This window comes from Carettochelys insculpta, chromosome 18 (assembly GCF_033958435.1).
Source record: "Carettochelys insculpta isolate YL-2023 chromosome 18, ASM3395843v1, whole genome shotgun sequence".
Taxonomy (NCBI): domain Eukaryota; kingdom Metazoa; phylum Chordata; order Testudines; family Carettochelyidae; genus Carettochelys; species Carettochelys insculpta.
Window position 1 is genome coordinate 9891529 of NC_134154.1, and position 70794 is coordinate 9962322.

A 70794-nucleotide genomic window follows, 5' to 3' on the forward strand; every position below is an offset into this window, starting at 1 on the left:
TGATGTTTACCCCAGGTTAGGCTGCGCATAATTTATTAGAGGGACTCATTTTAATTACAATTAGGCTGCGAATATAGTGTCTACCTTAATTAACACTCTAGGGGAGCGGTATTACCAGCAGAGCTGCAAGTCATCTCTGGCAGCGACTGAGTCAACGTGAGCCTGCGTTCCGGTTGTTGGAGGGATGGGGGGGTCCCTGGAGCCTCCTATGATGCTCACAGGCCCGCCGACAAAGGGAGGCAAAGGGGGCAGTTGCTGTGGGGCCTGGCAAGTCACAGGGGCCCTGGGCTGCCAGCTGCTGCTACTGGGGCAGCATTGGCAGACAGAGCCCTGAGCCTTTGAATTGCCACTGGAAGCTGCACTGTGGACTCTGTGCTGTTCTGAGGGCTCGGGCGCATCCTGCTCGGGATGACACTGAGGCCCTGCCCCTTCCAGGAGCTCCGAGCTGCTCCCCACACACACACTTTGCCCAGAGGCCCATGGAGGCATCTGGCTCCCCTTGCTGCTCAGCCGATGGCCCCCGTGAGTCAAAGGAGCTGAGCAGGACACCGTCAGGATATTGAAGAACTTGCTGACACAGGGACACCCTGAGATTTTATAGCTCCCTAGGCAGTACTATTAAACTGGTGCCCCTACGTCCGACAGCAGACCAGGAGCGGGGGATGATTTTTGGGAGAGAGTGTTGCCAAAGATGACAAAATAACGAAAAAATGTGAAAGCAAATTTTAAACTAAGCTCCTGGAGGCTAACCCAGCAAATTCAGAAACTCCTATAGCTGGGCTTGGCAAAATGCCTGTTAAATGGCTTCATTGCCACTTCGTAGAATCATAGAATCACAGAGCTGGAAGGCATCTCAAGAGGTCATCAAGTCCAGCCCTCTGCCCCAAGCAGGATCAACCCCAACTAAGTCATCCCAGCCATGACAGTGTCAAGCTGGGACTTAAAAACCTCAAGGGATGGAGATTCCACCACCTCCCTAGGCAACACATCCCAGTGCTTCACTGCATGGCCCTTCACAGGTTCCATATTCTGCTAAGAAGTCTTGTCAGGCTTTTTAACTTAACTAGACCCTCGCTGGAGGAAGCAGAGCCACAGCACAGGGATAGGAAAAGGTGATGGGTGGACATTAAGACCCTGCAGTGTCCCTAATTTCGAGGTGCCCTATGCAGCTGCGTATTCGGCATCCGAGTCAGGACAGCGTTGTGCTGACACCGTAGAACTCAGTACGTTATTTGGTTTCACTGTTGCCTTAAGGTTTCCCTCCCGCTTCTATGCTCTGGGGGACCGGGAGCTGCTGGCAACTCACCCGAGTTTGCTACCGCAGCCGGGCTGCTCTTTTGTGGGCCCACAGCGAGAAGAGTCTCTGCTGCCTTCTCCTGCTTCTCTCTGATGTTTCATCAGCATCATCCAGGTCTCTGGCCTGGTAACAAGCCCCACGCTTGGGAACGCACAGAGCACTGTCCCCGGGGGCGCTCCCCAGTCAGCGGCTCTGTGGTAGAAGCCAGGCTGGACTCTCCCAAGCGTGTCAGGAGCTGGCAGAAGGAACCTGAAAACCGCCCTAAGAAGTCACGGTTTTTAGTGTCCGTGCAGGCCATCGTTGCAGTAGAGTGAAACACACGCCTGTGCGGAGGGTCGGCTCCATTTCAGCCCTCAAAATAGGTCTTCACTGGGACTTTTGCAGTTCACAGGCCTTTTACTGGCCCTGTGCATAGGGGTGAATTTCCCTCACTACTGAATATTACTTATGTTCCTTCTCAGCTGAGCTCTTGGGCCGCTGCCCAGGAGAGATTGAAATGCCGCCCAGCTCATTAGCTGGCACAACGTGTTTCTACACAGGGTGTGTATCCCCTCATCCCTGGATGCACATAACAGAATTTATTCCACACATGGATGGAAGAAGTTCGAGGGAATATGGGGGCTCGCAGCATTCCTCTTTCCTGCGAGCAAGCGGCAAAGAGAGATTAGACATCTCCACTGGGTGAAACCGGGCCAATTTGCAGCAGCAGGGGAACCTGCCCAAGAACTAGAACTACAGCAATGTCAACATGCGCCCGATGAGCACTGCAGCAGCCCCAGCTGCCAGAATCACCGTGGACCCTGGCAATTCAGATCCCCTCACTCCCAGGCCTAACAGCTGCTAGAGGAGGACAAAGCATTCTCTTCCAGGGCCTCCGGATAAGAGGCTAAAAGGGAGGAAGGGTCAAAAGAAATGCTGCTGGCCTGCCCGAAGGATTTCGTCTACCTGATGAAAGTAAAGCTCCAACACTACATGGCACAGTCCAGGCAGAGGTGGGCAAATACTGGCCTGCAGGTGAGATCTGGCTCCCTGGTTCTAGTCCCTGATGGACCGCCACCAATATATCTACCCACGCCTCCACAGGCATGGGCAATTACAGGTCCTATTGGGTGAGGATCGTGATTCCCAGCCAACAGGAGCTGTGGAAAGTGGGAAAGGCCAGGATACCACTCCCTGCAGCCACCATTGATCAGGAACGGCAATCCATGGTCAACAGGGGCTGCGATTGCCCATACCTATGGAGACACAGGTAAATGTAGAGGAGGTGGCTAGCAGGAGTTAACCCTACCAAACTGCCATGTTTTTATTGCCCACCTCTGGTCTACAGAATCACTTGCTATCTCAAACAAAAGCCATTATTAAAGAAAATAGGTACAAACTATAGATACAGACAAAAGGGCCTCCACACAGCTTGAGTTCCAGCCTGGTCTCCCTTCTTCACCCGATTCACCCAGTCCCCTTGTCTGGGCAACCGATACTGCTCACAGAGATACCAAGTGGCTGAACAGTATATTGCATGTAAATGTATTCTACCAATGGCACCGGGAATCTGAGAATGACAGTGATTATAACGGCCAAAGTCCCCTCGCTCACCACCTCCCTGAACAATTAATGAAAGAGGTGCAAGGAAGAAACCAGAAGAATGAACAAACTTACAACTGTTGCTCCACCATCTAATCACGGCCTGAGTAATCTGCCATTGACTAAGGAGAAGGGAAGAGCCTCCTTTAGTCAGCAGAGGAAAATGGGCATGAGAGTGACGCATCCGCCTCCAAATGGAGCCTGTCGTGGTGGAGCATCCCACTCGTGCACCACCCTCTGTACACCAGCTCTTCCTGCTTGCAGATGCTGGCTTATCACCCAGGCTAGAGCTAGGCCTGGCAGCGCACATGCTGCATCTGACCCATTGGAAGACAGACTGCATGGGGCCTCCCAAAACAAGCGGGAAACAAGTGGCTAGTCTGTTGAGCCAGCAGCCCTGTGTGGCGAGCAAGCCCCATGCTGCAGGGCTCGAGGAATCCTGGCACCCAGCGACAAGAGGCCAGGCTGCACGAGCGCGTGTGCTATCTGCTCTCAGGCAAGCTAAACATTGGCTGCTCCGGGGGCGGTAGCTGCCAGAGCAGCTCAGAGAGTGTATAGCATGGAGACAAGCCCGCCAGCGCTGTATCATCCAGCTTCCCTCCTGGATCCCTCGGCCAAGGACTCGAGGATGAATAGGAGTCTAGCAGGACAGATGCCAAAAGAGCGATTATTGCAGGAGCCTTGCCAATCTGGAGGTCAAACGCTGCAGTGGGGGCCACCGCTCACCACCCTCCTGATGACGGGGGAGACGAGCAGGCCTCCCCGGCCCCTGTAAAGCATCTGTTCTGGAGCCCGGCTCCTGTACTACTGAAGAAACCGGACTTTGCAGCATAGTCCCAAAGCCAGAGAGCGCTAGGGTTACTCTGGGGCAGCGCTCCTGCTAATCTATTCAAGCCGCACGCGGGATCAATTTTTAGGTGCACAGAAGCACGTGCGAATGTGCACCACCCATAGAAATGCAAAACCTGGCTGTGGGCACCTCTGCCAATCAGCTGGGCAGCGTTTGAATCTCTCCGGAGCGGCCGGACAAGTGCCCAGCTTTCAGGCAACGCCGCTGGAGTGGGGACGAGAATGTCACGTTGCCATCCAAGGGGCTGTCACTCTGGTATTTATTTGTAAGGGCTGGGACAACACCAAGCCCTGGGAGAATTCACAGGGGGGCCCTTAATGAACCTGCACTAGGGCAAGGAGTGAAAACAGCACCAGAGCTCCCAATTAATGGCCCTGCACCTGAGGTGCCAACAGTAGATTGAGTGGGTAATGATGTTCTGATCAGCCACAGCAGGGCTGGTAATCCAGCGCTCTCCCCAGGGCTGTGGGAGATCCCCTCAGGGCCTCCTGGAGTAATGAGAGCCTGGTTGGGCCCTTCTGGGCCTTGCATACCAGACTACATGGCCCTGGGGCCGGAGGAGCTGCAATCAGGGAGGAGATGTTACGTTAGAACATCAGACCATAAAAAGACCACGCTGGGTCAGAACAAAGGTCCATCTCGCCCAGTATCCTATCTTCTGTCAGTGGCCAATGCCAGGTGCCCCAGAAGGAGTGAACAGAACAGGTAGTTCATTGAGTGATCCTTCTCCTGGCATCTATTTCCAGCCCCTGACAAACAGAGGCTAGGGACACCATTCCTCCCCATCCTGGCTAACAGCCATTGAAGGACCTAACCTCCAGGAGTTTATCTAGTGCTTTTTTGAACTCTGTTGAAGTCCTGGCCTTCTCAACATCCTCCGGCAAGGAGTTCCGCAGGCCCACCCTGTGCTGGGGGAAGAAAAAACTTCCCTTGGTTAGTTTTAAACCTGCTGCCCGTTAATTTCACTGGGTGAGCCCTCGTTCTTTGGTGGGTTATGCCTGGAGGAAGGTAGGTGAAATTGAGCCGGGTCACCTCAGCCCAGCACCTCCCGGCAGCATTGTCTGCCATCCTCGGGAGAGGGGAGGGTGTCAAGGCTTCGCTGCATGTGGTGCCGTCAGGCTCCCAGAGTAGTTTTGCTGATGGCAACCAACTGAAACGATGGAGTCCAAGGCACGGGCAACCAGGAGAGCTGCCCACCACTGCCCAGCTCCCCTGCACCCACACACCACGTCTGGATGCAACCGGTGTCCCACACACACGCACATGCTGGACAATCCACTCCAGCTGCCCCACGAGTGTGGGCTGGGGGGTAGCACACAGGATGCTGACCTGCCAGCTGGAGGGAAACTGAGCAGTGTGGCAGGGGGCGGCATTGCCTTTCCCCAGCCTTGTGCACACAGTACCAGAGCGGCGCATGCTCTCAGCCGGAGGGGAAAGCCCATCGTCCCACTGCTCCCTCTTAGGTCTGGACGAAGCTCAACCCACGAAGCGCCAAGCTGCCTCAGCCACCCGCCCCCAGGCTGGGTGGATTCACCACCCTGTGCTGGGGGGCAGGGGTTAAGCCACTCCCTCCAGGCGGACGCTGATGCTCAGGGGCTCTGGAGGGGGCTGCAGGGCACTTTCGTGTAGCGGAAAGCAGGGTTCCCTCTCGTTTTCTTTCCGCCCATGGGTGGAAAAAATGTATGATGTGCACCCGGCATGGGCAGATGGGTACTACCAATAGAATCCCATGTCAATGGAAGCGGGTCTTTCCCCAGGAAAGCCGGTGCTCCAAAATATCTGTTGGTCTATAAGGTGCCCCAGGACTTCTTGTTGTTTTTGAAGACACCAGACTAACTTGGCTACCCCTCGGATACGTGCCAAGGGCTGGGGGACGCTCTGCTAATCAACTGGGTGGTATTTAAGTCTCTCCTGGGCGGCCACCCCAGTGCTCAGCTTACAGGGCGCACTGGGAAACGCCTCTTTGAAAATCAAGCCCCTGTTATCCAGGGCCTAAGCACCCCACCTTACGAACCATCTGGGCTGAACATCACTGTGTCTTCTGTAACACCCTACCCACGATGCACTAGGCCCCTCGCGTACAGCTGGCAAGTCTCATGCAGGAAGATCTACAGCACGGGTAACTTCTTCCCAGGAGATCCCGCTGTTCGCCCTTTGTGCCCAGTGTTACTGTCACAGTTGCCATGGGTTAATCGAGGAGGCCCTCCCTGGCTGGACAGACGTTGGGTATCGTGCAGAGGATCGGCGCCAGGGGAGCAGGGGTTCACTTCCACTGCCTGTTTCTAAAATCTCAGCTCTCGTCTGGGATGGGAGAAAGGTCTGGGCCCAAGAACAGGGCGAGAAAACAGTGACAGAGGAGTTCCCTGCACCAGCAGCTCCGCTCGGCTGTGTTCCCCAGCTGCCAGTTGTTAAGGTTCAACTTCTCAGTCACTATAGCAGTGGTTTTCTGGCACCTCCCCAGCCTCTTCCTGCTCCTCCCCCGGGATCCTCCAGGTCTCAGCACAGGGTTAGTCAACACGGAGCATCTGCTATGCACTCTCACACGCTCAGGCGGCTTTGCACAGGCTGGGCTGCATTCAGAGGCCGGAACATGGCCTCCAAGCCTACCAAAGCTTGGAATAATGTGCGCCTGCTTCATTCCGCCACCGAGGGCCTGCGGAAGGAGAAGGACCCTGCATCCCCCTCAGCTCAGAGCACAGCATCTCCTGACTCCAAGGAGAGGAAGCAGCAGAGGAGAACAGACAAGGCCCTCTCAGTGAGCCCAGACACCGGCGAAGCCCAGAGTCCTGGAGACGAACGGCAGGAGGAGACCCCGACCCCCCGAGACCCCAAACAAGAGAGCCTAAGCCAAGAGCGATTAGCTCAGATCCGAAGCCAGCTGCGAGCCCAGCTGTCCATCAGGGAGACACAGGAAGACCTCAGCCCAGGCAGCCGGCTGATGGAGCTGGTACAGCAACTGACTCGCGGGGAGGCAGACAACGGAGGAGCTGCGTCTGTGAATGGCAGGGCCGGCCCTGAGGGCAAAGCAGACGGTGTCTGTGCAATGTGCGGGCAGCACCGAGACTCTGCCGGCTACGCTTGGGAGCTCCCTGCCCAGGTGGAGAAGCTGCAGAAGGAGCTGGTAGCATTGAGAGGGGAGGTGACTGCTAGCATCGAGGCCATGAGGAAGGATGTGGCCGAGGAGCTGAACAGCCTGCGTGAGCTCCTGCAAGCTTACAGCGTGCATCCTGCTCTGCAGCTCTCAATGCTGAGCCTGCTGGGAGCGCAGGACGAGGCTATGTCTGACCAGTCAAAAGGTGCCTGTCATGGGGTTGGACAGAGAGAGAAATCACGGGGTAAGATCCCAGCAACTTTGCAGGACCAGGTCAAGGCTCGCTCGGTGCCCTCCCTCTGCCCCCTGCCAGGCCCCAACAGAAACCAAGTCCTTTTCCGAGCCATGACCCTGGTCAACGCCAAAAAAGCGCTGACTGCTAAACTGGGGACCAGATCCAACTCCGACCTCACAGATCCAGCCCAGGCAAAAAGCACCCTACCACCTGCAGCAAACCAGAAACCTGCTGGCAAGAAGCAGCCTAACAAGATCAAGGCCCCTCCAGCGGGCAAGGGTCATCAGGAGGCTGGAAAGAGCGGTCCCAAAATGGCCAGCCGAGCGGTGGTCCCTCACCCACCATGTGACAACGCTGAAGTGATTGCCCACTGAGCAAGTCAGCCATGGGAGAGGACAGTCATGGGCTTGGCCAGCCTACTTGGACATAGCCAGCCTGCAAAGAGAGCAGCGCCCCGATCCTGTCTGAGTGGAGACGCTTGGACGAGGGAGCTAGCCGCACATTGCGTAATGTACTGTCATGCCCGCATAGAATTCCCAGGCAGCAGAGACCACCACAGAGCAGGAGTCCTTGAACCAGGAGGATGGGCACAATCTCCAGGAAATTAGCACAATGTGATGCCCTGCAAGGGAGGGAAGCGGGCTGGGGTTGGTCACAGCTGTGCTCTCGGTGCAGAAGATTCGGCATCCTTCAGATGGATATGCTGTCGCCAGCCCAGAAATGCTTTCTCTGTGGAATGGCGGTAAGCAAGGGCTGGTCATGCTGTCGGTCCAAGACAAAACCGTGGATTTTAAGCTTTTCTTTATGGGCAGCCTGGTGCAGAATCTCTCTAGTCGCTAAAATTTTTAATTAGCACCTGGTTAATGCAACAGATGCTTTAAAAAAAAAAAAAAAACCAGCTTTGCAGTATAGGGAGAGTGACACAGTGAGCAGCATTTAATGCTCAGTACCAAGACGGCACATTGCCAGGAGTTGTTATGGGGACAGCTCAGAGTTGGTACCTCTGCAAATTGCTAAATTACAGCAGTAGCTTTTGCCTCTTCCCCTTGGGTCCAGAGTCCTGAAAGAGGAGGGCTCCCGTGTGACATTTATGAGCTATGGAGCGCCTCAACTATGTAACGCAACCAAAAGGCTGCCTAAACGATGTGTCACTTACAAGTAATGGCTCAAGCCTGAAGCAGTTAACGTGGAAATGTGATGCTGAAACAAGAGATGTTAAAGGTAGCAATATAGTGTTTAAATCACAATGCTTATGAGCTGCTATGTACTGCTACTACCTAGTGAAAGGATGTGTTTTTTGTTTTGTTTTATTTCCTTTCTGTTTGAGTGGGGGGTAGCGGGGGTGAGATAAAAGAACTGGAGAAACAGAGTACAGGTGGCTGAATCCAGACCTGAACATTTTAGCCCGATACTTGGCCGAACACAAATCCTTAGACTGGTCAAACTCGATACTGAGCCAAACCAAAGCGGTGCTTCGGTACTAAGATGCGAGACACCTTAGAAACAGATAGATGGACACATCCAAACGCTCCCAAACTTTGCAACATTTGAGACCAAGATCTGGATTCAAATCTCATAGGCGAGCCTGTCCCTTGTCTATATTGTTATCCGTACACATGGATTTGGGAGTGGACAGTTCAGCAACACTGCTCGTGCATTAATTACCTGCTCAGGATAGCTTAAGTCAAGAGGGACTGAGAAACAGTACTGCAGAGTATATGGTATTTTGGTAGTTATACATCAGGCAGCAGATGCATCTAGCTCAGAGTTCGAGGGAGCTCGGTGTGTTATTTTATGCTGCTAGGAACATGCCTGAAAATGAAATGGGGGTAAAAAACACCCATCTCAGCTATAATAGGGGAATCAAACCTTCCTTCCTTAATTCTGAACTACTCCATAAGTCCTTTTTGTCCAATCCTCCATGGCATGGAGGTGTCCAACTCCTATTGATTCAGTGGGAGCTAAGCACCTAAACACCTTTGAGGTTCTGGATCTTTCAGAGCAGCATGTACATCACACCCCGAAACTATCAATAAGTGTTTTGTATTGGGTGTGGTCTGATTAGGCCTCAGCTGAACTACTGAATCCAGTTCTGGGCACCACATTTCAGGAAAGATGTAGAGAAACTGGAGAAGGTCCAGAGATGAGCAACAAAAATAATTAAAGATCCAGAAAACATGAGGGAAGATTGAAGGAACTGGGTTTGTTTAGTGTGGAAAAGAGAAGACAGAGGTGGCATGATAGCAGTTTTCAAGTACCTATAAGGTTGTTATAAGGAGGAGGGAGAAAAATTATTCTCCTTAACCTCTGATGACAGGACAAAAGGCAATGGAGTTAAATTGCAGCAAGGAAGGTTTAGGTTGGACATTTCGAAAAACTTCCTCACTGCCAGGGTCGTTAAGCACTGAAATAAATTGCCTAGGAAGGTTGTAGAATCTCCACCACTGGAGATATTTAAGGCCAAGTTAAACATACATCTGTAATACATCTCTAATGGGTGATTTAAATGGTGCTTGGTCCTGGACTTGATAACCTCTTGAGGTCCCTTCTCGCTCTGCTAGTCTGTGTCGGTACATACAGGTCTTTCCTTGCACTTATGGCTTGAGTTATGCGTGTGTGTGTGACATACATGTGGGCTGGGCCTTTTCCGCTCATTGCAGATATTTTAAACCTACTCCAGTCTTCTATATTTATGCACTGGGGCAAAAAGAGCCTTTATTTGATGCCATTTGCAAGTACTGCCCCGTAACAAGAGTTAAACCTCCAACCTTGCCTTACCAGTGGTTGCGGATTTTCAGCAGGGATCCTGATATTTCATTATCTGAAAAAGAAAAAAAAATCTCTATTAGAAATATAAAAAACTATTTTTCTGCAATGCAAATGAAATGCTGACCTTTCATTTCCCAAGCCACAATATGTGGTGTATTGCTATAGAGCGACACTCGCCCACCCTCCACCCTGCCCCTTTACCTGATCTAATTGGGTCCAGGACCAGGGTTCCCTGTCAGCTCTGCACTTGTGTGGATGTCAGGAGAGATCCCAATGCCACTCGTCAGACCAGCAGAGTGCCCACAGCTAGGCTTTGTGTTTTTATTGGTGGTGCATATTCACACATGCCTGGGTGCACATAAAAGAATTATTCCACCCATGGATGGAAAAGATTAGAGGAAACATTGACCAGGACCATATCAAGTATTTGAATTATCTGGAGAACGGGCAAAGGGAATCAGCCCAAGGCAATGGGCTTCAGGTTGTCAGATCCACCCACCCCCCACCTGGGGCTGACAGCCCCCATTAGGTTAACACAGAGAGACGGATGACGGGTCTCAGATAAAGAGAGTTCTGCTGTAGTTAATATGATTGCTTTTTTCCCAAAAAATGTAAAAACTTAAAGAGTCCCTGTAAAATCCCAAGTCCTGTGTTGTTCTACTTCTTCCCCTGGCAAACAGATTTCTAGGGTCCCTGGGTAATAGTCCAAATTCAGGCCAGAAGCAGGGAGCGGCTGCAAAATGTTTCACATTTTTTTCTCTGACTCACAAGTGCTGTAGCCCTGGGAAATATAGGTGGAGACCAAGCCCTGGCAAAAGCTTGGTGGAGGGGGAACGGTCACGTGGTCAGCATTGGACAGGGGCAAACAGCCTCCAACCTAGCTCTCTGGGATCACTCCCATAAAAAGGCAGTAACAGAGAGGGAGCCGTGCTAGTCTATATACTATCCAAACAAAAAGCAGCCAAGTAGCACTTTAAAGACTAGCAAAATAATTTATTAGGTGAGCTTTCACGGGACAGACCCACTTCTTCAGGCCATAGCCGGACCAGGACAGACACTGTTCTGGTCTGGCTATGGTCTGAAGAAGTGGGTCTGTCCCACAAAAGCTCACCTAATAACTTATTTTGCTACTTGACTGCTTTCTGTTTTGATAAAAAGGCTGGCAACTGTATTCAATGCCCTGACAGAGCTGTGCAGCACACACAGCTCCGAGCACATTCAGGAGTACGGTACTTGGCATCTGTGACAGTCAGGTGCCCAGCAGCGTCCCCTGTAAGCTGAGTGCTTAAGTGTGAGGTGCAATTCAAATGACGCCCAGCTGATTAGCTCAGCGCCCGCAGCTGGCAGCATGCGCTTCTGCTGGTGGTGCGCATCCACAGCTACCTGGGTGCACATAACAAAATGCATTCCACGCAGATGGAAAAAAAAGTTACAGGGAACATTGGCATCCAGTCCCCACTGTGCCTTATGCTACCAGCTCTGAGCGCAGGAAAGGAAGATGAATAAAATGCTGAGAGTCACAGCAACAATTCTAGGCAATTTAGAAAAGGTCTAGCCAGGCATGACCTGTTCAGACACACTACTCAGTGCTACAGCTACCAGCTCCAGGTGTCACAGGTGGTGGCTCTTTTTCCTCATGTGCCCCCCGTCATGGGCAGATGAGCATGCCCCTGCTGTGCCAGCTAGAGACACAGCCCAATGCTCCCTGCAACAGGGGGGATACTTTCGTAGGAGCTCCGATCCAGTTTGGATCAGGCCCCAGAAGGTTTACTGATTGCAAACCCCTAGGGGCAGCCTGACCCTTTCTGTCGTGGCCAGTGAACGTCCGGGTCATTGCTTGAGGCGTATAGTCGTACTCAGGTTGCAGCAAGAACCTAGCCCCTGGGGCACTGCTTTATTTTCCGCACGCTGCTCGTGCTTCTCACGTTTGGCAGGAGCCAGGGAAACAGCACGTTGTTTAAACTCTGTCACCCTTCTATGAAGTATATAATTATTTTTCTCTGTCAGCATCAATATGTTACTGTTACATCAGAGTGAGCATATGTCTGCTGTCTGGTGAGTAAGTGCTCATAGGGGAATTTCTGCCATCCTGGATGGAACTCCTGGTGCAGCCCCAGTCAATCAGGCTGGCTGGCTGACTATGGAAGCCTGGTGGTTCTAACCCCCTTCATGCTGCACTTCCCTTCAGTGAGCTCCTGTTTCAACCAGTGCTCTCTCAGGTTACATCTATGCTTACCGAAGATCGACCCAGTCAGGGTCCATCTTCCAGGGTTTGATTTCCTGCACCTAGTGGGGACTCATGAAATTGAACTAATCGGGTCTCGGCAGTCGACTCCTATACTCATTATCGCCAGAGTAAGGGAGGTTGAAGGGAGAGTTTCTCCCACTGACCTCCCTCAGTGAGGGCAGCTAGATAAGTCGATCGTAGAGACATCAATTCCGGCTGCACAATTGCCGTAGCTGGAATTGCATACCTAGGACTGACGTTCAGGTCTAGTGTGGATGGGCCCTTGCTGGGCTCCAGATCTGGGAGGTGTCAGTATCTTGAAGGTACATTTTCTAACATGCCCTATTCTCCCCACTTAACTATTTCCTAAACAAAGCAGCGGCTACTCCATCCAGGCCCTGACTGGACCCTGTTTCCTGGGCTCGCCCCATAGGTGATTCCCTCCCTTGCACAGCTGGGAACCAGTCTCTCCAGGACTCTCCTTCATGCCTGGCCCAGCTGTCCCTGAACTCATCAGCCATCTTCCCTGCACCGTGTGGGTCCTTTGGCTTCCAGTCCTTGAGCCATAGCCTCAGGTCAGGTGGGCCCACTCCATAGAAGTGATATTTGATACAAAAATACTGACTGCTGCTTTCAGTCTTGCTTCCCCCGAGATGAAGAAATAGCCAGACAAAGAACTAGTTGCAACTTTCTCACTGAAGTTGGGAAGCTGGAGGTGTGAGGTTTGTGCTCATTGGAAAGATCAGAAATTGGTCTTTGGTTGGGGGCACCCAGTTTAGTAATCCAGACCAAGACTTTCAAGAGTGACTTGTCAATTTGGGCCTCTCCATCTGCTGGTGTCTAGTTTGAGACACCCATAAAGGGGCCTGAGTCCCAAAAAGTGCTTAGTCAGCTGCCCGTGGAAAAGCAGGGCCCTTTGAAGTATCTTAGGTTGAGTACCCAAAATAAAGTATTGGTTCCATTGTCCTGCTCAGTTACCTATTTACCTCCTGTCCCCATTCCACCCCTTTCCCTGGGGAGGGTGAACATTCATATTATTGCATCAGACGCGTTAGCCTTGAACTGGATGAAACATCTACGTACATCATGACTTCAATGGGCTTTGGACCAATCCCAGGAGAGCTGCCACCATCTTCCATCAGTGTGAGGAGTGGGAGCCCAAACCTGGAAAGAAGCTGAGACCAGCAGAGCTAAGCAAATCTATCACAAACTGCTCTTTAATGTTCATTCGAATAAAGGTGTTGAATTCTCAACGGCTACATTAATGCTTCTGGGTGGGTTCCCTTTAGATGAATATTCTGCTGCCCACACTCAACGGTACACATGTTTGCAGAGGGAAGCAAGTGTTAGACGAATACTAGAGACTATACCAGAAAGCAAACGTATACCTTAGACACAGGGAATTTTCATTGGAATCCTAAACCTCAGCCGTTAAACTCATCCAATCAGGGAAGAGGAATAATGTCATGTGACCTACACATCTACCCAAAATGAGTCAATGCTGCCTGAATGTTAGATTGATTGTGAACCATCTGCAGCAAGTCACCATGGACCCAAAATTTTGCAGGTCAGTCCAAAAACAGAACAGCACGTGCTGTTTGTGGACAATTTCCAGGGCAAGGGTGTGATTTCTGTGGGAAATTTTTCATTATGGATTGCTCTGCTCCTGTAAGTTCCCGACTAAAGCCTAGAATACTATCTCTAGACCCGCCCCCCAACCCCACCCAGGCATCTGTGTGGTGATTTCAAAACTGTAGCTAAGTCTGAAGCAATGCCCTGGATAGCAAACACCAAATATTGTTATGGCATTGTGTATGGCAGGAAATAAGTGTAAAATCCAAAATTACAACAGGAAATACTGACAAACAGTCGTAGCAACTTTCATGGCAACACTGTGTGAAACTAACCTAGTCTTGGCCCTGATTCAGGAGGGGACTGAAGTGTGTGAGTAGTAAGTCCCATTACAGCCAGATGCGAGTCAGAATGAGCTTGATTTAATGGGACCCCTTACATGGCTCAAGCTCAGTGGGGCCAACAGCCACTGTGTGCCAGGGGGCAAGGTGGAAGGGGCGCACGGCTCCTCAACCAGAAGGGGTGGGGCCAAGCGTGGAAGGGGTGTGGCGAGGGACTGAAAGACAAGGCTTAAGGCCGTCAGCCCCAGGCACCCCTCGTGCTCCCTCAAAGAAGCATGCAGAGTGCTCAGAGCTCCTCAGTGTTTCGAAGGGGCTCAGAGCTCTGGCCACCACCACTGTTACTTCAGCAGAAGTGACAGCTGGAGCACCTGGCCCCTTGGAAATCCCTGGCCCTGGGACAACTGGCCCCTTTCTCAAGACACCCCATCAGCCAGCCTGTTAGAGTTAAGCATGTGCTTAAGCACCTTGCTGAACAAGAGTCTGCCCAATTAAGCTTCATATTTACTACCGTAAACCAATGGCTCTCACCCAGGTTATATTGACCCCTGGGAATCAAGAGAGTTGTCTTGTTTTACACCCAGCAACACAAAAAGCATGAGTGAAGTCACTACAAACTAAAATTTCATATAGACAATGACTTGTTTATACTGACCTATACACTACCCACGAAAATATTAGGTCAACAGTTATATTCCAGTTGATTTTTTTTTATAATTACATGGTAAAAATAAGCCTCAGCCATGGCATGCTGTGACGTGTATTTTTATGTCTGATTTTTGTAAGCTAATCCTTTTTAAGTGAAGTGAAACTTGAGGGTACGCAAAACAAACCAGACTCCTGACAGAGGTACAGTAGTCTAGCCAGGTTGAGAGCCACTGACCAATGTGTAACTATCTAGGATACATTTATAGTCTGGCATTATTAAATTACAGTTAATGATTCAGCATAGTGCCATAAGTCATATGTATGACCTATGTAACAGAAGAAGATTTTGTGTAAGTATTGGAAAAAAAAGATTCTGATAGACTATTTATTTGCTTTAAATATTATTTCTATTTTTAAGGTGTGAGAAAAAGAGAAGGCAGAATTTACTGATGCGCTCATCTCACAAAAGGTTTTCCTGGTGCCCTTTAACAAATACTGTTTTAAAAAATAACCTTCATTTTCTTTTACAATTAAAATCCTGTGTTATAAGATAATAGCAACATTCCCTCTAGTCTTTTCCTGCCACACGTGGATTTTTAACATCCATGTGTGGAATAAATGTTGTTATATGCACTGTCATGTGCAAATGTGCACCGCCAGGAGAAACAATAACCTAGCCATGGACTGTTTATCAGCTGCCAACCCTGGAATCTCTCCTGAGCGGCTGCCCAAGAACACAGCTTGTGAGGAATAGCACACGCCTGGTGTCAGACAAAAATCCTGTGTTCACAACTTCAGTTCCATCATTATCCTCTCTCTGGCACCAAAAGATGAATGATCAGAGTATAAGGGGTTTTGAAGCTGGATTCTGGGGAAGGCAGTTGCTCCATGTTCTCTCTGTGTTTCCCTCATTTATTTATGGAGGAGATTGGGTGTTCCATAACCAGACACAAACGTAGGCTCTGTGTGAAGAGTTGCCAGCAAAATTAAGACCTAACCCACAATACAACCCGCAGTTCCAAACACAAACTGGACATGGGGCAGACACCTTGTAGATTTAATCCATCCCTGCCCTCACAAAGGCCCTGATCCTGCAAGATGTCCCATGCACAGGAACCCCTGGGCACAGAGCCCTGCCACACAAGGCGTTCTGCTACACAAAGCCATTTGCAAGGAACATCCTGCTTTATTTCTCTGTTCAGATGGAGGTGATCCCTGAGAAGGGCTTCCTGAAATCTTGTAGGCAAGAGTGAATTTATCCTGCCATTGCACAGCGATTGCTTTCTGAAACGTCACTGCGCGCTCATTAAATCTAATCTCTCCACGGTTTTTCTTAAGGCAGCAGACAGCTGCTGTCACAGAGGCAGGTGGAGGTGCTCAGAAAAACTTCCTTGGCTGCAATATTTTTATAATTCTCCATAAACGTCACCTACATCACAGGAACGTGCAGAGAGCTTTATCAGTCCTTGCACACATGAAACGGGGAAACACTGACTTCAAAATATTATACCATCTGCCAAACACAAGGCTCTGTTCTTGCTCCCCCCGGTCTCTCGACACAGCTTAGTTCTGTGCAATTTAATCCTCACACACAAATTCAGCTACCAGCTGTATGCTGAGGACTCACAGAGCTACCTCTCTGCTCCAGGCCCGTCACCTCCTCTCCAAAGTACAGTCTTAGCCTGTCTCCTTGTAGCTGTCTAGATGGCAACGTGGATAAAACAAATGTCTTGGTCTCCCTCCTCCTCCACAAGCACAGTGGCCAACACCATCATCCTGCCAGTCATTCAGGTCTGTAACCTGGAATTCATCTTTAACGTGGGCCTCTCTGAAGGGCCAGATATCCAGGTTGTGTCCAAACATTGATCAATAACATTTATGAGACAGCCGCTTTTATCCAGCCAATCAAAACACTTGCCCAAGCACTCAGCATTTCAATCCCTGCCATGGTCTCCTCTCCGGCCCGGACAGCTGCAATCTTCACCTCAGAATAGTGCAGTAAAGATCATTTGCACAGCTTGTTCCTTTGATTGTGCCACCCACCTCTTTGTCTTCCTCCCCAGGTTCCTCCTTCTCTGTCACATCAAAGCAGCTACTTGTCTTGACCTTACTTTCAAGGCCCTTCACAGTCAATTGCCCTCCCCACCCCATCCATTTTCATTCCTTGTGGAGAAGTTCTTCACCTCCCATCAAGCCCCTGGTGTCTGCCTCAGTCACCAGCTTGTTAAGTTTTCAAGCAGGTGCTTTTGGGTCCTCCCTCGCTGCTCCTCATACATGGGACATGCTCCCTGTAACTCTCCACTATGCTGCCTCCTTATCGTCCTTCAGCTCCTTCTGCAAGGAGTTGCCTTGAGGCTTGCAAAAAACTAGACAGTTAGGCCAGCTGCATTCAGTCAGGCCCAGCCCGAGGGCAAGGTGATGGCCTCAGCCAGGGTCTGCAAACTGCGGCTCTTTAAGGACTTCTTTGTGGCTCCCAACATTATAATTACAATGTTAAAAAAAAAAATGATTATTTTTGTCCAAAAGCCCAAAATGAACAACTCCTATCTAAACAGGAAATATGTGATCTCAAAATGCTGGATAACTCCTCCTAGCATCCTCCAGAGAGACAGAGGTTCAGGAGTGAAAGCCAGTGGTACAAACACACCCGTAAAGTGTGAGGAAATCGAATAAGTAAAAAATTTGTGAACATCCTGCAGTAACCACGCGTCGCATCACAAATCGTCGTGTGCACGCCGTTCTTAAAATAGAGCTTACAAAAGAGTACAGTTCCACATTATTTGGGACTGTCTCACATTCACATGCATTGCCGCTCTTGAAGTAGTGAGTTTTTTACCAAACTGGAACAATGACTCTTGCTATTGTGGTTGCCGACCCCCGGCCTTGCCCCAGCTTTGTCAGAGCCCCATGTGCCAATTGATTGCAGCACCCACCACCCGCTGGCCGGGCTCTGTATTCAGTGACCACTGAATATCACTATCATCGTCTCATCCTTTCCACGTATCTTCCATCTGTCTGTCTGTCTGTCTGCGCCTGTTGGCTCTTGTCTTACGCTTAGATTAAGGACTAAGCAGCCGTGGCAAAATGACTTCATATTTTAACCCTGCATTTGCCAAAGCTGAGCTTTGGGAGAGTGATCTCTGCAGGGGCAGTTTTCCCCTTCCTGTGGCTTATTCTCTTTTTTTTAATATATAAATGGTGCTTCACTGTTTGAAACTTGGGCAACTCAAGTTAGGTGCATAAATCCCTATTTAAGCCCCTCAGAAAGCAGCCTGATTTTCAGAAGGACCCAGCAGCTGCTACTGAAGTCCAGGGTGCTGACCTAGCTGATCGAATGTAATCCACAGCCAGATTCTCGCCCTGCGGTCTCTGAGCTGGAGTCAGTCTGCCTCCCTCTCAGACGCCTGCTCTTTCGCGCTACTTGCGCTCTGTCTCTCCTACCACTCTCCTCCCATCCACCCATTCTCTCCCACCACCTTCTCATGGTGAAGGGTTTTTAAAGGCCTTCAGCCAGCCAGCAGTGGAGCCAGCCGGCCCCTATCAGCCTGAGCCAGCTGCTTGTAATTGCCCTGCTGCCTTCTGCTTGCATTTAGCAGGTCTTTTTCCCTTGAGGGCTGCCTTTTTCCTACTCTGCCAGAGCCCTCTGGCCTGAACCTGCCACACAAGGAGGGAAGGAAAGCCACATGTGCTACAGTATTCCCACCCACGGGTGGAATAAATTTTTTAACATGCACCAAAGCATGTGTAAATGTGCACCACCAATAGAGACACAGGCTGCCAGCTGTGGGCACTCTGCTAATCAGTTGGGCAGGACCTGAATTTCCCCTGGGTGGCTGCCAGGGGACACTGGTGTGCTGTATGTCCCAGCCCCAAAGCTACCTGGAGCACAAGGATTCATGCATTCAAACTAAGCAGCATCTCTCTGAAAACAGGCTGTTGTAGAGCTGGCTTCCGCCCCTCCATAGATACCAGAGCGCTCCAAATGGTGAAACCAGCGACGGGCAAGGAGTGGAAGAGAAAGCCTTTCCCCGGGGAAAAGGTGCAATTGTAAGGACTGTGTGGGTGCAGGGGGCTGAGCGCCTTGCGCTAAAACCAGCTGGCCTTTTCCAGAGCTAAATTTAGGCTCCATTCATTTTTCTCCAGGTCTATATTTAAAGCTGTAATTACTGAGAATAAAAGGAAAAGCTTAGTCTCCTGGGCTCAGGTTCACTCTGTGCAGACAAGCCCAGCACCTCAGCCCCATCTGTGTTCTTTCCCAGCCGACAGGCAATTTTTTAATCACACATGACTTTTCCTGCTCTAAACAGTTACATTATCGGGGAGGGCACAGGAAAGGGGCTGTTAGACCTGGAGCTGCAGAGAATTTTCTGTTGATTCACTGCCATGCTGGAGGATGCCCCAAACACATTTGGAAATCTGACTACCAACACCACTTAGGGTTTCCTTCCCACCCCCCCAGTAAAATGCAGCCAGCTCTGGGGTGAAAGCAGCAGCTGTTACAGCGTGACTGTGCCCAAAAGGAAGGGAAATTAAAAACAAATGAACAGAATTTCTATTCATTCCTTCCCCTCGTCCCGTTTTCTCTTCTCTCAGATGATGATTGGGACTATTATTTCCAGAATTGAAGGTGGCACAAGACTAAAATCGGAAAGCTCAGTGCATACATGAACATCCCATTTTCCTTCCCTGTGGCCTCCCACTCCCTGTTCTCAGCAAGGAAGAAGGGAAGGGAAACCGACCAGCAGATCTGGCAGCCAGAACTATTTTGACTGGTGCCTTAGCACTAAATTTCACTCATTTTAGCCATTTTACCATTAGTTTCCCCCCAGCGGCCCACCAATTTTTTGGCGTTTCCCTGCTGGAGCTGGTGAGTCACTGGGTAGAGCTGTTGCTCCTGACAAAAATAAAATGCTAAGTGAAGGTTCACGGTGGTCAATGGTTCAGTGCCAGGGGTCAATGGCTCGGTGTCTGGTTGCTGATTGGTTTCAAGTGGAGAGCCCCCAGGATCAGTTCTAGGGCCCGTACTGTTCAACATCTTTATAAATGACCCGGATGAGGGGATGGATTCCACCCTCAGCAAGTTTGCAGATGACGCTCAGATAGGGGGTCAGCTGGATACGCTGGAGGGTAGTGATAGGGGCTACAGTGACCTACACAAATTGGAGGATTGGGCCAAAAGAAATCTGATGAGGTTCAACAGGGACAAGTGCAGAGTCCTGCATTTGGGATAGAAGAATCCCAAGCACAGTTACAGGCTGGAGACCGACCGGCTAAGGAGTAGTGCCACAGAACAGAAAAGGATCTGGGGATTACAAGTAGTTGAGAGGCTGGATAGGAGTCAACAGCGTGCCCTTGTAGCCAAGAAGGCTGGACAGCATATTGGGGTCCATTAGGAGAAGCATTTCCAGCAGATTCAGAGAAGTTATTATTCCCCTCTATTTGGCACTGGTGAGGCCACATCTGAAGCACTGTGTCCACTTGTGGGCCCCCCAGTATGGAAAGGACGTGGACGCATTGGAGAGGGTTCAGTGCAGGGCAACAAAAATGATTAGAGGGCTGGAGCACATGACCTATGAAAAGAGGTGGAGGGATCTGAGCTTATTTAGTTTTCGGAAGAAATAAGTGAGGAGCAATTTGATAGTAGCCTTCAACTTTCTGAAGGGGGGCTCTAAAAGAGGATGGAGAGAGATTATTCTCAATTGTGATAGCTGGCAGAACAAGGAGCAATGGTCTGAAGTTAAAGGGGGAGGTGTAGGTTGGATATTAGGAAAAGCTATTTCACCAGGAGGGTGGGGAAGCACTGGAATGTGTTACCAAGAAAGGTGGTGGGATCTCCCTCCCTAGAGGTTTTTAAGTCACGGCTTGATGTAGTCCTGGCTGGGATGATTTAGTTGGGGTTGATCGTGCTTTAGGCAGGGGGCTGGACTAGATGACCTCCTGAGGTCCCTTCCAGCCCTTGAATTCTAATGAGTCTATGGACAATTTGTGTTATACTCCCAGCAGCGCCTTAACAAAAGGCCAAGTTCCCCTCTCACTGACACAGCAGGAATTGAGAGACTCCAATTTAGTCAGTAGAGTTTTAGTGTAAACAAGAGGAGAAATCAGGCCCTACAACTCCGTGTCTCATGTTCCATCAGTCTTGGAAAGCACTTAGCCCAGGGGGAACATCCTGCAGGAGCAATCCTGAGGCTACAGACCCTCTACAGATGGTGTTGCTCATGCTTCCTCATTGACTCATGGGTCTCAGCTGTTTTGCAGTTCCATTTCATCAATCAGGGCTGCGCCAAAGAGTTTGCAAGGCCCAAGGGGGCAGGCTGACAGCGAGGCCCAGTTGGTGGGTGGGGCCCAAGACAGTACATGGACAGTGAGGCCCGTTTGGTGGGCGGGGCCCAAGGTGGTACACTAAGTGCCATAAGACACGTCTACACAAGCCGGCTACTTCGAAGTTGAAATCGACGTAAGGCGGCGAGACGTCGAAGTCGCTATCCCCAACAGGAGACGGGAATAGCGCCCTACTTCGACGTTGAACATCAAAGTAGGGCATGTGTAGACGATCTGCGTCCCGCAACATGGAAATAGCGGGGTCTGCCATGGCGGCCATCAGCTGAGGGGTTGAGAGACGCTCTCTCCAGCCCCTGAGCTCTATGGTTGCTGCGTGCAGCAGCCCCTTAAAGCTCCCCGCCCCCTAAGTTCCTGTGCAGGAAGCTGAGAGCGCGTGCAGGCAGCAGCACTGCCATGTGCTCAGCCTGCACGTCTCGCAGAAGCAGCAACACACCTCCCTGCACTGATGGCAGCCAGCCAGCCTCCCAAGCGCCCCCAGGGCACCCCCCGCAAGGGGAGCCAGGGCTCCCAGGCTGGCTGGCGGCCAGGCAGGGAAGAGGCAGCGGGGTGGAGATCCGGGACCTGCTGGGGCTCTGGGGCGAGGAGGAGGTGCTCCAGGTAATGGGGAGCAAGAGGCGGAACGCGGATGCGTTCGCTCAGCTGGCCGAGGGCCTGGCTGCCCGGGGTCACCCTGCCCGCACTCCTGACCACGTCAGGAGTAAGGTTAAGGAGCTGCGGCAGGGTTATGCCCGGGCCCAGGATGCGGCCAGCCGATTTGGGGCTGCCCCCGCCACTTCCCCTTTTACAGGGAGCTCAGGGCTGATGAGCCCCAGCAGGTCCCGGAGACGGAGTCCGCCCCGGAGGCAAGCCCCGCACCCCAGGGGCCCCCCCAGGAGCCCACCCCTGGGATGCCGGAGAAGGTGGAGGGGGACTCCTCTAGTAACGGGGGGCTCTGCATCGCCCTCCCGTCCTGCAGCTCCAGCAGGGCGTCTGCCCAGAGGGTGTCCCCCGACCATGGGAGCGGACCGTCAGGTACGTACCCCACCCCCCGGTGCACACCCCCGGGGTTAAGGGGCAGGGACAAGAGACATGCCCAGGGCCCTCCACATGCCCGGATGACCATGGCCCCAAGGACAGCAGTGGCATGTCCCTCAGAAGAGTGCATCAGCCCCTGCCCCCCAGCAGGACAGTGCCATGCCCCATCCCTGGGGATGGGGGGAGCGGAACCTAGGGTCCCCCATGGGGGAAGGGGGACACCTATCAGCAGCAGCAGCAGCATCTCCAGGGGACGGGGCTGGGGAACCAGCAGCAGAGGGGTGGGGGGACAAGGGCCACGGCCCACACTAACAGCTGTCTCCACTCTTCTTCCCCTGTGTTCTGCAGCTGTACCATCGGAGGGACCGGAGAGCGCCGGCGAGGCATCTGTGGTCCCGGAGAGCCCACCGGGGCCATCCCAGCAGGCCAGCCCCTCGGCAGAGCACTGACCAGTGCCAGGACGAGGCCGACGGAGGAGCCACCCGCGGATGGCCACAGACCCCCAGCTGCTCGCGACCCTCTGGCGTCAGCTGGAGGTGTCGGAGCAACGGCTAGAGCTCCAAGAGCGAGTGCTGGCCTGGCGCCAGGAGGCTTGGGGGGCTTTCATGTGCACCTTCGAGCGTATAGCGCAACACCTGGCCCCGCCACCGTGCCGCCCGCCGCGCCACCCGCCGCTCCGCCTGCTGTCCCTCCACCGTCTGCCACCGAGGGGGACCTGGGGCCTGCGGACACCGGCCGGCCATATTTGCCGGTTCTCCCGGCCCCCACCCAGCCTCGACCAGGGCTCCAGCCGAGACGAGGGTCGCGCCCCCCAACACCGGGCACTGGACAATAGGGTGCGGGGCCGAGGACATGGCCCCCCCGTCCTTTGTACATATCCCCCATTTGTACATAGTTTTTGTTGGACCCCTGTTTTGGTAGCTGCCCCGCCATGTAAATAGTTCCCCCCTTTTCTTCTGTGTTAATAATAAGAGGTTGCACTGTTTGGTTTGAAACAACATTTCCATTCATTTCAAAGAAAAGTGCGGGGCGGGGGTGCTCTCGGGTTCTCTGTGGTGTGGGGTCAGGGTGTCTTGTGGAGGATGGGGGGGTGCAGTGGGTGGCTCACCCACAGCTGGCCCTGCCAGCATTCACCCCGCAGCCTGGTCAAAACAGGCCCGCAGGGCCTCCCGTACCTGGATCCCCTCAGGGTCGACCTGGCAACTGGGGGCAGCGGGTGGCTGGACGTCGGCCCTGCCAGCCTCCACAGCCCAGCCCTGGAAGAAGGCCTCTCCTTTGCTCTCCACCAGGTTGTGGAGTGCGTTGCACGCGCCCACAACCTGGGGGATGTTGGTGAGGCCTGCATCCAGGCGGGTGAGGAGACACCTCCAGCACCCTTTGAGGCGGCCGAAAGTGCGCTCAACCACCTGGCACGCATGGTTCAAGCGCGTGTTGAACCGCTCCTGGCTGGCTGTGACATGGCCTGTGTAAGGGTGCATGAGCCAGGGCCGGAGGGGGTACGCCGCATCTGCGACGATGCAGAGGGGCATGGTGGTGTCCCCCACAGGGATCTCCCACTGGGGGATGTAGGTCCCTGCCTCCAGCTGGTGGCACAGGCCTGAATTTCTGAAAACCAGGGCGTCATGGGTGCTGCCAGGCCAGCCGACAAATGTCCAGGAAACGGCCCCGGCTGTCCACCAAGGCCTGGAGGACCACCGAATGGTATCCCTTCCTATTCAAGAAGCGTCCTCCGCTGTGCTCCGGGGCACGGATGGAGATATGGGTCCCATCCAGAGCCCCAAAGCAATTTGGGAAGCCCAGGCTGGCAAACCCCATGATGGCAGCATCCTGGTCCCCAAGCCGCACGAGCCTGTGGAGGAGCAGGGCATTGATTGTGCGGACGACCTGCAGGGGAAGGACATGAAAGAGCACCAGTGAGGGGTGTGCAGGGTGTGTCTGGCCCTCCACCCCCGGGCTCCCCCGAGGGCTCCCCCCCACCCCAGGTCCTCTTACCTCCATGAGGACAGCCCTGACAGTGGCCTTGCCCACACCGAACTGCTGCCCTACGGATCAGTAGCTGTCTGGAGTGGCCAGCTTCCAGACAGCGATGCCGACCCATTTCTCGACGGTGAGGGCACGTCGCATGGAGGTGTCCTGGTGCCGTAAGGCAGGGGTGAGCCACTGGCAGAGCTCCAGGAATGTCTGCCGGCTCATCCGGAAATTCTGGAGCCAGCGGTCATTGTCCCACTCGCCGAGCACCAGCCGCTCCCACCAGTCCATGCTCGTGGGGTAGCTCCACAGCCGGCGGCGTGTGCGGCGGGGGGGCGGGCCTGGGAGGGCAGCAAGGTCTGGGGCTGCTTCCTCATCCCCTGGGGGCAGTTCCTCTTCCACAAATAAAAGATGATCAGCTGCCTCCTGCATGGCACTGAGCAGGGCAAGCACTGCTCCTGCAGGGGCGGGTGTGTGGGACTCTGGCTGCTGCTGCTGCTGGGGGTCCATGCTGCTTCCACGGGGTGTGCATGCGTGTGGCTCTGCAGACTGCGTGCTGTGCAGCCTGCGTGTGTCTGGGAGGGGCCCTTTAAGGGAGCAGCTTGCTGTTGCCCCAGAAGTGCTAGTCCACCCTGTGACCCTGTCTGCAGCTGTTCCTGGCACCCTTTTTTCTATGTGGGCCGCTTTGGTGTGTAGACGCTCCCCTGCAGCACCTACTTCGATGTAGTGCTGCCCAACGTTGACGTTGAACGTCGACGGCACCAGCCCTGGAGGACGTGTAGACGCTATTCATCGAAATAGGCTATTTCAATGTCACATCCCCATGCAGACGTAGCTATACAGACTCAAAGGAGGGGGCAATTAATCCAATTTAAATCAAAGAGACACTAACAGAAAACGGAAGGACCACACAAGGCATGAGGCAGGTCAGAACTGAATCGTGCAGGCTGAACAGTTTCCCTGTTGCAAACATGGAAAACAGAACATTGGTTTTTCTGCCTGTGTATGGGAGAGGCAAGGAAGCCTGGAGAAGCAATGCCAGGGAGAGACAGGGGCTTGCTGGGCACAGAACTCATTGCTGGGGCAGACACGAGGATTTCTAAGCAAGGTTTTCTGCAGTGGTTTGTTTCTATGGTGTTCAGGGAACCAAAACTTTGCATGCACTAAACAAAATCACACCCAAGAGTAAACCTGACTTGTATTGCCAATTTCACCTCCTAATGGAAACATCCCCACCTTCGACTATACAAATGAGGCAAACTCCCCCTCTCTTTACCCCTGGGCAAGATGGCATGGATATACACCACGTATCAATGGGAAACCAACAAAAAGGCAGGTGATTCTGACCCAAGATGTAAGAATCCTAGATTTATTACAAGTGTATTTTGACATCATTTAAATACTTCTCATCTGAGAGAAATGTCACATCAGGCATTCCATATGCAGTACAGCTGGCAAAGCCAATGGAGTCACATTCGTAGCTATGCTAGGAGTGGATGTGCCCTTCCAATGCTGCAACGGTGGTGCTTCATTTTAAGATGAGAGGAATGAAAGTTCAATCGGAGTCCTTGTTTCTGAAGTTTAAATGGAAGTGTTTGCCGAATCGAGGTCTTCATTATTATTTTTTAAATCGAAAAACTCTCCTGTTTCCTTTGGTCTCCCATACACATTGGCTCTTATGCAAAGTACACAGTCATGGGATAAGACGCAAAGTCCTCTTATGGATCCGTAACTGGTTAAAAGTTAGGAAACATGGGGAAGGAGTGAACAGTCAGTTTTCACAGTGAAGAAAATTAAATAGCAGGGTTCCCTCCAGAGTGTGTGCTAGGCCCAGTGCTGATCAACATATTTATAGATGATCTGGAAAAAGAGGTCCACAGTGAACTGGTAAAGTTTACAGACAATTCAAAAATCTTCAGGATAGTTAAGCCCAAAGAAGACTGTGATGAGTTACACAGGGACCTCACAAAACCTCATGACAAGGCAACAAGCTAGCGGATGAACTTCAGCATTGATACAGGCAAAGAAATACACACTGAAAAACAACTCCCAACTCTACCTATAAAATGACGGGGTCTAAATTAGCTGTTAGCACTCAAGAAAGATCTTGCCGAGTTCCTGTGGATAGCGTTCTGAACATAGCTACTTACTGTGCAGCAGGAGTCAAAAAAAAAGCAAGCAGAACGTTAGGGAACATTTTAAAAAGGATGGATAGCAACACAGACAGACAATTTCATAATGATGCTGTATAAATCCATAGCATGCCCAGAACTGGACTATTGGTGTAGATCTGGTCACCCCATCTCAAAACATGTTCTTTTCAGAATGAGAAGAGGTACGGAGAATGGCAACAAAAACGATCCAGGCTATGGAACAGCTTCTATATGAAGAGGTATTAAAAGCCCGGGATTGTTCCGCTTAGAAGGGAGACAACTAAGGAGGGGTATGATAAGATAAAGAAAGTCAGGAATGGTGTGGAGAAAGTGAAGGCAGAAGTGTCATTTATCCCTTCACATTACACAAGAACCAGAGGTCACCCAAAGAAATGAAATAGGAAGCAGGTTTAACACAAACATTGGGAAGGGCTTCTTCACACCACACACAGTCAACCAGTGCAACTCATCCACAGGAAATGTTGTGAAGGTCAAAAGGATAAATGGGCTCAAAGGAAAACTGGAGACCTTCAGGAAGGACAGGTCCATCTAATGGGGCCAACAGCCACCACGGGCCCAGGGGCAAGCTGTGGGGGAGCCCGGCTCCATGCCCCCAAAGAGGCAGAGCCTCAGGCAGAAGGGGCGAAGCCAAGGGCCAGGAGTCCTTAGCGCTCCTTCCCCTCAGAAGCCATGCAGAGTGGTGGAGTAACATTCCCATGACGTTTCAAAGGGGCCATGAGCACCAGGCTACTGCTGCTGCTGCTCCAAGTGCCAGGCCCCTGTGGGCGGGTCCGCATCCATCCAGGGTTATAAGCCAAAACTGTGAAGGATGCTACCCCCTACTCTGGGTGTCCCTAATTCTCTGACTAGCAGATTGTGGGACTGGACAGTGGTGGCGACTGGTCACTTGAGAATTGCATGTTCTCTTCATTCCCTCTCAGGCCTTTGGCACCAGCATGGCCCTTCTCATGCAACCGCTGCCAAACCGCTTTTATCTCATTCCTTGTTCCCAGCCCAGTGGCTAGAAAACGATCCCAGTGTGGAAGCCCTGATACAAAGTCATCATGAAATAATCACAAATCATTCTCGACAAAGAAGGAAGAGTCAGAGGAGGGGTCTTTAGAGAGGAACTGAGAAGTGAAAAACCGGGAAGGCCAAAAGCAGAAGCAAGAGCACGTGGCTGGCGCTGGGTACGGAGCTGCAGCTGATGGCAGCGTCTTTGGATGCATAGACTTTCCGATTCTTGAGAGGCTGTGGTGGTCGAAAGTTGTCGGTCATTTTCCCCGGAGCCGTGCCATTGGCCGAGAAATGAAGCGTGTTGATAAACGCATTCAGCTGCAGAGGTGGGAGACAAACAGAGATTTCGAGCCATTTAATTATTTGCCGTCAAAATACTTTTCAGGCCTCTGAATCTGCAAAGATTTTAAGCACGTGCTCATCTTTAAATACATGTTTAAGTGCTTTCTTTAACAGGGCTGGACTTAAACACATATTTCTAGTTAAGCACATGCTTTGCTAAATTGGAGCCCTGGCAGACACAGAAAACACCAACATTTCCCTGTGACTCAGGGTTACTCATTCTCGGACAAGGCTCCTCATACTTCAATTTCCTTAAAGACCCACCTCCTGCAGTCAAGTGATCCCAGGAGAAATTTATTTTTTTTTTTTAATGCAAGCAAAGTTTAAATCTAGTCCTCACAGCTATGGAGGAACCCTTAAAAACAGGATCCACATGAACCAAGCAATGTAGAAACTAATACACTGAACCCAAGAGGTTTTGTTTTGAAAATCTCATGAGTTTTAAGGTACAGTAAACCTGCGAGATACGCGCGTGTCCTGGGTTAATGCAATTGCCACCCCTGACAGGAGCGGGAGCTCTGAGTCCCACTGCCGTCGCTGACAGGAGCAGGGAAACAGCTCCTGTCGGGGCAGCAGCCTGACTCTTGAGGCTGACAGACAGACTGTTTGCAGCGCTAATTCTTCCAGCTGGGAGAACTGGCACTGCAAGCAGTTGTCTGTGCGCCAGGCTCCCCAGCAACTGTGTGACCTGCAGCTGGGGGAAGCCGGGGCCATGTGGCTGCCCCCGCCCCGCCCCCACACACTTCCCCAAGCTTCCCACTCCCCCAACGCCTCCCCGATTTACGTGAAATTTGATTTACATGGAGGTTGCCCAGAATGCAACCTCTGCGTACATGGAGGGATTACTGGAATCTCATTATTTCTGAGGCTCAACGAAACGTGCACGACTGCCTCTGGGAAGGTGGGTTGGCAAAGCAGCACTCAGCTTTGAGAGAAGGAAGCAGGAAAAGGAACCAGCGTGTAATCATGAGCTACCACTGCCCACAAACCTTTGCCCACGGGCCCGAGGAGGGGACTGGCTGAAATATTTGCTCTGAACAACTTTTGCAGCAAACGAGTCACTTTGGGAACTGTCTGCTACCTGATCGCCACATTGTTCAGAAGGGGGACAGGGGGAAAGTGACAAGAATGCGTTGGAGAGAGTCTGGGGGTGAAGAACAGCTTTTCTGTTGCTCTGATTTACTGCCTGGCTTAGTTAATTTGTTCCCGTTGCCAGCTGCTGGCAGGCAGTATGCGCGACCCGTGTATGATTTTTTAATGCTGCCTGCTGGTCATGATTGATTAAGTTGCTGGAAAACTAGTTGTCAGTGATTTATTATTGTTTCAGCCCAAAGTAGAGAGAAGAAAAAGTGGCTGCTTCAGGCACACGATGGGACCACAGTCATCCCATCAAAGAGGCAAGACAACTGTGCACCCCTTCTGGCGGAAAAGAGCGCTAGTGAAAATGACCTCAGGCCTCCAGAACTAGAAACAGCCACCTGGTCTTAGGGCGGTTCAGAGAAGCCATCCCATGTCCCATGCTTTGGGGGGCCCTGCAGCAGCCACCTCAACCATCCTACGGACTGCATATTGATGTCAGCCATGGGGCTCTAGGTGTCCTGGGGCTGGCAGAAGGGTCAGGCCTCCTGCCCTGTCTGTGGTGTCAGGAGATGCAGGAAGTGGGGCCACCCAGTAGCCTGCTTTGCCCTCATACTCCCGCATCAGCAGCAGAAAGCAGAGTCAGCCAACCCTGGTCCCAGCCTGCTCCGCTGCCCCGAGCAATGCAGGACACGAGGGAGCGGAGGGGAGTGAGCCGAGGCCAAGGCGCTACGTTTCCCACCGCCACAGTGAAGTCGAGCGATTCAGCTGGGACATGCCAGGCTGGAGAAGCAGTAGGCTGTTGGCTTGTTCCACCTTCTGCAGCTCCCCAGCACCACAGCGAATGTGGACGGCTGACCCCTGCTGCTGCCGCCCCGCACCAGACCCCCAGTGGCCCACCTTCCAGGCCCCATTTCTTGGGGAAGAGGTACAATGGGCGGTGGGAGAGGATGGCATGGGATGGGGCAGACAAGGGATGGACCCTGAACAGAAGCGTGAGCCACACAACTGAGTGCTGTAACAGACACCTTCTGTGGACACAGCACACACACGGACCATTTGGTACGCTGACAACCGCTCACTACCCACAAACACCACGAATCTCAGACCACAGCCAGGGCACCTCCGGGTTCTTATTTTCAAAGGACAGGCCTGGAGGAGGGAGCTCGACTCCCCACTGTCAGCCCCGACATGGGAACGGTGTGGGGTCCTGTCCCCAGAGGGAGATGCCCCAGCTCCGAAGTGGGAACCCTGTGCTGCTTGGATGCAGGCTACTCCCCTGGAGAGCACAGGTACTTGAAATTGCTGTGTGCGCCCCTCAGGAGGGGCTGTTAGCGAGCCCAGCTACTCCGCTGCAGCCTGCCACTTCCCAGCTGAGGCACTCGACTCGGTGCTGCAGCGGGCGCAGACCTGCTCCCTAAGAGCCGCCCGGGAGCAGCGATCGGGACGGAACTCCGCATACCGACGCCCCTCTGCCGGATTCACCGGTGACGTAATTACAGCAGAGCCACGCTGCGGTTTTACCTGAGCCTGGCTGATAGGGATGGGCTCCTCAAACAGCGTCCAGACGACAGCCTCCGCGCAGTCAGGGGTGGTCAGGGACCCATGGTAGCGGTAGTATTTGGACAGCTGGGACACGCTGGGAAGGAGGTTGTACAAGCAAAACGTGGATGCTAATTCCACAAAATCGCCTTCGGGAGGAAGAGAGACCGAACAACCATCGTCAGAAAAACCCAGCCAGGGTGAGCGGTGTACAAAGGCCGACGTTTCCGAAGTTCCAGCGAGCACCGACCACCCCACCTTGTGCCCTTTGCCACCCCCACTGCTGCTAGACTGCCTAGTGGAACAGCAGCATCCCGGCTTTGATTGGCAGCCCCATAAAGTACTGCGTGAGCACACGGCAGGAGAGTGTCGGGTGTCAGACGAGAACCCAACACAGGTCACTGGCTCAGATAACCCCAAAGTGACCCTGGGGTCCAGGCTTTCCCCACAACGCATGTGCAACCGCCCACAGGCGGACTCGAACCTGGGACCTCTGGAGCTCCGTGCAGGAGCCTCTCCAGTTTGGGCTAAAAACCAGCTGGCTCGCAGCTAAAGCTGCAGCAGAGATGCATTCTTTTTCCTTTGTAAGTACTCTAGGTGCACTGCCCTATGTAGCAGGACCACACGTAACAGGTGTACGGGTTACACACGGGTCCCAGGATGCTCAGCACCACTGGGTGTCAAAAACAGCTGTGCACATAGAATCATAGAAGAGTAGGACTGGAAGGGACCTCGAGAGGCCATTGAGTCCAGCCCCCTGCCCCCATGCCAGGACCAAGCACTTTCTAGACCATCCCTGAAAGCCATCTATCTAACCTCTTCCTAAATATCTCCAGTGATGGAGATTCTGCCACCTCCCTTGGCAATTCGTTCCAGTGTTTGACCACCCTGACAGTTAGGAACTTTTTCCTAATGTCCAACCTGAGCCTCTCCTGCTGCAATTTAAGTCCATTGCCTCTTGTTCTATCCTCAGAGGCAAGGAAGAACAAGTTCCCTCCCTCTGCCTTATGACACCCTTTTAGATACCTGAAAACTGCTATCATGTCCCCCCTCAATCTTCTCTTTCCAAACTAAACAAGCCCAATTCTTTCAGCCTTTCTTCATAGGTCATGTTCTCTAGCCCTTTGATCATTCTCGTTGCTCTCCTCTGGACCCTCTCCAATTTCTCCACATCCTTCCTGAACCGCGGTGCCCAGAACTGGACACAATACTCCAGCTGAGGCCTAACCAGCACAGAGTAGAGCGGGAGAATGACTTCTCGTGTCTTGCTCACAACACACAGCAGCACATCCTTGCATTCGACAACACGTGGGCCATGTATATCGACGGCAATAACACACGTTGCGTTAGCTCACTGGGAACGACCCCGTTACACTGTGGCATGGAAACGAGTCAAACGGCCTTGAAACCAGTGACGGGGGACCCTGCACAGCTTCCTCCCTCCTGCTTCTGGGTTCTTCTCATTCTCCATTCTGCCTGCCCTGGAGTGGAGAAGACAGAAGCGCAGAGGACTCACCTGCATGGGAAATGTTCTTCAAGCCAGCTACAATGGTATTGTAGTTGGAGTTATCAGCGTTCGACACCTGCAAGCATAACAGGGGAGAATGAACCACCCACCAAGGGCAGATCTCCAGGGTTCTATTTACAAGATAGGTCAAAATGGGTCCGCTCGAGAGCAAAGCCCTGCGGAGCTGAGGTGCGTTTGTGGCTTTCATGGCAAGCGGTGGGTGTCTGGACACGGATGCCTATGCTGCGCTTCCCCACCTTGGCCAACGATGGAGATTTTTATTTCCAGGCCACCTGCTAGTCTCAAAGGCTCCAAAGTGCTTACAAACGAACGAGTGACCTATGCCATTGGTTCACATCCGCCTTCACAGAAATGCAGCTGCTTGCAAGGCCGAGACGCTCATCTACTCTACCCAGCGGTGAATAACGCCTCCTACAGGTGCAGATGTCAATACCGGGTGGGAATTTGGCCCCAGCACTGAAGTTAACACCCACCTGTTATGAAACATGCTGTGGGATCCTGAATGACAGCTCCCACGTGAGGGAGCTTTAAAGCTTTCTCTACACACGGTGTCGCTTTCACTTCCGCTCCCTACACCGCGCCAATGCGGAGCCGCTGTTCTGCAAGGGATGTGGCACAAAAGAAAGTTTGGGCATCAAGCCGTGTTTCCTGCTGCCTGCTGGAGCTGTCGGACAACATGCCATTTCTCTGCCCTGATCAACAGCAGAATATGGGGGGTATTTCTAAATTGCCCAGATTTGGTTTGGTTTTGAGCGACAGCTCGCAGAGGGAACGCTCCTGTGGCCAGCCTTTGCAAACAAAGCCAGAGGAAGGCTATGATCAGATAGGACAGGACAAAACCAATCTTGGATTGCTAGGTCATAAGTATCTCTTCAAGGTGGGTGAGGTCACTGCACCAGACAACACCCTGCGATTGGTTTGGTCTTGTGACCAGAATGGGACTCCTATCCCAGCAAAGAGCAATCTAGGTGCCGCAGGGGGCCCTCAGTAGACACGAAGTTCCCATCCTGTCATGCTGCCTGGAAAGTGGCTGGGTTAACCATATTGAGACGTGAAGCTGGTTTTCAGCTCACCAGTACACGATGGGGTCACAGCTCCCAGCACAGAGGCACGGGAGAGGGGGGTGGACAGTAGCGGTCCTGCGGGCACCTGCTGTCCAGCCAAATCCCGTGGGCTCAAAACGAAGGCAGCAAGTCAGCAAGGCCCATGGAGAACAGCACAGGCCTGCAAGTCAACCAACCTGGATTCTACTTCTCTTTCGCTACCTCAGTTTACTGGGTGAACTTGGGCAAATCACATTGTTCCTCAGTGCCTCTGTTTCCCTGCCTATAAACTAGGAATAATAGCCCATCACTAGTAATTCAAAGCACTTTGCAGTCCGTCCATAGAAAGCATGATAGAAATGCAAGGTTGAGTCTTTTTAATAAGACTTTTTCCCAGGCTTGGGCTTCTTCCCTTGGAGAGAACAGAGGCAGCTGTCCAAGCGCAGTCACATTACATAAACATTTGGTTACCTTTCCTCTTCCCTTTCATCTTACACACACCCTCATTCCAGGGAAATGAGGCTGTGCTACTCTGGACCACTAACACATCAGTGTTTTGAAGCTGAAGCTTCCCAGAACCTTTAAGCTTTTGCATGCAACTGTCTTTCATAAGCAGCATAATGGGCTGGGAGGAAAGCTGTTTTCAATGGGGTGTGCAGGTGTTTGAAGCCTCAGCTGCTAACCCCATTGTCAGGAGGGGGATATCATATAACTCACTGAAAAAAGTCTGACTCAGCTCTCACTGTTCACCTCTACTGGCGAGAGCTGTTTACAATGCAACCCAGATGCCAGCCACCCTAACTTTGCACAGGTCATAGCCAGGTGAGCAGGTGATGAAACCACTTCCCCACGTGCAACGTTAATCTCTCAAACCTATAACTTTCCAGCTCAGCTACCACCGCCCAGAACGTAAGTTCTGCGTTTAGTCTTTCAATAGTATCCTTTAAGGGTTGCAAAATGTTTTGTAAGAGACAGCATTCTGACCAGCTGACGGCCTCTGTTACGGCACACTTGGCAATGCAGAAGGCTTTTGTCTCGTGCACCCCACCTGTAAATTTCTAGAAACTTGCTGGGCTCCACTCAGCTGCAGAAGAGACGCCCACACTGCGCTCTCTCCCGCAGATTTCAGTTTTGTTCTTTCTTGTTTTTTGCTTCCTCTTAACCACAGCTCAGAAGTAATTTAGACTACAGGGCATTGTTCCTCTGTGTATGGAAAACAACTTATGTAATTAATGGACCAAAACGTATCATGCTCCTGCAGGGTTAAGAGCTGTACTGAGCCTGGAACATTACTTGCAGCCCAGAAAAGGGTAAGATGCATTCAAGTCTTTTTTCTGGAAGAAAATGACCACGAGGGTCCATCTCACACCAAGATGGCATCTGATCCCTCTCTATGCATTCAAGGTCATTTTCACTCTTGGGCATGTCACACGGCAGCAAAGAGCACACGGTTCTTAGGAGCTGCAAAGACAGCCAGAAGGTGAATGCTTTCCGAAATGGAAGTCTGTACCTTTCCACACGTTAAGTGGCCTGGCGCTGGAGCAGCTCTTGGGACGGAGCAGCCTTTGAAAGAAATGAGACTGTCGCTGCGTCCACGGCAGCTCCCATTGAGTGACAGCAGCAAAGAGTGAGTGGGAGAGCAGGGGGCGTCTGGCCATGGTAAAATACACATTCGTCCGCTTGCTTTCTAAAAACAGGGACCCCTGTGACTACCTCAAGGTGCCAACATTTGGCTGAGCTGCAGTTCAGCTCAGTGGTGATTTCTGCTCTGTGCTGAAGGTTCGTGTTCTTGGGTTATTTTTCTGTTGGGGGTGAATTTCAAACATTTCACTGCTGCGTTCCACTCGACACACCAAGCACAGAGGGCTGCACCTTGCCTTGCTCCTTGGCACTCGGTGCAGCAGTTCCATGGTGAATGAATCGGTCGTTACAGTGAACGCAGCGACTCTGAAGTGAGCCACAGACAGGCCTTGCAGGCACACCTGAACAGTGGCAATGAGACCCTGGGGCACCGCACCTGTGCTGCAGGAGTGTCCCCATCAGTGCTGGAGGCCAAATGCTATTTCTGGTGGTGGCTACTCGGGAGCTTGGCAGCCCTGGCACTGGTGAAGGGTTTTTAGACCCAGTGCACCTGCTGGCTGCCTCAGCCTGACACAGAGGTTCTCGCTCTAGGCTGGTGCCAGTGGTACAGTCTACTGACAGGATGGCCAGAGTTTAATACGGCACAGGGAGGGGTCTCCAACAAGGGGATTTTCACTTATTAAAGGGCCTAGAATGTAGATTATTCTCTGCTGCCTGCTCAGGCTACCTCAGAGGATACTTGCAGTGAAAGCACAAGCCGGGGTGGGGAATTGTGGACGTACCTTGAACATGAAGCCCAGGACAGCCAGCCCGTCCGGATGCCCTTTGGCCTCCTTGAAGGTTTTGTACTTGGTGTTCATGTGCACAAGGTGCAGCTAAAGAGGAGGAGAGACAGAAGGAGGGTGAGACCCGGTCCAGGCCATTGTGCTATTTTACCCATCAGTCACAGGGACAGCAAATAGACTCAGATCTCTGTTCGCAGCACCCTTAGTAGCAAATGGCCCACACTGCTCCTTAACAGTGGGCACCCACAGCGATAACACTAGGGCCCTTCACGCCCCTCCGATATCAGTCGCACTCAGTCTGCGGCCTCTTTCCACACTCAGAGTGCCAGAAAGGGGCTCAGTGCACAGCAGAAACAGGCCCTCAGTGTTGTAAGGCAGCATTAAAAGCTCATTCCGTCAGCCAATAGGAGGGTACCTGCAATGGCAGCCGGGTAGACCCTGGCCACCCATGCTGCAGAGACACAAGTGTTCATTCATGCAGCCCGTTGGACACCTTCCACGAAGTGCTGCATTCCGGGAGTAAACAGCCCCCTTTTCTACACTCCCCTGGTAAGCATCAGCCTGTTTTATCTCCAAAGGGAATGAAAAGGCAAGGAGGAGGAACTTCTGGCAGGGCTGCTCCTCCAAGGGGCTATGCAGTAAGGGGGGGCATGAAGGCTCATTGATTCTTCTCACTCTGGTGCTGTCTCTGAGCTACAATGGATAGAATCATAGAACACTAGAACTAGAAGGAACCTCAAGAGGTCATTGAGTCCAGATCCCTGCCCTCTGGGCAGGGCCAAACACCATCTAGATCATCCCCAATAGGCGCCTATCTAACCTGCTCTCAAATATCTCCAGAGATGGATATTCCACAACCTCCCTAGGTGACTTATTCCAGTGTTAACCACCCTCACAGTTATGAAGTTTTTCCTAATCTCTAATCTAAACCTCCCGTGCTGCAGTTTAAGCCCATTGCTCCTTCTCCTATCCTCAGAGGGCAAGGAGAACAATATTTCTCCCTCCTCTTTGTAACTCTCTTTGAGGTACTTTAAAACCACTATGATGTCCCCTCTAAATCTTCTCTTTCCTAAACTAAACAAGCCCAGTTCTTTCAGTCTTCCCTCATAGCTCACGTTCTCTAGACCTTCCATCATTCTTGTTGCTCTTCTCTAGACCTTTTCCGACATCTCCACCTCTTCCTTGACATGCAGTGCCCAGAACTGGACGCAATACTCCAACTGAGGCCTCATAAGCACTGAGTAGAGCGGAAGAACGACTTCTGGTGTCTTTCTCACAACACTCCTGTTAATATATCCCAGAACCACGTTTGTTTTTTTGGCAACGAGATCACACTATTGACTCACATTTAGCTTGTTGCCCACAAGAACCCCTAAGTCCCTTTCTGCAGTGCTCCTTCCTAGACAGTCACACACATATGTGGCTTTCATCACAGAAGACAGCAAAGCCATTGACAGAATCCATCCATCCATCCACACTGTGTTGATTCCCCATGTTACGTACATAAACACACACACAGAGCACTGAACAAGGCTTTTCCGGGGTAGATGGAGCACACGGCACCAATGCTGCACAATCCAGGGAGAAGAGAGAGTTCAGCCCACGGCACAAGGGCCATCTTTACTCTTAAGAGATCCTAGTGACTCGGTGATCGGCAGACAGGACCCCCCGTTTCAAAGGACAGTCTAAAAACGACCACTGCCCAGCGCACAGTACCCTGTTTGTCATGAGCTCAAGCAAGCGAGTTGTCACCGGCACATAAAGAGCTGGACGGAGGCTGCTGGGATCCAAATCTGCCCTTTCGGAGAGTCTCAGCAGCGCTAATCCCTCCTCTTGGTAAGGGGGAGTGGTGCAAACAGCCGCACGCCGGTGTCTTTAAGCCCTTGGCAGAGTTAGCCCAGGTCAGACAGTTTGATGGTGGGATTTTTAATCACCCGATAGCTCAGAGCAGATTGGGCACCTTGTGCCGAGGGGGAGAAAACACTTGCCTTAAGGAAAAGGTCACCAGACCTAACAACAGGCCTGCTGATGGGGGGGGTGGGGAGGGCAAAAGGAGCAACTGCCCCAGGGGCCCAGTGATCCCAGCCGCTGCTGCTGCTACTACTCTGGCAGCGGTGGCAGTTGGAGTCCCAGGCCCTTTAAATCACTGCCAAATGCTGCTCTACACAGCTCTGAGGGCTGGGGGGGTCCCAGAGCTGAACGCCAGGTGTTGCTGAGCCAGGGATGTCCCTTTCACCCAAGGCCCCACCCCTTCCAGGGGAACAGGACTGGGCCCTTCCCGGCATCTTGCCCAGGGGCCCACAGAAACTGTTGGCCCCCTGCCCAATATATTCCGAATACACACCCCCAACAATCTCCGTTGCTGCACGATCACATGCCCCATTTGTGGGACAGACTCCAGCAAGGACCAGCTTAGAATTACAGAATACTAGAACTGGAAGAGACCTCAACAGGTGATCAAATCCAATCCCCTGCAATCTTGGCAGGGCCAGGCACCGTCTAGATTACCCCTGATAAATGTTGATCTAACCTGCTCTTAAATATCCCCTGTGATGGAGATCTCACAAGTTCCCGAGGCAATTTATTCCAGTGTTTAACCACCCTGACAACGAAGATTTTCCTAACGTCCAACCTAAACCTCCCTTTCTGCAGTTTAAAGCCTATTGCTCCTTGTCCTATCCTCAGAGGCCCAGGAGAACAATTTTTCTCCCTCCTCCTTATAACCCTCTTTGAGGTACTTGAAAACCACTACGATGTCCTCTCTAAATCCTTGCTTTTCTAAACTAAACAAGCCCAGTTCTTTCAGTCTTCCCTCATAGCTCACGTTCTCTAGACCCTTCTTCATTTTTGTTGCTCTTCTCTGGACCCTCTCCAATTTCTCCTCATCTTGAAATGTGGTGCCCAGAACTGGGCATAATACCCATAAAACTCACGGGAGTTGCAGTTCAGGTACCTCAGAAGCCGATTCTCCTCAATGGGCTGGGCTGCCCACCCAAATGACATCTCCCGTGATGTGCCATGGCTTGATGCATGGCCTCCCTTCACTAGGGGGAGAGACTGTGGTGCATCACAGAAGGTGAATGGCTGCACGAGGCACCTGAACTACAACTCCCATGAGGCACTGCTGCGGCATTTCAGAAATGAAATATTTGGTTTACAGTTAGTCATCGAAACCTTGAAATTGTCCAAAGAAAGTTTCAGTGAAAATGGACAGTCACTCATTTTTTCACTGAAATATTCCACAAGGGTAGGGGGGAGGATATTTCCAACCAGCTCTACCAAACACTCGTACAAAACATCTGATGGTATGTGGGGTCACTCGGGGTTTGAGGAATCCCAGAACACACACATTTATCTGGGGTCTTGGGCAGCTCGCACACAGCCTCAATTCTTCTCTTTATCAGTACCAGGAGGAGGTGTAAGCAACAGGCTGCTACGAACTACAACTCCCATGAGGCACTACTGCACTTACCTCCATGGGGAACTGGCGCCCATCAATGGTGTGCTCTGAGCCGTTCCCCTTGAGGTTCCCCCAGTGGAAGTGGAACTGCAGGGCTCGGTACTTCTCAGTAAGACCCCCGCTGGTGATATTGATATGTTCACTCATAGACTCGCCTTCCACATGCATCACCACTGGAAATGGGCCAGAGCCAAGTTACAGTGGGAAACACACTGATGCAATCCCACCAGTAGTCACCTAGGACATCAGCCTCATCTCATGCACACACCACAGACAGGGCAGAGCTGGCTGCGAGTGAACGGGTGTGCAGACGAGGGAGCCCCAGCTCACACCTCTACAATTTCCAGACAGCTGGGCAAAGCTCCAGGCCATTCTGCTCAGGTCCGAGGCAGTCTCAGATTAACAACAGAGCCAGGTGCAACAATGGGAGTTCCTCTGGGCAGGGAACATGGTGTTTGTCCAGCACCTAGGCCCAGCGGAGTCCTGGTCCACAAGGAGGCAACTCTGTGCTACCACAGTACAAAGAGTCCAGGAGACCCTTGACTTACGCGGAGGTTGTGTTCTTGTGCTACCCTGCGTAAGTCAAACTGCACGTTACTCGGGGGAGCCAAGAAACTGACCAGTACAGCAGTGATGGGCAGTTTCCTGTCTCCCGTGAGCGGCGCGGAGCTGGAGCCTGGTTCCCACCCCCCTGCCACTCCCAGGAGACAGGAACTGCAGCTGCGCTGGTCAGGTTCCCTGCTCCTGTGAGAGGCGGAGAGCTGAAGCCGGGCGCCCAGCTCCCTGCAGCTCACAGGAGACAGGAAACTGATCAGCGCTGCTGGAGTTTCACAGCTCCTGTCAGAGGTGGCAGGACTCCGGCTGCCCCTGAGTGGTGGGCAGCCCGGAGCCAGGCGCCAGCTCCCCACCAGCCAGAGTTGCATTAACCCGATATTTGTGCAACTTGAGTGCACATATCTCGGGAACAGAGAGATTGAGGAGGGAGGGAAGGAGAGGGGGAGTCTGGCACCAATACCTACCCGTGTGCCCATTGTTCATGAGTTTCCACTTGCCCGGTGGGGCCTGGTCGTAACCCTCAAAGTGAATGTCTCCGAGGTTAGTGTCTCTCTGCACTTTGCGCCTGTCAATGTTAATGGGCGACTGGTTATCTCCCCCGCAGCCTGGGGCCAGATCCTTCCACTTCCCAGGGCCTGAAGAGAGAGACAGACAGAAAGGCAGAGGGGTTAAAGCATGGGGACAAACTACCACGGAGGTGAGTGAAGGGTCCTGGTACCCTCACCCAAGGATGCAAGAGGAGAATTCTGGTGAACGGGGAGCGCAGCTTGCCAAGGGCTCCTGGCTTTCCTGGTTTAAATACCACGGCTGGCAAAAGCAGCCCGTCCACCCGCCAGCTCTCTCTGGCCACAAAGGACAAAGCGTACGCCAGCACCTTCATTAGCCTCTCCCTGCGTGGCCCCCCAACCCACAAGAGAGGGCCGCTCACTTAGCCGGCCTTCATCAATATTAATGAGCAGGGTCTTAGTCAAGCCTCATTCATAATTCAGCAGGATTTCCTCGCTGGGCCAGGGCCTAAATTTAGCCTGACAGGCAGACGCTGCTCACGGAGCTCCGGTTACAACCCTCGGTTGGACAGGCTCTGCTTACCCCAGGAACTTCCTTGCTAGGTTTGATTTCTTATCCCCACCACCCGCTCCTCCCATGTCTCCCAAGGAGAGTTCTCCTTGCCCAGCTGCACCCATCCCTCTCCCACCCTTCAGCCTTGTCCCTAACTGCTTCGGCCAGCCCTCCCCGCTGCACACAGCCCCCTCAGGGCTGTTCTGGTAGCTCCAGGCACCAGTGTACACTTGGATTCTCCCCATCCACAGCCACCTGTACGCCTGAGGCCTTTGTGCCACGGCTGACACAAGCCCTAGCCCCTGCCTCACACCCTGACAGGCCATCGCTGCTGAGCCTAAGCCACCCCACAATGCCGTGGGGCACAGCTGGGCTACCACAGCCAACACCGCCTTGGCAATGGAATGTCGCGACGAAAGGGGGCAGGGGCCCAGTGATGGGGAAACCATCACACCACCACCACCGGTGAGCCCAGGGCCAGCTGGCTCTGCTGTCTACAGCTGCAGGCTGCCAGGGCTCGTTTCAGTGGAAACCGTGATGAGTAATATTAATCGATGAGGTGCATAACCTTGCCTGGCTTCCTTCCTCGTTCCATTCTCCCTGAGCAGTAGTGTTTGGGCTGCTGAAATCCAGCCATTTCACTTTGTAAGAAGCAACACAATGGAACATCTGCTTTACCGGAGCAGCCCAGAGGCTGGGGGGAGAAGATGGCACAAGTAAAGCAGAATGCTGAGCCAATACACCAGCAGTCCTCCCACTCGCCACGTCAGCTGAAGCCTGGGAACGAAGTCACCGAGCTTTGTCTGCTCCTCAACCACATGGGGAAATCAGAGCCTTACTCCTTTCACTGGGCAGTCAGGAAGGCACTTGGACAATCAAGGAGCAAAGCATCTGGGTCCTTTCTATTGCTCTACAAGAGATCAGTGTCAGGCACTAAAACAGCATGCCTGGGGGGTACTATCTGCCCCATTTTACAGATGGAAAAACAGAGGCACAAAGACACCAAGTGACTTACTCAAAGACCCACAAGCAATCTGCCGCAGAGCATGGGATTCATCCATGGTCTGCCCTAGTCTAAGCTGGCACTCAGACCATTGGGCCATCTCATGGCACATGCAGGGAAGGACAGTAAGGAATGTGCCAATATGTCTCAGTATAGATGCAGTGTATTGATATCACCTCTTCAACATAATGCAAGAAAAGGGTGCCCCAATGAAATTAATAGACAGCAAGTTTAAACCAAACCTAAGGAAATACTCCAATGCACATTCAACCTGGGGAACTCACTGCCACAGGATGTTATGAAAGCCAAAAGGATAAATGGGCTCACGAAAGAATCAGAGCAATTCCTGGGGGAGAGATCCATCAATGGCTATTAGAGGTCAGGGATACAGCTCTGACCGATGCTGGAACAAGACAACAGGGGATGGATCACCCAAGAATTGCCCTGTTCTATTCATTCCCGCAGAACCATCTGGTATTGGTCACTGTAGGAAGACAGGCTACTGGGCTGGAGGGAGCATGAGTCTGACGCAGAATGGTCATTCTTATGATAACATGTTAAATAGAAGGCTTCAAAAATCACTTTAGCCCTTACAGTGACCCACGCCAGAAATAAAAAAACCTCAGAGATAGATGCACAAGCCCTCAAAGAAGTTCCTCTGCTACATAAATCCAATTCTGACACACAAAACGTACATTGTTTATGTGCCATTACCATGGAAGTGACCTGTTTTGTTCACACTTTAAATTAAGACTACATTTTGTAAAGAGTTAATAAACGATTCATAGATGCTATAAGTATGTTACAGACATGACCACTGTATGATACATGGTTATCGGCAGATCCTTCAGAGGCATTGTAAATGGCTATAGCCGTAGTTATAAACCACCTGATGATCAGCTGAACTCTAACCATCAATTAATCAGTTGTTTAAATATTTATTAAGCTTTTTAACCCTCTGTAAACTATTTAAACACGGCTCCTTTAATATCAAGTGTGAGCGACCTTTTAAATGCACAGCTATATTTAGGTATGGCTAAAGCAACCTGTTTATGTTCTTGGTGACATAGCAAAGAGCTTTTCCGGCCTCTGAACTGCAACCGTCCACCCCACGCTGTGTTTCCCATGCTCTTCTGAGTGCAGCGCTGGGCGGTGAGCCTGCCCGGCTGGCGTTCCACAGCGCAGCTCTGTTTTCGCTTTCAGCTAGTGGGGTATTGAATGATGCTGCTGACTTTTGGCCTCTGCTGAGAGCCTGGCACCATTCACAGGGCTCAAGAGCCTTGAAGTTTTCAGTCGCATCTTGTTCTCACGAAAATGTGAAGCCGCATGCAAATGGATCCTTCCCCTCATCCTCGCCCTGCAGTTCTCTGTTCAGCAGGTCCTCTTCCCATCTTTTCCCCACTGCTGTCCAGGGGTACTCTGATCTCTCTCCACCCCATGTAGCATTCTGAACATGACACTTAAAACCCAATCCCAACCCTCATGGACAAGAACGGCTCCCCAGTGAGTGAGAGAGACCCGACAAAGGAAAAGGACCCAGCTGAGCTGCTGGTAGCTCCTGATCCAGATGCCACAGTGAGATCCTAAATTCAGTGAGATCCCAAAATCCTTTGAAAGAGAGCCACAGAGGTAGGCATGATGAAGAGGAGACAATCACTGGGAAAAACACACTGTGCTGACCCCGAGCTGGACTTGCATGGTGTTAAAGTGAGGGAGAAAACCTCCTGATGATAGCAGCCTTGCCTGCGTAATGTCAACAGGCAGAATTGAACCAGAAACCTCAAAAGCATAGCGTATGAGCCTTTCCTGCTTGAACTAAAAGCCAGCTGGCTCTCAGCTAAGGCTGTAGAGGAAGCTCAGGCCAGGTCTCTACTAGACATTCAAGTCGATTTGAAATATGCAATTCCAAATAGGGCAACTGCATAGCTGGAATTGCCTTATCTATAATCCATTTACTTGTCGACCTGCCTTACTCCTTGGGCCATTGAGACATACAGGGGTCGACTGTTGACCCCCCGATAGCTGGATTTCGTGCATCCCCACTAGGCATGCAAAAATCAGACGCTGGAAGATCAACCCTGATGGGGTGGATCTGTCGGGTTGTGAAGGCATACCCTGAGGGTAGGCCTACGCAGCAGCCTTGCTTTGAAATGAGTTATTCCAGAAGAGCCGATTTCAAAATAACATTATACACACAAATGCATTTTGAAATCGCTCTTAGCTATTTTGAAACACAGCTTCTACACACACAGAGCCTATTTCCAAACAGAGTCATGGGACGCTGTGTGGCTTATTTCGAAATAGGCGCTATTCCTCGTAGAATGGGGCTTACCAATTTCAAAAGAATCCAACTGCTATTTTGAAATTATTTCAAAGTAGCGGTTGTGCTGTGTAGATGTTAGATTAGTTATGTCAAAGTAACCTGGCTGTGTAAACCTACCCTCCGTCAAGTGCCACTACACAAGACAGGAGAACCACACCCAGTAGGTGTGTGGGCTACACCTGCCAGTAATTTCTAGCTGCCTCTCAAGCAGTCCCTAGGGTCGCTGACCACCGCTCAGACAGACCTGCTTAGTTGATACAGTAGCATGCAATTGGGGTTTCCAACCGCACTCAAATAATTCACACATTAGCGTAATATAGATTAATTCTTCCTTCCCTTAGTTGCGTTTCCCACTGTGAATTAGATCACACATTATCCCAGCCCTCACTCTGCCGCTCCAGGGCCCTGCCTGGCACAGAATTCTTATCTAAAAAGATTTAAAAGGCCTGACATTGGTCTCATGTGTTCTGCCTCTCCACCAGAGCAAGGGCCCTGCCTTTGACAGCCCTGATGGAAGCTGGGGGAGAGCGAGCTGGATCAGGACCACTGAGAAGAACCAAGTGTGAACTTTGAAAAAGTAATTTAAAACTCTCTGATCTCTAGGGTCGCAAGGGCAGTTTTTGCTGCTGCACCTGCCCGGATCTCTGACCCCGCGGCTGAGTCACTGGCCTCTAATACACACCATATCCCCAGAGGACAAATCCAACCTTCACATCACTACAAGTGGGAAACACAACTGTGTTGTCACCCATAATGATGGCTCTGACTTGTCTCTATATAACCACACCCCCAAAAGCACCCACACTCATCACAACTGCCCAGCACACACACACACTTTTCCCACCACAGCCAAGCACCAGGCCTGTTCACACTGACTTTGACACACACATGCACATGGCCCCACTGCCCCGGGCCCTCCTGCCCTCCACCCCCCTTTTAAGCCCTTTCTGTACTCACCACATTTGAGATCCTGCGAATCATAGCACCAGACAGCTGCAAAAGAGAGGAGAGTTCAGAAGACAGGCTGGTGGGGATGGAAAAGTCAGAATTAAAATGCACAGGTGTCTGGAGGGGTGAACGGCTGGCTAGGCTCTCGCTCTTCCTGCCCCATTGTGCTATGCAGCAACGGAGGGTTTACAGAAAGGGTCGGATGCACCGGCCTTGGACCAAGCCTGATTCCACAGCGGCAACGTATCTAGGAGCGATCAGCAATCGCATCAAAAGGGCCGGCTTGTGGAGTGAAGCTGCTCCTGAGCCGCCTGCCCAGGAACTGAGGTGAGGAGGGTCCACGGGGAGCCTCCTGCTGTCACCCCTCAGAACACCAGTCTCCACAAGCCGGAGGACAAACAGGCTTCCAGCCCTGCCCATGACCGATGTGTTGTGGGGTGCAGCGTGATTAGCCAGCACTGTTTTCACAGCAGGTTCTTGCCCCGTCTTAGCAAACTGCCCACGGCTGCCTGGGTCGTGCTGTACCTGAAACGTACCTGGGGTCACTTTGGCAGCACCTCACCGTGGCTTGGGTGACCTTTTATCCTTTTGGCCGATGCTGCACTGTTACCAACAGTTTCTGAGGTAAATCCGGAGCAAGGACTAGCTGAATTACCAAAACCTTTGTCGCTGAAGCTGTGCAGCCTCCCTTAAATAACATGAACCCAGCTGTACGCAGGGACACTAGCTCAGGGAATACGTTTGTGCCTCCTTCTTGCAGCTGTCCCCAGCCACACGAAGCCTGGCACTTACCAAGCGCAACGGGCGCTCGCCTTCAGCACCAGCAGTAGAGGCAGAGACTGTAGGGTTTGAGCCCTGCCAGAAACCCAACACGCCTGGCCCTGCAAAGACGCTGATACTTCACTCTAAGAGCACGAGTCGTCCCACTGATTTCTATCAAGCCCTGTGACTACAGCAAAACACAGGCGCACGGTTATTTCTGTGACACCTCAGTGACCTGCTCGGGAAGGCTTTGGAAGTCACTGGTGGTGACAGCCCCCATTCTCCAGGGCATAGCAGGGCTGGGAGGAAGACCAGCTGCTCCCCAAGCTCCAGCCCAAGACCACACGTGCCCCCTTTCTCCTATGAAACAGAAAAGGTGGAAAATGAATACAATAATACGCCTAATCTAGCATCACACTGACGCACTCCACACAGCGTACACGGAACAGGCCTGTCCCTCAGACCATCATCGCGGTCTATAGTTAGCGCTATGCATGGTTTTAAACCAGCAGTTTTGAAAAGCTGGGCCTTACCTTTGTCCAGAAATACCTGCCAAAAGGAAAACCCGACGCCAAAGCCAGAGACAGAGCGAGAGAACTGCAATGCAGGGGACGCAGAGAGCAAACCTAGCAGAGACTCTTATTACCAAGCATTTATTCCTCCTACATCCAGAAAGAGGAGACTAAGGGGGGACATGACAGAGGTATGTAAAATTATGAGTGGTGGGGAGAAAGCAAACAAGGAAAAATGATGTACTTATTAAATTACTAATTATATTTACTCAAGAACTAGGGGACACCAAAATGAAATTAATGAACAGCAGGTTTAAAAAAGAGGAAGTTCTGCTTCACACAGCGCAGAGTTAACCTGTGGAACTCCTTGCCAGAGGAGGCTGTGAAGGGTAGGACTGTAATAGGGTTTAAAAAAGAACTAGATAAAATTCATAGCAGTTAGGTACATTAATGGCTGCCAGCCAGAATGGGTAAGTAATGGTGTCCCTAGCCCCACAGGGCAGCGAGAGAGGGTTTAGCACTGTGCACGGAATCCTTTCACATGGCTATTTCCACCCAGAATTCCCAGGGAGTTCTGCTTCGGAACCAGCGATGGGACTCAGCCCTTCTCAGGCTTCATGGGACTCCTACAGCACACGCTAAGTCCCCCGGCCATAAGTGACGTCCCTGCTGGGAACAGGTCAGTGGTGGCCATCACAGAGACAACCCCACCCGAGGCTCAGACAAACAGGCTGATTGCTCAGTGCGCGCCACTGCCTGGTCTCTTAAGGGCACAGTCCCCTGCATGCAAAGGACCGCCCACGGCTGGTGTGAAAGAGGTGATGGTCCCAGGTGCGCTCCGGAGTGTGACAGACAGTGCATTTGGGGCCTGGTCCACAGTCAGCAGGAGTCAATGAGTCTTTCACCGGCGTTCCTCGGCTTGCGGGTCAGGTTTCTCTGAAGCGGCTTTTGGCTCTGTCTCTCTTTTCATCACGTTGGCATCTCTGACAACTTCCTTTTCCCTGATCTTCTACTACCCAGCCTCCCCTTACCTGACCTCCTCCTTCTGGAGCATTCCGGACTGTTTTGTTTCGGGGCAGGGCACAGGGATTTAAAAGGGCTCAACATTAACAGAAATAAGGGGGCTCAGGCCATGGCCATGCTACAGAATTAAGCTGACCTAACTTACGTCAGCATATGGCAGCTGCAGTAATCACTTGTGCACACCCACGTGGCTCCTTGTGTCATTGGTGCACGTTCGCACCAGGAGTGCTTGCACTGCTGGGACAGCCAGCGTGGGGTATGGTGGGACAGTTTCTGAAAGGCAGCAAGAGTCAATGCAAGTAACTGTCTACACCTGCCTCTCACAGAGGGGAAATAAGCTGCTTTAAGTTGACCCAAGTCCATAGCCAGGGTAGCCAACACATTAGCCACATATGGCTACTTGGCTGGTTGAGTGTGGCTAGTTGGCTTGAATATCCACATGGCAAACACCACTATCTTATCTATACTTTTGATAACACATACAGTCTCCGGTCAGGACACAGCCGTGTTGTGCTAGGCGCTGTACAAACAATGAAACTATGGTCCCTGCCTCAGCGAGCTTACAACTAGAGTACCTGATGGAGATGGACAGGCAAGAGGAGCGCAAAGGGACAGTGCGATAGGCTCAGGTAAGTCTCTGATGATCTGTCTGAGTGAATGAACATTACAGCCGCTGCCAAGTTTTATCCAGAGGGTTTCCTTGAAGGACCAGTGACCTAGAGCTATACACTAGAGTCTCTGGCTTGGCGTTCCATTTCCTGTGGCCTACAGAGACCACTACAAAGACTTTTTTATTTTAAAGTAGCACCCCACTGAAAAGGTCACAGGCGTTCCTTAAAGGAAAGTGGAACACTATAATGTGATTGCTTCACAGTGAGCCTAGAGAAAAATTCACCCTTCCGCATACTCCTGCTTCCTAGGTGGCTTGTCAGTGGGTAGCTCCGGATTGGATTTGTGTCCCCCCCCAGCTGAATTAGCAATATAAGGGAGATACAGCGTAAATGGGATCTCATTTGCAATGATCACGCTCCTAGTTCTAGCCTCTCCAGCTCCCTTTGTGTTCTCTGTCCTCATCAGCAATTGCAACGCTATTTGCACATTTCAGCCACAAGCTTTTCACCCCCCTCTTCCAGAGGATTGTACAAGATGGAAAGTAAGCCTGGATCCACGCCTCTATCTCCAATACCCCCCTAGAATCTCCTGTCAGTCTGGTACGCTGCCATTCCTCTCCACTTGGTTGATAGTACTTCAGCAGTTTTTAATGTGTCTCGTTAATCCTGCCCAGTCCCGCTTTGAATTAATTGTGAGAGCGGGACTGCACAAGACCCTGCATCAATAGGCCTTACGAAAGGTCAAGCACAATATCTAATTGTGTGCATGCCTTTCATCCGCTGACACCATTGTCCTTCTGTCAAAGGAACGTGATTCAGTTCATCTGGCGGGATCTGCTCTGAGCCCACCCCGCTTAGTGCTCATGTACTATGGGTCTGTTGTCTGTAGGCATTTTGTGAGTTAGGCCCCGCTCTGTAATTGTTAGATCGGTTTCCTAGGAAGATTTGCAGGTTGGTGATTGCCAGGATCACTCTGACTTCATTTTATTGATGCTTTTTCTCAGGTGGTCCGGTCGTTCTTTAGCTCTCCATGAACTCTCGAAACAAAACATCATCTGTCAGTTCTTAACACATCAGGGTTGTGCGACTCAGGGTAAGCAATCCGCATAAGTTCCAATCTGTCCCCTCCTGGTTCTGTAGAGAACGTTCATTTTACATGTCGTCAATTAATTATGACCTTACAATTATCATCACCATTATTACTGTAGTGCCTCGGTGTCAGGCCTGATTTCAAGGCCCTGTGGTGCAAGGCACTGAGCAAACCCATCATCTTCCCTAAAGAGCTTACCGGCAAGCGCACAAGAGCAAAAAAGTGGGAGATGGAGACTGAACCCCTCACCCCTGCTCCAGCTGAATGGGCCATAGCAGCCTCTCTGCCCTAACCACCCTGTTTCCAGCAAGTAATGTTCTCACGGGGAGACAACCAACATGCAGCTTTCCAGGGAAGGTGGCCAGACCCTGGCAAAGGAAGGCGGTGAAGGGGGCAAGGTTGGAGAGTAGCTGTGAGGTCAGAGTGGAGGGAGAAAACTGAAGGCAACAGCTTTGTGTCGGCTCACAATAAAACACCTCCCTGTCTTCAGCACTTCCCAGTCTCCTTCCCACCCCCACCAAGACAGCCGCAAGCTCCCATAAAATCTGTCCTTTCATTTCCCTATCATCATTTTAACTGGACCAGTTTTCCCTTTTATCTGCCTATTAATAATAGATCTAAAGAGCCCTTTATTAGGTGTTGAGCTCTTTGCTGCAACCCAGCACTCAATATTAGCTTTTGCTCCTCTAATTATCCCTCTAACCTGTTTTTGTTTATTTTTATAGCTTTCACAATCCTTTCCCTTAGAGGCTTGATCATATTTTTAACCTCCGTATTATTGCTTGTCCTATTCCTTACATCGCCACTTAACTAGCCTGGTCCTTGTCGCCCTCCTGTATGTTTACTCTGGATTTAGTCAAGATGAAAAACTCAGTGACAATCTCTTCCCCACGTGTATTATTTATTTCCCCGTTACACGTCCAGACTCCCCTTCTACTTCCCACAATGCCTAGCACTTCTCAGCCACAGCCAGCATGGCACCTAACAGGGCTGCACAGAGAGTTAACGGACTTGCTTAAGGTCAGACAACAAATTGGTGACCAAAGCTGAGGACAGCTGTCTTCCATATTGGTGCTAACCCTGCTAGGCCCAGGTGTCTCTCCACCTTCCCTGTCACTCTTGTTACTCATCAATTTCAGTAGTCCCCATTGTACCAAGAACTACATGTACACACACACCACACACGAGATTGTAAACTCTTTGGGACAGGAACTAAGTACAAAAGGAGACAACAAGTGCCTACCACAAATAGATGGGGCAGCACAAGATAACAAGGACACGATTGAAACTTAGCAAGGAGTATTCACAGGACTTCAACCCTCCTACTTCCAATCCACCAAGGATGGGCTCAGATGATCCTGGAAGTTCCCTACCCCAACCCACCCACCACTGATCCATGGCTCATTGGCTAATGAGGTGATCACCCTAGCTGTTGCAGCGGATGGCGTCCCAAACATGAGAAAGCTCTGCTGCTGAGTTCTCCCAATCAGTAATGAAGTCATTAGAACCTACAGTCCTCATTTCTAACCCTTGCACGGAGAATAAGGTGGGACTCTTGCAGCAGTGGATAAGGGTCAGCCAGTCCTCAGCAGTGTCCTTTTGTGATGCTGAGTTAAAGGCAGCTGGGTTCCCCCTTTCTCCCTGCATGCCTTTCCCTTAGCTTTCTCATCAAAAAATGAGCCACCCAAAGCCAACGGTTCCCTCTCATCTCCTCCATCCATGCCCGGAAGACTTTTTTCATGTGCACAGAGGCACCACCCACAGAGACACAAACCTGGCGGTGGGCACTCTGCTATTCCACTGGGCCGTGACGGAATCTCTCCTGAACAGCCGCACAAGAGATCACTGCCTTAGCCACCTTCTCTAGTCCAGGGGGCTTGGTCCCAGAGCTACCTGTGGAACCTCTCATCAGGAGGGTCTGTTTCTCACTTCGCCCAGGTTATTGGCAGCTTGGCTGTTTTTCCATCTCCACACACACACACACACTCTCTCTCTCTCTCTCTCTCTCTCTCTCTCTCTCATCTCCAAGGAAACCCACCGGTGGTTTGTTCTCGTTTCAGAACCGGGCAAGCAGGCAGCCCCGTAGTCATCATTTTCTAATTTACTGCAGCTAAATTACAACTCAGTCCCCAGGGCGGCAATGGCTCCCTCCCCAGATTAGTCACTGTGGAGGATTTGTTCCTCTCCAAAGCTCTGGGACGACGCACTGAAATGTCCCTGGCGCGCTGTCGTTCTCCTGCTCCCTGGATGTTTGTCCCCAGAGCCAGACGCGAAGGGGAGTTTCAGTCTGGGCACAAGGAACTGTCCAGTTGGTTTTGGGATGGGCCTTTAGATCCTCTGCACCCAGTGGAGCCGACAGCCACCGGGGCGAGGGATGGGGGAAGCAGGGCTCTGCAGAGACGCTCGGCTTTGGGACTGCTCAGACTCAGTTTACCCAGCCTGGCTCCCCGGCAGGCGTGGGGACAAGGGTGAAAGGGCGGAGCCCAGGGCAGTCAGCCCTTAGCACTGCTTGGATCACAGCACTGGACTCCACCCCCATGAACTGCGCACAGAGTGGCGCTGCCGTGGCAAACCAAAGGGGCCGGGAGCTCTGGCTGCTGCCACTGCCTAAGTAGCAGGGGTGGCGGCTGGAGCTCTGGGCCCGTTTGAAGTGCTGGGCCCTGTGCAGCTGCCCCCTTTGTGCCTTGCTGCGGGGAGCCAGCCTGCACCTGTCTGGGTAAACTGAGTCCGAGCGGTCCCAAAAGCCAAGCGTCTCTGCAGAGCCCTGCTTCTCCTGTCCCTCGCCCCAGACACAGCCGCCCTTACCGCCAGTGACATGCCATCTTCTCTCCACCTCAGCCACACCAAGACCTTCTGGAGTGGCAGCCCCGGGCCATCATTATCCTTGGCGCAGGCAGGCAGTGACCTGCACGCTACAGCGGAAGAGGCTGTGCTGACTAGTGGTAGCGCTGGGAGCCAGGACTCCTGGCCTCTAGTCCCACCTCTGCCACTGCCTTGCGCGCTGCCTTTGGGGAGGCACTCAGGGACAAATTTGCCCTCCACAGTCTCCAAAAGGTGGACATCACGTTCATTCCCCCCCCAGTCTGCCTCAAGACCCAAAGTCTCCCTTTCTCCAGACTTCCCCCCATCCCTCCCGTGGTTACATCCGCTGTCGGCCTTTGCCAGCCCTTGCGTCCACCTCGCCGGCTCTCCGCTCGGTACTGCCGCCCTCGAGCGTGCAGGCCCAGACGTGCTCGGAGCCCCAGGAAGGGCAGCCGGGAAGCGACTGCTCCGAGGTGGGCTTGAGCAGAGAGCGTTCAGAATGCAGGCACCAGGACACACAGCACAGCCCCCGATTGTACACCCACAGCCAGCTGCCACGACATTGCTCCCAGAACATGCACGTAACCCCCACTGGCACATTCACCATCGCTTGGGGCCCCAGGGAGACCCCCCCACACACACACACTTCTTTTGGAGCAGAGCAATTAAGAAGGATCGGTGCCTCAGTGGCCCAAATCTCTGCCCCGACAGACCTGGTCTCACTGGAAGCCTGGCCCCTGAGCCTCAAGGGAACAGCACTTCACGCTGCGGGAAAGCAAAAGAAACCGCGTGGCAAGCCAGCAGCCCACCTCCCCCAGCACTGTCCAGCGTGCCCCCTGCCCTTCCCAGCCATCACTGCTTAAGCAGGGGTCTCAGGGCATTACTGTGTCCCGGAAGAAGCCCAGGAATAGAGGTGGGGAGATTTGCTGGGTTGGGGGGGTGGCGAGTGTAGAGCATGGGGAGGGAGAGGCTCCATGAGGGGGGTGAACATGCAGAGCAGGACGTGTGCTGGAAAGAGGGGCCCACGGAGCAGGAGAACAGGCCCAGGGAAGGACACGGGGTGGGGATCGGCGACATTCCTCTCCTCAGGGCTCGGCTGGCCAAGCTCAGCCCTGCAGAAGCTGCAGTAACTCACCCCGGCCAATAGTAGCAAAGCCGCTTACGCCAGGGCTGAGCGGTGCCGCCAGCGTGCCTGGGGAGCCCTTCTCTCTGTGCTGTCTTTGCCCGGGATGGCACACCCGCCCTCCCAAGCACAGCGCATTGCACACTGCCCCAGGCCTTTCCCACGCAAAGCTCTGCGGGCACAGCCCAGCTTCCACCAGGGCGACCCGAACAGTGCTGCTGCAGGGCAGCCCCCAGGGCGGATCTGCTCCCTGCTAGCTCCTGCCAGCAGCTCCACTCCCCACACTCCCAACCAGAGAGAGCTGACGGCCCTTCACGTATAACCAGCTGGTGGCTGCTCCATTGGCATTGCAGGGGAGACCCCATTTCCTCCTGCAGGCAAAACTCCTGCTGACACACACAGCATCTCAAAGGATGCCACGCGGGGTGAAAGTAACAACTTTCTTACAGGTGCTGTCGTATCATGACACCCCCCAACACACCCTTAAGGAGAGCCTCAGAGCAGGGGGATGCGATAGGACAGTACTTGCAAGCATGGACTGGAGTTTGGAGCCGTAAGGCAGGGGGCTGGTGCACGGGGGTTGGGGCTCAGAGCAGGGGGTGGGCATGTGGGGGGGGGGGGACAGGAGTCAGGGCAGGGGGCTAGGGTGTGTGTGGGGCGCAGGGCTGGAGTGGACGTGGGGGTCCAGGAGGCAGGGCAGGGGGCTGAGGTGGGAGCGTAGCCACTGTGCTTCCCAGCTGCCTGATCCCCAGGGACCGCGCTGCTCAGCTGCCGGAGCACCAGGGCTGGAGCCTGGGAGCACTGGGACCACAGCACTTGTCAGGGTGCAGTGCCTCAAGCCATTTTTGCAGATACACTGGCAGCACCCAGGGCCGCTCCCCCAGCCGGCCAGTCTCTTACCAGCGTACCCTGCACGACACCTCCTGCATCACACACAAAGCCTGTCTCCGACCACAGGCGAGGTGAACCCCCCGTTTCTCTCCGTTTTATCCGGTGCCCCTCATCGTACTGCCCGAGAGCTTTGCACCTTGACTGCACGGTGCTCGGGAAGTTCTCTCTGTCCACCTGCAGGGGTGGGGGGGCTGAGCAAGCCAGGGGAGAACACCCTGCCTCCATCCCCCAGACATTGCTTAGGATGTAAGTTCTTTGGGGCAGGGGCTGCCCTTTGGTTCTGGATTTGTACAGCCCCTAGCGCAACAGGGTCCTGGCCATGATTACAATCATATAAATAATATGCAGTGTCATCTCGGGGTACCGATTTTAGTGTAGCATCCTGCTCTGGGGCGAAGTGCGCCTCTCTCTTCCAGCTGAGCCCTGGTCACCCGAGTTCTCTAAGAAACTCCATCCTTCCCCTGCCACGCACAGGCCCTTGTCCTGACTCCCGTGCTCCCTACACCCAATGCACTCAGACCACACATCCAACACACTAACGTTCTGGGAGGAAGAGAAGCTCCAGGTAGGAAACAGGGTGTCCGGTTAAAGACTCTTCTGAGCCAGAGCGCGCTGCAGGGTCTCGGCGTGAGGCACTTACCTGGCACCGTCAGGGGCACAGGTGGCTCCGTGTTAACTGCCCACAGGCGGACTTGAACCTGGGGCCTCCGGAGCCTGTGCAGTTGGAGCTAAAAGCCAGCTGGCAGAGGAGACTCAGTCTCTCTCTGTAAGTCACCTAGGAGCCACCGCATGCGACAGTGAACCACACCCACAGGTGTGTGGGTTTTGCTGGCACCCCCCGCTGCTCGGAGAATAGCAGGGGAAATCTTCAGGAGGTGCCTGTCACTGACGAGGCCACCAACAGGAAGCACAGGGGGCAGACGCAGGAGCCCCAGAGCCTTTAAATAACTGCTGGAACACCACACTACACCCCGGGCTCTGGGCAACACAAAGGGATGGGGGGCTGTGGAGAGCTCTGGTGGTGTTGGGGGTTGGCTGTCTTTGGCCCCACCCCTTCGGGGAGCATGAAGCCAGGCCCCCCAGCACACCTTGCCCAAGGACCCATGGAGGCTCTTGAGCTCCCAGATTAGGGACACTCAGAGGTTCGGGTGCATTTGGAAAGGACACTCCTGTATTAGCGACAACTTCTGTCCTTCAGCTCAACAGTGCCAGCAGGGCCAAATGGCGTCTTTCCCTCACCTTCTGTCCTCTACCAGCTTCAGGCTTTTGTTCATCTTTAAACCCTTCTGTTCCACACCATTTTTCACTCAGCCCTTCCAATGCATCTGCAATCTTCTCCGATTAGATCTGGGTCACTACAGGCTGAGTGCCCAAACCACCAGAGTCATCTTTCTTCCGTAACAGTCTTATTACTTGCTTAGCCGCTCTCCTCTCCCTTCCTCTTCTATTTTGTGCTGTCTTGAGTCTCTCATTATTCCCCTCTGCCAATCCATTTCCGCAGTCAATGCCTCACCTCCGATTCCAACGCGCAACCTGCCAGCGTAGCAGCAGGACAAATGTATCCTGCACCCTGGCTTTCGCTTTTATTGAAGCATCTTTCGCCTCCCAGAACTGAAAGTTTTATGAATGCAGCAGCCGCTTGTCCAGTTCTTGGTACGTCATCTTCAATACTGCCAAGATGACGCATTTTTTCACTTGCTCTAGTTCTTGGTCCCGGTGTATTCTCTCTCCCTCTCCCTTTTGTCTTTCAGCAGCCATCATTTTTGGCTTCTTTGCCGACTTTGACTGTTGACTTTTTCTGCCTTTCTGACTCACCTGGCCCGCTATGCTCTGCAAATCCTCCCTGGACAGGAGAGTCTGTGAATATAAAGCAAGTTGCTGTTCTCCCTCACAGCATGAGGCTTGTTGCATCTCTCAGGTCAACAGCCACATCTGCTTCCAATACCAAGTTGAACAAACCTGGTGATAACCAGTCTCTGTGTCCCAAGGGCATCATGATCCCCTACAGCAGGTTCTTACCTATTCCCGCCACTCCCATTACCTTGCTGTGGGTAGCGACAGAGAGGGAGCCGTGCTAGTCTATATACTATCAAAACAAAAAGGCCGTCAAGTAGCACTTTAAAGACTAACAAAATAACGTATTAGGGGAGTCTGTCCCGCGAAAGCTCACCTAATACATTATTTTGTTAGTCTTTAAAGTGCTACTTGACGGCTTTTTGTCTTGCTGTAGATGTTCTTCATCAGCCTGAGCAGTTTCTTGCAGAAGCCAGACATTCCCAAGACCTGCCATGAGATGCTGTCGAAAGACAGAGTCCTTCCGATTTAGGGGCAGGGATAGCTTCAGTCGGCTAAGCAAGTTCAGCGTATGGGTTGGTCTCGCCAGGAATGCAAACCACTAAATTACTAATACACACTCCTGCCATTGCTAGAAGCTCCCGGTTTTGTGCCCTCACTCACAATTCCTAAGGAGTTCACTCGTCCCAACCCAGTACCCACCACCCGTTTGCTCGCACGCCCCTGTGGATGTGATCCAAAGCCCAGGAAGTCAATGGAAATAGTCCTGCTGACTTTGGATCAGGCCCGCTAAACCCCCCCATCCTAGCCCAAGCTCCTCTATACTTCCATCCGATCTGCAATTTCCAGCAGCCCCTAGAGCATGAGGTCACAGTCTCCAGACGGGTCACCCCACCTGCTCTAGGCGCTGCTGGAAATTGAGAATCGGATGGAATTATGGATTAGCTCAGGCTAATTGCAGAGAAGGGGGGTTAGCGGGCCTGATCCAAAGTCAATGGGAATCTTCCCGCTGCGCTCCTACGACACGAAACGCTCCGAGGGCGACCTCTAGTAATGCCCTTGGAGCATTTCCAACTGCCTGCACGTCTTCAGGAAAACGTTTATTTACATATGCAGATAAGGTCACCAGCAGCCCGACCAGCCAATCCATTCACCCAGGGATTTAGCTGGCAAATAATGGGAAGCCACTGTATTCCTTCGGCTGCCGCCGGAACAGAGTCTTCATTGCTGGTGCTGGTTCTTCTGTGAGCTCCTGCAGCAGTGACTTCACGATGCCAACCACCCAAGGGAAGCCTCCTGTGCTTGATGGGGGAGGAGCCAAGATGCGGTGGAATCCAACTTCCCTGTTTGTAGATATCCCGGGACACTGAGCATCCGCTGACCCCTGGGCAAGGAACCAGGAACAGGGAGCAGGATGACCCACTGGGAGGGATGCTGCACAAAGTGCTGTGGCTCCAGGCAAACAGGGCACATCTGGGGGGTGAGTGCACATTTCACAGGGCTCTGAAGTTGTCTAATTTGGGATGAGTCTGGCACAGCCAGAGAAGCAGCAGTGTTATCTCCACACACACACACACACACACACACACACACACCCTATTCGCCACCCATATGGGACTGATCCTCTCTCTCTCTCTCTCTCTCTCACACACACACGGGACTGATCCTGGGGCAAGTTCAGTCTTTAGCCCGCTTATGTCTTCTCTCTCATAGTGAAAGTACCAGTTGCCTCTGGCAGGGCAGGGCAGGGCAGGGCAGGGCAGGGCAGGAGGTCCCCCTCCCCATGGAGCTGGGGCTCACACATTACCACAGGCCTACAGAGCAGTTTCCTGATTCCTGTCCCTCAGACACCTGGGAGAGCTTGGCACCAGTCACTTGGCAGTGAAAGGCAGAAGCCTCCTTGCTGATCCCTGGAGCCAGCCAGCCAGCCCTGCCCTGGGCAGTGCACAGGGAGGGAGCAACTAAGCAAAGTCTGACCCACAAAGGACTGGAGGGTTCCAGGCTAGCTCAGCCAGCAGAGCTGCTGCACCAGGACCAATATGCGATATTGAATGGAATGGGTCACAGGTCCGCAATCAGAAAAGGCTCTTCTCACCTGTCCCACTGCTCAGCAGTACCAGAAGCAAAACGCATTAGCCGCTGGGGTCTGATCAGCTGCTTCAGTGGAATGAGCTGGGAGCCTCCGACTGCTTGTTCCATATAACCTGAGTGACACCCTGACCCCAGCTGGGCTGGGGGTAGCTCTCCTGCCTCACACCAGACATGGTCCCTGCAGCTCAGCCGTGAGGCACACTGGTGGGACAGTGCAAGAGGCTCGCACGATGCTGAGCCGCATTGTACATGGGTGCAGTAAGTCACCCTTCAGAAGCCAGCGGGGCAAAGATACACCCCAATCAAGGAGAAGCAAATGAACTCCAGACTCAAACCCAGGAGCTGCTCCCTGGTGGAGCACGAGTCCTGGTCTCCAGCAGATGCAGAACCAGGAAACTCAGTTCTGGATGCTTCTCGGGGTGTCTCACTGGCGATCCTCCGCCCCCACAAGTCACCCATGGCCCAGAGGAGCATTGAGCTCACAGGTCCTACATCTTAACCCCCCTCCTGCCAGGCACCTTCTGCACAGACCCGGATGGGCACCAAACGGAAAGCGTCACAAACATTTTCACGCAATTCAGTTGGTCTTTCCTAGAAGTGTCACTGGCGGACGCTTTCCAGCCAGCTCGAATGAATAACCAGGAGCCAAACCCCCGAACGGGCTCTGGATCTCGCCTGGTGACAGCGACTTGATGCCAACCGCACGGAGAGCAGAACCCGGCCCCTGGCGGCACACTCGCTCCCTTCATGGCAAACCTCAAGCCACAGCCACCGCCACCAAGAGCAAGGGGTACCGGGTGCCACCAGCCCAGTGCTCCCCGGGGTGGGGGGGCAGCCGTTACTGGGCAAGTCCCTGGGCTGAGCACCTCACCGCGAGGCACCACTCCCGCAGCGGGCAGGATGGATGCTGGTGAGAGGCTGGGCCCTCACGCCTGGCACGGGGCAGGAACTGCCAGGGGCTGAGAGCAGCAGGAAGGAGGCTCCCCTGACCCGCAGGGGCCACGGCCAGGCGGGTGCCAGGGCAGGTGTCTGTGTGTCCCCCCCTGCACAGGGGGCGAGGCAGAGGCAGCCCTGCGGGGCCAGGGCCCTCCCGGCCCTTCCACACTCAGCCGGGCAGGGAAGGGGAACCAGCCCGGGCTCCCCTCCGCCCTCGGGCCTCTCCTCTGCTCTCCTCGGAGCAGAGCGGGGGACGCAGCAGCAGCCCGCTCCCTGCGGGGCCACGATCCCGAGGTTCTCGCTCGGTCCGGGGCCAGACACGCCCCCGCTGCAGCCCCCGTCCCGTCCCGGGGGACCCAGGCAGAGGCGCCGGGCCCGCAGAGGGGGGACCCCGCGCCCCGGCGGCTGCTCACCTCCCGACGCGGCGCGGAGCACCAGCGGCAGCGCCAGCAAAGTTAGCGCCCGGCGCGGCATCCTCCGGCGGCTGCAGGGCGCGAGGGGACCCGGGGCTGCGCTGCCGCCTGCGCGCCGCTCTTAAATATTCAGCGCCGCGCCGCGGCGGAGCTTAACCCCTCGCTCGCCGCCCTGCCCTGCCCTGCCCACGTGGCCCGCGGGCCGGCCGGGCTCCTGCGGGGGGTAAAGCGCAGGGGTTGTGCTCTAGCGCCCCCCCAGCAGCGCTGCAGCCCCAGGCCCGGCGCCAGCCAGCCCCGCTCTTGTCCTGCAGGGGGGAGAAAGCCGGGGGCAGCTCCGGCCGGGGGCCCCTGGCTGAGAGGGGCGCCTGGCGGGGCCTGCCCAGGCCAGGCAGAGAGGCACCCTCCCCGCGGGGCTGGGGACCCTGCGGTCAGGCCAACAGGACTCCTGGGTCCCCTAGGCACCAGCTGCCCTCCCTGGCTCGCGGCAGGGCTCTGGCCAAGCCCGGTATCTGGGCTGCTGGAGCCGGTGCCCAGCGGGGCTATGGCCGTGCAGCTCTGAGTGCGCCCACAGCTGGGAGAGGTTGAGCAAACTGATGCCCAGGCCCGGGGGCCAGACCAGAGCTCAGATGCGGGTGGTTCCCTGAGCCTGCTGCCAGACACTCCAGTTCTCTTTCCCTTGGGTGGGTGAGTTAGGCCCAGTTCCTTGCCCCAGGAGGGGAGGCAGTGCCAGCCTAGAGGAACGGGGGCAGGACCAGTTTAGGCCCCACACACCCTAAAAAAGCAAATAAGGAGCCAGAACTGTGGGCCAAGGGAGCTCCTCTAAAACCCTGGAACAGAGGGGCTGCAGTCGTGTCCAGACTCCCTGAGGCTCTGACTGGATGTGGCAGGCCCAGCCTGGCTCACTCCCCCTTAATGGGCTGCAGGCGTTCCTCTGTCCATGCCTGGCCCTGCCTGTGGAGGGGGACGTAGGACACTGAGTGACAGGGAAGGGTGGTGGGAAGGGGCATTTTTAGCATGCACCACTCTTTCCAGGGCAGCCCTGCAGGGGGAGAGGGCTCCTACCCAGGGTCCAGGCCCTAGTGGAACCAAAAATAAAGCGAGAGCATGAGAACCGTAGCACTAGAAAAAGAGACCAGCTCCCCGGGCCTTGGTGTGTGCTGGCCGGCTCCCCAGGGCATGCCCTGAGCCTCACAGGCCAGAGCCAGGCAGGCTGGTGCCAGATTGGTCCCACAGGCTCTGCCTAGCCGGGGTCGGGTAAGCGCTGTCTCTCTCAGGGGCCACATCAGTAAGGGGGTTATTCTGTGGCCCACACAAGGTTCCCCACACCAGCGCTATGAGATTCCCTCACCCCCTTTATCTCGCCTACCCTGGGACCGACATGGCTACAGCTCCCGCCCACCACTCCCAGCCACTGCCGCTTTGGAACTGCACACGCCAGGCTCTGCAGGGAAAGGGAGAAATGTGCGTGAAGGCCGAGGCCGTCCATGCCAGGCAAGGAGCCTGGGAGGGGGAGCCTTACCTCTCCACGGAGCCCTCCACGCCCCTGCTACAGCCACGGGATTCTTGGCTCTCGGGCAGTGGCTCCGACAGTTCTGCCTGTGGCGGGCCTCCAAATCTGCAACGTAAAACGCAGCGCAGCCGTTTCAGCCAGACTCACTTTGGCTGCCTCGTGCAGCAAATGCCCTCCCTGCGCAGGTCAGCACGCACGGGCCAGGCTTCTACTGCCACCAAGGGCTGGGCAGCCCATAATTTTCAGTGATCAGCTATCAGGTGCGAGCGCCTGAATCCCGTTCGCGTTTTGCGAGATCTCCCCTCCCCGACAGCTGCCTGCAGCATCTCCCATCTGAGAATGCAGCTGACAGCAGCTGCTCTCAGAGCAGAGCTAACACAAGGCCTGGATGCACCAAGCTGGGGGGCTGGCATGGACGGCGTCAGCACACCGGCAGGATTCCCCCCTTGCCCTGCTCCCTTCGGTCTCACCTGATTGTCCAGGGAAGGGGCAGCTCTTTTCTATAAAGCTGGTTTGTTTGGCTCGAGTCAGAGCAGCCAGATCTGACGCTTCTGTGTCTGGCCCTCCCTAGCTGCCCGCCTCAGGGACCCGGCCCCTCCAAGGCTCTGCCGCCCACAGCAGACAAGGCCAATGAGGTGACCGCCCTACGTTAGCTACGCGCCTGGCCCAGGTGGGGGCCCCAGTTGCCCACATTCAGGGAGCAGCTCTGTGGGTGCTGCTAACACCAGCTCGCGGAGGGGCAGGTGGAGTGCAATGCCTCAGGGAAGGACCTGAGGGTCGCAGAGGACATTAAAGGGAAGGATTTCTCCGGCTGCCCCCAGGCTGCTGGTTCTAGTTTTTGGGCTGGCTGTGAAAGGGGGAGAGGAAGGAGAAAGGGCTGCATTGCCTCAACAGGGAGGGAGGGAGGGAGGGCGGGCAATTGTCTCTTCCAGCCTGAGTGGGGCGGAGAGGGGGTGGGGGATCTCCCCCACACACCAGCTGAAGAATTAGCTGCCCGCAAAGGCCATCTTTATGCAGCTGCTGTCCCAAGTCCCAGCCCACTTGCAGCCTGAAAGTCTGACACGCCGATGCTGCGGTAACATGGCCCAGTTGGCCTCCAGCTGAGGCTGCTGGCGCAGAGGGGGCATTTGCTGTAATATTTCACGTGACTTGTGTGCCTCAGTTTCCCCAACGTGCTCCCTGGTTAACTAGGTGGTGGGGGAAGGGCTGTTTACTCTCTGCAGAGAGGCAGAGTGAGCAACGCCCAGCTGTCTAGGACCTGGGCCCCACAGTCATGGCACCCAACAGGACAAAGGCTCTCCAACAGCCTGGATATTTGGCACCTAGCAACTAACAACCCTGAATGGCCCAGGCTGTGGGGAGGGGGGAAGCCAGCGGGATTTGACCAGCTGGAGAACAAAGGCCGGAGGAGGAGGGGGCAGGCAGAGTATTAAATACAGCTGGAGATGCTTGCGAGCTGGACAAGAGGGGTCACAGGGCTCTGTGCTGACACAGACGGGCCATGCTGTGACTGTGCTAACCAAGTGCTCGCTCCTGTGCTACAGCCAGCTAGTAACACACACACACACCCCGACAGCTGGGAGTCACTGCAGGCAAAAGGAAGGGGCTGGCATTGCTCCTGCGGGGGGAGCAAGCCTCTCTCGGGCACCCAACTCCCAGAAGGGCACGCGCAGCACAGAGCAGGGCTCCGAAGCTGGGCCCAAGGGAGCAGTGAGGCCAGGTGACCTACCCTGGCTGAAGGCAGAGCTACCCCAGCAGGGCCCAAGGCAGCACGCTGACAGCGGGGCCTGGCTGGGGTGGTGGGTGCTACGGGCAAGGGGAGTGCATGACCCCAAAGGCACAGGGCCCAGCGCTCCCACCTTGCTGGCCTGGCCCCGAGGCTGGGCCTCAGGGAAGGGGCTGGCACACTGCCGGTAGAGCGCAGGAAGATCGACAGGGTGGCAGGCAGGCAGTCGATCTCCGGGGGGGGGGGGGGGGCGGGGTCGATTTAGCACACCTAGTGGAGCTGCACACCAGCTGGGCTCCAGCATCCACTCCAGCGCAAGGAGAAAGGGAAGTCGAGGGGAAAGTCCCTCCGGTCGACCTCCTGCTGTGGGGAGGGCAGGAACAAAACCGACTTAGAAAACGTCAACTCCAGCTACACAATTCCCACAGCTGTAGTTGCGGATTATTCTCCAGAGCGTAACCCTGGCCCAAGGACCCACGACCGCATGTTACTGCCTCACAGCCTTGTTGCACGTGATAGTGCCAGGGAAGGGAGACCAGTTATCGGTCTCTTGTTGCAAACAGCTGCTCCATTAGGGAGCTGCGCCTCCAGCCTGCGCCCGCTCGCACACAGCCCCTCCAGGACCAGGCCCTTTGCAGCTACGCTGCTGAGACATTACTCCCTGGCTGCCACCCAGGAAAACCCCCCAAACAGGCCAGCCAGATCCTCAGCTGTTTGATAGAGTTTGGGTTTGCATGCTAGCTGGCCAAGCTGCCTTCAGAGCTGTGCTCGGCTGCACACACGCAAGGCCGGACTTGTGTTCTGTGCCACAACAGAGGAGGCTGTTGACTGGTTCCTCTAGTCAGCCGGGGGAGTCTCCCACCACAGCAAGGTGAAATGATCATCGATTTCCTCATGGGCACCTGCCACACCAGACCTGGGTGCGGTCAGTCTAGTTCTCTGCCCCCCTGGGCATCTGCCCATCATCTGAGAGCAGCAGGGCCCTGGACCCAGGAGCCTGTCAGCTAATTCCATCTGAAAGAAAAAACGCTCCTGTCTTTACATCAACCCTGGGGAGGTGACATGAGCTGCTGCAATTAAAGGGGACCCAACACAACACTCCTCTGCCCCGAGTTCCCTCTAACTTTTTGCACCCATGGTCAGGAAAAATTAAATGGGCACCGAGGCACGTGCAGACGGCACCACCCTTACAAAAAACATGCTGCTCACCAGGGGTGTTCTGCGAATCTCTCCTGGCTGGCTGCCCCAGTGCTCAGCTTACAGGGAATACCAGCTGGAACACCATGGAAGCGACTGAGCAAGTCTGGTCCCTGGAGTCGGCTTCGTGATCCACACCAAGATCACTGGGAGAGTTCGGACCCTGGGGGCAGACAGCTCCATGAAGGGCCTGTGCTTGAGCTGTCACAGCACCGTCCCGCTGAAGCCAGGAGGATTGTGTTGTAGCAGAGGGCTTCCCCTGCTCTGCTAACCAGGCTTCCATCAGTGCCATGCTCCCTTCTGCGAAGGGCTGTGCTTTCCTGGTGCTGCTTCCTTGCCAGCAGCTTGGCCCTTAGCCAAAGACCTCAGCACAGGCTGGTGCTTAACAGCAATCACCTGAGAACAAAACAAAGATCATTCTTCTCCTGGGGCCAGACCAGATTCTGGTGCCAATTACCCCAGTTCAAACCCAAACGCTGCCCATCCATCTTTGAGCTCCCAAACAGGTCCACTGTGTCCTGAGCATTTCAGCATCACTAGAACAGTCCCAGTATTGCGGTGGCTGGACAGGGGAGTCTCCGGGTATTCACCTTCCTTCCTATGGCCATCGCTCAGGTCCTGTCCCCCTGCTGCTCATGCCTGCACCAGCGTGGATTGCTGATGGTCCCTGTCTGGTCCCCAGCCTGCTAACACCCATCCCCCTCTGCATCTAGAGCTAGAAAGAGCTTTCCATGGCAGAGATTTAGGGGCCACCCAGCTGAGTAGCAGAGCACCCACAGGGAGGAGCACATGTTTCTATGAGTGGTGCACCTGTGCACAAACATTGGTGCACATGACAAAAAATTTATTCCACCCATGGATGGGGAGAAATTAGAGGAACACTGCCTCTCCCTGCCCCTGGAGGGGACAAGTTCAGTCTAAGTTTCCCAGCTGGGAGCTGGGTGAAGTGGCCTCCTGTTGAGCTTGGCTCCTGTTCCATGGGAGAGCTGGTCTGAGCCTCTCCTCTGTGTTCCCAGAGCCCCACAGAGCTCAGGAATGGGAAGAGAGAAAGGAGCCAAGAACAAGTTCCCATGCACTGCTGTTCGGGGACCCTGCTGCACTCGAATGGGAAACCAGGATCTCTGCCTGGCTATTGCAAGTGTCTGAGCTAGCACACGCCTCCGTGGTCCTGGGTGCACTCCACAGGCCCTGGGCCCTCGCACCAAGAGAGCTGACCACAGGACTGGAGGTGGTGCTGATGGGGTAGGATGCACAGGACAGCCGGGGGAGGCTCACTTCTGCGCGGAGGCCTGCCTGCCAGTCTTTGGCGGGTGTTTGGAAGGGAGGAGCACCCCAGCAGGACACCCATTCACACGCCTCCTATGTGACATGCCAGCTAAGAGCCAGGACTGGGTGTCTTTGTTGGGGGGGGGGGGAGGGGGAAGGAGGGGCAGCCAGCCTTTCGCACACACTCAGCTTCACCGCTGGCACTGGCTGCCTACCTCAGGGAGGGAGGAAGGCAGCGGGGGTCACGGAGGATCGCTGGCAGGACCGCAACCAAAGCCTGCCCTGCCAGCTGCGTAGGTAGAGCAGCGGGCAGGTGCAGCTTTGGGGGGGCGGGGGGCAGGCGTCGCTGAACGCCTTCTGGCCACCAGCGTAGGAAGAGATTTACAAAGGCCAGGCCTAGCTCCAGCAGGTCGCCCAGGCAGATGCTGCTGGAGAAAAGCAACCTGCCCACGCCCACCCCCATGGCGTGGCTGTGCAGCGCTGTGGCAGGAGGGTGGGAGGTCACCTCCAGCGTCACACAGGCCAGGGAGCAGAGCTTTGCCAGAGCCCTAGGGAGGGATCCATTCCCGGCCCTGCTGAGGGCCAGCAGAGCGACTTCCGCAGCTGCTCCCTCACCAGTCGCTTGGAGCTGAGGCGAGGGTGGGGTTCACCTCCGCCCAGAAGCGCCACCACCTGAGCCACAGGGTGAGCAATGCTGAAGGATGCTGAGGTGCCCCAGTCACGGGGGCAGCAGATCCAGGAGAGGAGACAGCACTGCGCAGGGCCCCGCTAGGAGTAGGATGCGCCATGATGAGAGGGCCCTGGTTGCCCGGGTTACCCCAGCGATGGGGCACGTGGAGAAGGCCCCCGCCTCACTTGTCTGCTCCAGCCCAGCTTGGCAACGGGTGGAGGTTTGTGCCAAGAGTCTGACAGCTCTTCCACCCGGCTGCTGCTGTACAGGACAGGAGCCACGGGCACAGCAGAGAGGTCCCAGCCTGGGCAGGCCCCAGACGTGGCTCCCCTCTCATGCCAAAGCCTTGGTCCCTCCGGGCCAGAGGGAGGAGAGCTTTACGGGCTTCGCCCTGTGCTGGGGTTGCAGCACCCCAGCCTCCAGGGCTGCCAATACCTCCCCACTTCCTTCTGCATTACAGGCACTGAACAGAGTGTAGGGAGGGGGGGATGTGCCCCAGCGTCTCCCCATCTGAGGCAGTAACACTGTGCATCCGAGGCCTGAGAAGTCTCCAAGCAGCTGCTGAAGCTCAGGACAGCCCTGCAGGCCCAAGGCAAACAAGCCCTGGCCTGCCTAGATTTGCAACCAGGCTGCAGCTCTTATTCACCCTCATTTCAGCGGGATTTGCCGCTGTGGCAGTCGCCTGCCGAGAACGTTTCCGGGTTCCTGGGGAGAACAAGCACTGACACTGAAGAAAACGTTCCTGCAGCAGCGAGGACGAGCGGCAACCGCCAAGTGCGGGAAAGGCCTGGAGAAGTGGTCCCTAGGAGCCGAGTGAGTTCTGTAAGGCCAGATCCTGCCTCAGCTCTTGCGGCTACAGGCTGTGCTGGGATCCGGGGGCACCCAGGAGCTGGCTGAGACTTACCAGCTCTAGGAGCAGCCTCCCGAGGATGAAAAATTATCGATTAATTTGTACAGGGGGCTTTGGACTTCTGGGACAGACACCTCATCTGCGGTGTGCGTTTGAGACAGAGGCCATGTAACCAGCCCCTGTGCTCGTGAGTCTGTTCTAGCGAGTCCCCAGTGAGCCCTTGGGTACATCTCCTGCAGCGACAGGACCCGGGGGTGGTAGGTCAGTGGGCTCAAACCCAACCCGTGTCACCAGCAGCTGGTCACACAGTGGTTGCTCAGGGCTCAGTCTAGTCCAACAGCAGGTAGGTGTCTGATGTACAAAAAATCTACCACCGCCAGCCCCCTTCGTTCTCTTGTACTCACCAAAAGCCAGCGGGACACGGTGGTTGACTTCCGAGGTGACTTCTTCAGCAGGGTCCATAGGTGCCGAACCTGTGGGTGCTGCAGGGTGAGAGCACCCAAGGGAGGGGGGGAAAATGGTGGGAGCTGAGCACCCACTGGCAGTGCCCTGATCAGCTGCTTCCCCCTCTCTCCAGCACCTCCCATCTGCTGCGAGCAGCTGTTCTGCAGCATGCAGGAGGGGACAAGAACTGGGGGAGGTCCTGAGGGTAGAACCAGGGGTCAAGTCCCTCCCCCCCCACCATACACACGCGTCCCACCTCTCTGTCTGGGCCCTCTAGGCTGGGAGGGAAGTCTGTTGGAGGGGCAGGCTGGAGTGTGCTTTAACCTGCTGTTACCCACGCTGTGCCTGTTCTGGGGCTAGAGGACACCCATCTCCACGTCTGGCACCAGGACTGCCACTCTGGGCAAAGGACTGCTCTTTAAACGCACAGATGGGAAAGGGAGCTCACAAGAGGTGCCCTCCTTGCCTTCCCGCCCCGTGGCGCTGTAAGCCACCAGACAGCTACTGTTCGGCACCCCAGAGCTGGCTGCATTTGCAGGGCAGGCTGATGTTTCCTCCCTGGCCCCTCTGCAAGGCTCTTCCAGATCTTGCCATGCACAGGAGGCTGGATAAGTAGGAAGCCAGGATCACAGACCCAGATGCATTAGGCCAGTGTCCAAATTATCTAGTCAAACCTTTGGCTGCCTCCTGCAGCCCATCTCCCCTGGATCCAGGGAGGAGGGCTAGGAAGGGAGGGGCCAGCACCAGGAAAGCCAAACCCATCACAGAAGGCAGCCCGGCCCACCCCCGCTTCTGAGGAAATCCTGCTTCAGCCCCACACCCAGCAAAGGGGGGGGCAGGCTGCACCTCCAAATGAAGTGCTGCCTGAGACAGCTGCCCTGCCAACAGCAGCAGCATGAAGGGGACCAGGAGGGTGAGGGTTAATTGGGCAGCTCTCCCTACAGGGCAGGGCTGAGTACAAAGGGCCTGAGAGGTTCCCCAGAGTAGTGCAGCGTCCTGGCAGCAAATTCACAGCCTAGGCTGGGGACAGGGGATTCAGTGCCAGCGAGTGATAGGCCAGGGCCCTTCTGCACCTCTGCCCAGCCAGCCCTGCAAGACTGGCCCCTGTTTGTTAGCAGGGCAGCAGGCAAAACCAGCCACAGACAGAGGTCCCCCCGGGTGCACTGTTAGATTGAAGTGGCCGCTGCTTGGCCCCATCCTGGACCTCCAGGCATTGCTCCAGCCAGGCCCTTGAACAAGGGAATTTCACTCCTTGCAACAGGAGCAGCCCCAGGGCCTTCAACAGTGTAAGACAAGTGCCAGGCACCAGCCTCGCTTTCCCAACATCAGCTCCAAAACACCTCCAGCCGGCTGCTGCTCTCGACCGCCAGGAGCACAGAGAAAGGGGCCCGGTACTCTCCTCCTACTCGCCACCTGGTTTTTGCTTACTCCCTTTGGCTTAGAGGCCTTTGCAGAGCTATTACTGATCCCACCTGACTCTGAGCTCAGGGACCCGGCCAGAAGGAAGCTCGGCCACCAACTGCCTCAGACTCTGTAGTTCTTTGGCACTGATTTGTTCCACGGGAAGGGGTGAAGAGCTGGATTTGCCCTGGATAAACACTGATCCCAGCGCTTTGCCTGCCCTTGGCATCCACCTTCTCTTCATGGTGCAAAGCTGGAGTAACTGCGCCCATTTCTGCTGAGTTCATCCAGTTACACTCGAGTAAACCCAGAGCAGATCTGGCCCCTTCTTGTCCAGCCTTGAGACAGGTACATTCTACCCCCAGCAGACCAGATGTGGGCAGCCACAGCCATGCTGAGAGCTGCAACCCTCACAGCAGCGGTTCTCAGCCTGCAGCCCAACCAGCGCACAGATGCAGCCCATGTGACCCACATCTTCGGTGGATGCAGCCAGCGTAAAAGAGCACTGCCCCACTGATGCCCGTCTTCCTCAGCGCCAACCTGGAGCAGGGAATTATGGGGACTGAGATTAATCTTAGCCAGGAACAGAAGCTGTAGCTGTATAATTCCTCACAAAAGCTGGTTGGAGGGTTTGCTCTCTGATTTGCCCCACTACAATATCAGGATCATCTCCCACCCCCTGGTCTGGAGAACGTTAAATTGAGTCCAGTGTCGTCTCGACCTTCAGCCAGCTGCCTGTAGTAAAAATACTTCTCTCCGCCCCACTGGCTTGGGTAGGGGTCAGCAACCCTTGGCCCGGATGCCAAGAGGGTGCGCAAGCCCATTGGCACGTGAGGCAGGAGCTCAGCCCCGCCCCTCCTCCCCACGCAGCTGGGAGCTTGCGCAAAGGCCGGCCGCCTGTGGATCAACAAAAGCCCAGCTAATGCTGCCAACCACTCTCTAAATAAAGATACCGTACATCTCCGCTTCCTTATGAAGCCACTATCAGGATGACGATTAGTGACTTTAAAAAGTATCACCAGCACTTGGACTGTCCATAAAGGTCAAATTTCAGCACAATGCCTCGGAAAGGTTGCTAACCCTAGGGCCTGGGCTAAGCAGGGGTTAACCTGTTAAAGCGTTTGACGAAGGCTTGCTTGCCCTGGCCGTTATGTTTTAATACAGTGGGGAAATAACCCGGCGTATGAGCCACTCGGAGTTCTTGGAGTTTTACCCGGGAAGTCCTGTGACTCTCATTTGTTTTGTTTTTAAACGAGACAAGAATGGGGGGGCAGCTCTCTCTGGATGCACGACCCGGCACCAAGCCCCCAGAGGCCTTTGTTGGCCTGAGATTAGCTTTAGCAGAAGGGATGGGGTGGGGAGCCTGGAGGTGGTAGGTGCCATTTCCTGCGCACGGGGATGGAGGTCAGTATCAGCTTTGCAGAGAGCGGGAAAGTCTTGTACAGTACGTGTGGTTTTAAAGAGGAGAGCTCCCTTTGCAGCCTGGCGGGTTTGAACAGGCCTTTGCAAGGCCCACAGTCCCCAGGGAAGCGAGGAGAGGCTATTTCTGTGTAGCGCAGATACCCCGCAGCCGCGTGACTTGCTCTTCACAGAAGCAGCAGCATTAGCTGCTTTGGCACCGACTCCCCTGGGCTGTATGTCGCCGCAGGACAGGATAGAAGGTGGCTTTTGGTGATGCTCGCCCCTTGATGGCTTGTGGCATGGAGCCCTCCTGGTGGCAAAACCGCAGGTGCGTAAAGCAGGTTGCCTGGGAGGCGGCAGCAGAAGCCCTGGAGGTAAGGGCCTTCATAGGAAAAAACATTTCAGGAGCACATATAGGGAGATCAGAAGCAACATCACACTTAGGACTCTCAGCCCATGCCTGGGCTGTCAAACAGTGGTGACTGGTGAGAGGACTCCAAGAAGGGGGCACTGGCCACATGGTCCCTGCAGGCCCCATGAACCGCAAACCGCTCAGCCTTTGCTGCACTCACGTCTTTCCCCGGCCCCTCCCTTGCCTCTGCCTCCGGAAGGGCACTTCCAAGGAGCTTCCCAGCCCTGCAGGGGTGCTCGTGCTGCTCTCAGGCCGTGCCACACCCCAGCACTCACCGGAAGCGTCGCCGCACTGAGGGTGAGTGCAGGGCAGTGGGGCTGGGCAGCGCATGTCACCCCTTTGTCAAACAACATATTTCAACACCAGCAGAGCCGCCCACCTGGGATGGCTGGCAGCTGGGTAGCAGCCACTGTGGAGCAACAGCAGTTAGACGGACCTCCAGCTCCAAGCAGCAGCAGCAGCGTCAGAGAGGGACGAGAGGATTTTATATGCACCGTGAAAAGTGCCAGGCCGGAGGGAAATGCTGACTCTCCTCCTCTCTGCATCACCTTCCAGCCCAGCACCACGCTGAGGGGGCGTCTACACTTGCACTATTCTTTCAAAAGAGGTACGCAAACGCGGCTATTCAAAATGCAAATGAGGTATAAATTTGCATATTGCTCACATCATTTGCATATTCTAATTTTGAAAGAGCTTCTTTCGAAAGAAGAAAGCCAGTGTAGACGCTGCTCTTTCAAAAGTCAACCCCATCTTCGAAAGCATCCTTCTTCCCTTTATTTAATGGCAAGCGTTGCTGCTGGGACCCGAGAGCAGGTCTTGCTCCAGGGTTGCCCTGTGCCCTGCACCTTTACAGCAGCAGAAAATGCACACTTAACACCACACCAACACAAAGCCCCAGCCCGGGGAGGGCAGCTGCAGGCAGCGGAAGTATGTTTCTGGAGGTACAACTAAAGGCAATGAGTGGGTGAAAGGAGGGCTGGGAACCTCAGCTGAGGTCTGACAGGCCGATGTAGGAGCCTGCTGGGAAGATCCAAGTGTTGGGGGATGGAATGAAGCAGACAGGTGGAACCAGAGCTCTGGGTGAGAGGCAGAGTTCCCCCCGAGACCACAACTGTGGCCCACTGACTAGGGGCGTAATGAGAGCCGGGGGAAGGAGAGAAGGGAAAAGCAAGCTCTGGCGGGCATGGGGCTTTCCCTTCCAGCACGTAGGACAGGACCAGGCTGGGGAGGCAGCTCACCTCAGGCTTCCCCCAGAAGCTCACGGTGACAGTGACAACAGCCTCTGAAAATTACCCAATTCTGGCTGCCAAAGCCACTAAGGAAGAGCTGTAAAAAGCCAGAGGGCAGCTGAGCAGCTGGGGCACAGTGACAGGAGCTAGGAACTAGAGCAAGGCCGAGTCTCAGAGATGCTTTCATATGGCTACAGCGAAATCTGGGCAGAACCTCCCTTTTGCTGACCCTCACCCACTGCTCTGCTAGTCCAGCGGCCCGACGGAGACCAGAGCCGCTCACACGGGGCTG

At 53.9% G+C, this 70794-nt stretch overlaps 1 protein-coding gene across 1 annotated transcript; it reads right to left on the reverse strand.

Annotated features, from left to right (window-relative positions):
• Positions 1-25280: 25280 nt before the first annotated feature.
• LOC142022559 (carbonic anhydrase 15-like) lies at positions 25281-58514 on the reverse strand. Its single transcript, XM_075012540.1, has 8 exons — positions 58397-58514; positions 44358-44393; positions 39480-39650; positions 38473-38633; positions 34998-35090; positions 31580-31646; positions 30046-30212; positions 25281-27420 (listed from the first exon to the last, which is right to left on the reverse strand). Exons 1-8 carry the CDS (start codon positions 58455-58457, stop codon positions 27205-27207), a joined length of 972 nt encoding a protein of 323 aa, XP_074868641.1. The 5' UTR covers positions 58458-58514; the 3' UTR covers positions 25281-27204.
• Positions 58515-70794: the final 12280 nt, after the last annotated feature.

Excerpts from the sequence above, each read along its gene's own strand:
- LOC142022559 (XM_075012540.1), bottom strand. The coding sequence starts at position 58,457 with ATGCCGCGCCGGGCGCTAACTTTGCTGGCGCTGCCGCTGGTGCTCCGC. Across the intron at positions 39,651-44,357 it reads TTCGCAGGATCTCAAATGTG|GCCCTGGGAAGTGGAAGGAT; the intron begins GTGAGTACAGAA and ends CTCTCTCTTCAG. Across the intron at positions 31,647-34,997 it reads TCCTGGGCTTCATGTTCAAG|GTGTCGAACGCTGATAACTC; the intron begins GTACGTCCACAA and ends TTATGCTTGCAG.